The sequence below is a fragment of the Pistacia vera genome, unplaced genomic scaffold (assembly GCF_008641045.1).
Source record: "Pistacia vera cultivar Batoury unplaced genomic scaffold, PisVer_v2 Contig723, whole genome shotgun sequence".
Classification (NCBI taxonomy): domain Eukaryota; kingdom Viridiplantae; phylum Streptophyta; class Magnoliopsida; order Sapindales; family Anacardiaceae; genus Pistacia; species Pistacia vera.
Window position 1 is genome coordinate 463,594 of NW_022196583.1, and position 72,089 is coordinate 535,682.

General features: G+C 35.6%; 2 protein-coding genes and 3 pseudogenes across 2 annotated transcripts; all 5 read left to right on the forward strand.

Moving 5' to 3' along the window:
* Positions 1-2,956: 2,956 nt before the first annotated feature.
* On the forward strand, positions 2,957-8,069 carry LOC116114784 (probable sulfate transporter 3.5). Its single transcript, XM_031400921.1, has 12 exons — positions 2,957-3,336; positions 3,682-3,889; positions 3,988-4,159; positions 4,577-4,642; positions 4,757-4,870; positions 5,401-5,517; positions 5,650-5,776; positions 6,600-6,886; positions 6,980-7,170; positions 7,256-7,338; positions 7,426-7,502; positions 7,592-8,069. Exons 1-12 carry the CDS (start codon positions 3,027-3,029, stop codon positions 7,769-7,771), a joined length of 1,932 nt encoding a protein of 643 aa, XP_031256781.1. The 5' UTR covers positions 2,957-3,026; the 3' UTR covers positions 7,772-8,069.
* A 1,844-nt stretch (positions 8,070-9,913) lies between these two features.
* Positions 9,914-16,880, forward strand: LOC116114821 (annotated as a pseudogene).
* A 4,292-nt stretch (positions 16,881-21,172) lies between these two features.
* Positions 21,173-26,383, forward strand: LOC116114822 (annotated as a pseudogene).
* Positions 26,384-33,552: 7,169 nt separating this feature from the next.
* On the forward strand, positions 33,553-36,808 carry LOC116114776 (leucine-rich repeat extensin-like protein 3). Its single transcript, XM_031400913.1, has one exon. The coding sequence runs from the start codon at positions 33,919-33,921 to the stop codon at positions 36,190-36,192; it is 2,274 nt and encodes a 757-aa protein (XP_031256773.1). The 5' UTR covers positions 33,553-33,918; the 3' UTR covers positions 36,193-36,808.
* A 30,749-nt stretch (positions 36,809-67,557) lies between these two features.
* LOC116114824 lies at positions 67,558-71,933 on the forward strand (annotated as a pseudogene).
* Positions 71,934-72,089: the final 156 nt, after the last annotated feature.

Here is a 72,089-nt window from a genome sequence, read left to right on the forward strand (position 1 = left end):
GTACAACCCATTCAAACTCGAAAATTTGACATGGACCAAATCGATCTAAGCAGGTTGATTCAGTTTTGTAGGAGTGTTCAGATTACACAGGTACAAAAAAAAGAGAAATCGAATTTTTTATGGTCGAGGTAAATGAATAAATCGTAAAATTTTTGTCAAAATAATTGATATGGTTTTTATGATAATTAGTAGCCATTCAAGGGTCTGAAAATGAGAGCTAACAATGAGGTTGCTTTTCTTGTAATCAAAACCTCCTCTTAACACATCATTTCTAAAATAATATTAATATCATCCAACATTAAAATACAAAAATTTAGATAAAATTTCTAAAATATATTTGCATGGTTTAGTAATATATTCTTATTTTTATTCTCATTAGTACAGTGTAATATTATAGGCTGTGTTTATTTCCCTATTCTTATCATATCTTATTCAAAATATTTGTTTGTTTCACTATTCACAAAATTTAATCTTATTCTATTCAATTCAAAATATTTTTCTTAACCCCCTAGGTTTGTTAATTTAACTAAACACCCCCAACCAGCCGGTCATGTACCATTCTAACGACTTCCAGCCACCCTTCGAACGGTGTTAGCCCGCTGCTGACATTTAATCTGTGAGTGAAGGTATTTTTGTTAATTTTAAAACTTTTATTGCAGGGGGTGTTTAACTAAATTAACAAATATAGGATATTAAAAAATAATTTTATCAAACACATTTTCAAATTCAAATTTTATCCTCATAATGATAACACAACTCAATTTTTTCAAAAATACTTCTTAAAATAATAAAATAAACACACCCATATATCTTAAAGTTTAGTGTAAACTTTGTATCGTGTTAGGCAGAATCTTAACGGGGCCATAATAATAAGATTACAAAAAGGAAGAAAAAGAATCACGAATTAAATGAAAAGTTGTAGTTCTCCTCAAGCGTGTGTTTATAATTATACATTGTTAATTGGAAACGTATTTTGTGGAAATATTTTATGTTTATTTAAAATATTTAAATCTTATTTTGAGTGAGATTTTTTGTGGTTGATATTGCCATGTGGACCAATTGTATGAATTGACTTACACAAAATGCGGCAAAAACGANAGAAATTAAGTTGATAAATAATTAAATAAAAGAGTGCATGCCGTCCAATAAAATTTCTACCGCCCAAAAAGCAAGTTATATTTTTTTTAAACCACCCCACTGCAAATAAAAGGCCAAATCAACTTGTTCATCAATGTCATTTTAGTGGTGCATATGTATATTTAATTATAAGCTATTCTTGAAAGTTTGATGATATTGATATACATTCCACACATTGTTATTGTTCGATCAGGGGAAAGAATCAACTAACTCTCAAACCCATTTCATTCTAATTAAATAAAATATACATGTGTGTATATCGAGTGTTATGATATGATACTTTTGGGAAATTATTGCCAATATTCAAATTAACAAGTAACCCATAGTTATCTGAAATCTGAATATTAAATCTAAGTCCGCCAATTAACCCATTTAATTCACAGAAGAACACAGTCAAGTGTCATAATCTAACATTGACAGAAGTTCCTTAAGCACAGCTAGCTTCCATAATCAAATCTCATTCTGATCCAAATTTTCGAAGGAATCTAGCCAGGCGGCCACCACCGAAAATTGAAAGTTTAAGTGATACGTAATATGAAATAACTCCAATTTAGTAATTACATGCACAAGCTCAATGCATTGAATGTAGCCATGCAACGGTGCCTGTCGCTATCGAAAATTGTAAATTTGCAACAAAATATAAATATCAGTATACGGGATTCCAAGAGAATAACCATGTATTCCATGTGTATTGTACGAGAGATATGTATCATTTTTGTATATTAAAATGATTTGATATCTTCGATAACCAGAGAAGCAATATATATGCATATAGGCAAAAGACTTGAGATTCAGAATAATATCATCTATAGATGGTATAATTTGGAATATGACACAATATTAATATATATGTCTTATCAACGTCTTGATAAATATGTTAACTTATATATCTAGTTGTGACTGTTAAAATTGAGAGAGAAGCTCTAATATCATGTCAGAATTGAGAGGACAAAATAAGTAATTGAAGAAAGTCAAAATATGTTTAAGAGATATCTTTAAGAGAGCAAGAGAGATAACTGAAAGGGTCGAATATGCCCGATAGATGTTTGAGAGGAATTCAATTAAATTGTATTGAGTTGTTGTAAATTGTATGTAAATATACAATCTATTTATACAAAAGTGTGATAACTATATAAAGATATAAAATATTACAATAATGATGCAATCTTTGTAATAAAGGAAATATAATAATATCCAAAATACAATAGGAATGAAAATAATCACATATTTTCATTTCATATTCGTATATCAACACAAAAAGTTTATAAAAGGAGTATTATTGGCTGACATGCAATCAATCCTCTAGTTAAATGGATTATGGATAGACTAAGGTTATCCGTAGTTATGGGATAGGTTATATTGTATATTTAGAATCTTAGTTTGTTTAAAATGATAACTAATGGCCCCATAATGTTAAAGTATCGTAAAACCAAATGAGAATTTCTATTACTGTAAGCCAGTATCATACATATTATGATCTAGTTGAAATTAACCCTTTTTTGGCTTTAAAGAGCACAATAGATTTGCTTTTCTCCTAATCTTGGCAAATATGGAAACCATAAGTAACATTATTATACGAACAGGGGGTAATTAAGTTTATTCTGGTATTGTAAATCTTCCACAAACTGTGTATGATTCTCAACATATGGGGGTGTGGTTTAAGAGGCTTTAGTGTAATATTAAAAATTACAGTGGCATATTTATAAGATATAAATTGCAAACGTGACACCTAAAATTCCTCTAATCCAATATTAAATATTTTTTTTTTTTTTATTTCTACGTCAACTTCCATTAAGTTGATTCACTATAAAAAGGGTTGCCGCTCTTTGAAATTCTTTAGGGAGCCTCCCAATTGAATGATATTCCCTACTCCCAGTCATATTTAATTAATGGCAGTGACGAGTTCAACCCACAAGGTGAATTTCGGTGACCCTAGAAAGTTTGTGACTACGTTTAAATCTAAATGCAAAGAAACCCTCTTCCCAGATGATCCATTCGCACAGTTTAAAAATGAAAAACCAAGTCTCAGAGCCAGGAAAGCTCTACAGTACTTCATTCCAATCTTCGAATGGATATCTACATATGATTTCAAAATGTTCAGGTATGATGTCCTCGCCGGCATTACCATTACCAGCCTTGCCATCCCTCAAGGGATCAGCTACGCGAAACTCGCCGACCTTCCTCCGATCATCGGCCTCTGTAAGCTTCTTCTCAATTTCTTTTTCTTCTTTTTTCATCGCCTTGCTGGCTAGTTAATCATAAGATCGATATTAATGGGTGAGATTTACCGAGATAATGACTTGCACCAAATATGTAGTGAGATTCGGGTGCAATTTCAGAATATAAAGGTAGATGATGACAGGTTTAGAAATTCCAAACCAAATAATAAAGGATGAACGTATTGAGACTTTAAATTTGTGTGTATGGTTTACTAATGCATAGATTAATGTATCAGAGTAGAATAAAATGTATTACTTAAAGATTTATATAAGTAATTCTACCTTCGGTGGAGAGGCATAATCATAGATGGGCTGGCTGTTGCAGATTCGAGCTTTGTTCCGCCCCTTATATATGCCATTTTCGGGAGCTCAAAGCACCTTGCAGTGGGAACGGTAGCAGCATGCTCGCTGCTTATATCTGAAACAATTGAACGAAAGGTAACAGCTAAAGATGATCCTACCTTGTACCTTCACTTGGTTTTCACAGCAACCTTCTTCACGGGCATTTTGCAGACAGCTTTAGGTTTCCTAAGGTAATTAAGTTAATTGAATTAATCTAGCTACTACATATCTGTATCTTTACTTCATCAGTAAATTAATCAAAATCATAATGACCGACTAATCTATGCAGGCTTGGGATCATAGTAGATTTCTTATCACATTCCACCATCACTGGTTTCATGGGAGGCACTGCTATAATTATCTGCTTGCAGCAATTGAAAGGCCTCCTTGGCATGAAAACTTTTACTCATAAGACCGATGTGATTAGCGTCTTGCATGCAGTCTTCAAATATAGAAAGGAGGTGCGTTGGATCAAAATTAAAGTAAAAAAATATACACATTTTTCACTTTTCTTTTCAAGGATGAAATATTTTGATTATATCAGACAATGAAAATTTAACGTCAAAATTTCATGATCTTTTATTTCTTAAATCTGCTTTTTGTCTATACATTGCATGTATTAGCTAATATGAATCTCTTATTAATTCATATGCATCCTATCTCACTTCAACACAGGTCATTCTCTTTTGAATATTATATGCATCTTATCTCACTTCAACACATGTCATTCTCTTTTGAATATTATATATATAAAATCATTTTCTCATGGCAAATATTGGCAACTTGTCATCTACTCCATATATATAAAGTATACGCAATTAAGTGAGTGGAAAGCTAAAGTAATGAAAATGATGAGTTAGTTTGTTGCAATATTACAGTGGAAGTGGGAGTGCGCTGTTGTAGGTATAATCTTCCTAGCTTTCCTCCAATTCACAAGGTTCCTGGTAATTTCCCTTGATTGCCGCTTGACTCGCCTATCATTCATCATTCTCTAACTATATGGTTTAAGTAAATTTCAAACTTATCTAATTTTTTTCCAATTGTAAAATTAATTACAGAGGCAAAGAAATCCAAAACTATTTTGGGTATCAGCAATCGCTCCTATTATCACTGTCATAGTTGGCTGTCTTTTCGCTTATTTGGCAAAGGCCGAGAGTTTTGGAATCCAAATTGTAAGTGCATCTTTTTAGCTCCTGCGGGATACTGTGCAGTAATTTCTTTTACTTTGAAACTTTATTACTTTTGAGTGGGATTTTAACTAAAAACCCCCACTTAAATTTTTAAAATAAACTTATATGACTTTTTATGTGTCAACTCCATATTGATTATGACAAAATAACATATGTATCACATCATCCTATAATATAATTTTCTCATAAGATAAGGAAAAAGTCCTCTCTGGATATATGAAAAGGATAAGTTAAAGTGAAGCAAGAAAGAGAAAGGAAAGAACTATAATGTAGTTCCCTTAATAATAAATTTAAAAGTTATTAAAATACATTAAATTTTTATCAACGATTTAATTATAGCTTAATAATTAAAATAGAACTGTTTAGCTTAGGTTGCCTACATCAAGACAATTCCCAGAAAAAAACAATGACTATGAACTTCTAAAATTATATAAATAAAACTGAAAAGAATTGTCAATAAAATTATTTACAGTATGTAATGAATTAATGTAAGTGCTTGTCCCCTGTGTCAGGTGGGTAATCTGAAAAGAGGGTTGAATCCTTCTTCCCTTCACTTGTTAAACTTTGACCCTGAGTATCTGCCCTTTACTTTGAAAGCTGGGATCATTACAGGGTTTGTGGCCTTGGCGGTAAGAAAACTTTCCTCGCATTTATACATAAACGTATGAAAATATCTTTTACTTTTTCAAGTAAACTCTCTTCTCTATTTTCGTTAATTAAGTTGTAGAATTTTATGAACATATTCAAAATAATGCAATCAGGAAGGAATAGCAATAGGAAGAAGCTTTGCCATTATGAAAAATGAGCAAATTGATGGGAATAAGGAGATGGTAGCTTTCGGTCTCATGAACATTATTGGTTCGTTCACTTCATGCTACTTGACGACTGGTATATACAAAATTAATTTATTTCCTTTTTATTTATAGGGTGCGTATGTTTTAGTATTTTTGAAAAAATAAGAGTTAGACAGTAATAACGAGATAGGATTTGAAAATTAACAAAAATACTCTCCTAAATTTGTTAATTTCTAAACATCCCTGTAATAAAAATATTAAAAATTACAAAAATACCCCCACCTACTCATTAAATACCAGCAGCTAACCACCCCGCTGGAGGATTGCCAGAGTTGTCATATCGGCATTCGACCAGCAGGATCTAGTCAGTCGTGCGTCGAAATGTCATTTTCTAGTGAGATCCACCGTGGATCTAGCCATTGATGGCTAGATCTGACCGCATTTGGTCGTCAACGATAGCCAAAGATATGGCCGTCATTGACGACTAGCTAGGGCTAAAGATCTGATCATCAACGGTCAGATCTTTGGCCGTAGATTTGGCCTTTTCCGGCCAAATCCACGGTGGATCTGGTCGAATAGGCTATATCGGCGCACTACCGACCAAATTCAGCTGGTAGTTCGCCATTATACTAGATTTCGGCTAACTTCTAGTGGTTATGGTTGGAATCTAGCAAATGTGGGTGGGTGGGGGTGTTTTTGTTAATTTTTAAACTTTTTTTGGGGGTGTTTAATTAAATTAATAAACTTAAGAAATTTACAAATAATTGAATAAAATATAATAATATTTTCAGAATTGGAAAACAAATGTATATTTTGGAAATGATAGGAATATGGTAGGACAAAAATAGGGAAACAAACGCACCCGTGGATTGTAGATAATTATCTGAGTAATAACATGGTGTGTGCATAATTTTCAGGACCATTTTCGAAGACGGCTGTGAATTTCAATTCGGGCTGTAAGACTGCAATGTCAAACATTGTAATGGCAATATTCATGATGCTTGTACTCCTGTTCTTGGCTCCTGTCTTTAGTTATACTCCTCTTGTTGCTCTTTCCGCCATTATCATGTCCGCAATGCTTGGACTTATTGACTATGATGAGGCTATTCACCTTTTTAAAGTTGACAAGCTAGATTTCTGCATTTGCATGGTTTGCTTCTTTGGTGTCACCTTTATATCCATGGATGTTGGCCTCATGCTATCCGTAAGGATTTCTTCAGAAACTTCAATAAAACTCGTCAATAGGATCACCGATTCCATATAAGTATATTCAAACATAAATTTCCTACCATTCCAGGTCGGGCTAGCTCTTCTCAGGGCACTTTTATATGTGGCTAGGCCAGCTACTTGCAAGCTTGGAAAAATTCCAGACTCGGAACTATACAGAGACACTGAGCAGTATCCTGGTTCAATCCTGATTTCAGGGATCCTAGTTCTACAATTGGGTTCCCCTATTTACTTTGCAAACTGCAATTACTTAAGAGAGAGGTAATTGGGTGTGTGGGTGTGTTTTGGTGGAAAGATAAATTAATGTACAGAGCAAAATCTGAATTGTTCTGGTTAATTTTTGCAGGATTTTGAGATGGATTCGGGACGAAGAGAAACTGTCTGATTCAGGATCGAATACCATTGAGCATGTGTTGCTAGATTTGTCAGGTAGGATTTGATTCCTTCCACTGTCAAAAGATTAAGATTCATTCATCAAAATGAATCCAATGAGATGGATTGTTGTTAATTCTGCAGGAGTTTCGTCCATAGACATGACAGGCATTTCATCCCTCTCTGAAATAAACAGAATTCTTGAAGCAAAGCGTATAAAGGTATTCCTCTCAAAAGCCCTTAATTAATATCCATCCTTATATCGAACACTTGGGAAAATTTAGTAATAATTTTTTTTTTTTTTTAACAGATTTCGCTAATAAATCCAAGGATTGATGTAATGGAAAAAATGATATTGTCAAAGTTCACAGACATCATTGGGAAAGAACGTTTTTTCTTGTCTATTGAAGATGCAGTTGAGGCATGTCGGTTTTCACTTCAAAGAGATCAGAAACCGGACCCATTACCGGATATATCTGCTGCTAGTTAAGGGTTAGTGTTGTGGTAGTGATAGTGGTGAATAAATGGATCAGGCCAGGTGTTGCCCATAGCCCTGGAATTAGAGGTCCAATTTATTAGGATATTGTAAAGAGTAATAAAATACTGGAGTTGCATATAATTTCAACGTCTAGGACTTCAGCAAGTAAGTTTGGTGTTTATGTACCTAGTTAGGCCCAAATAGCATAGTTTTTGGTGCAAACTCGTTTGTGATCTGCACCAAAACTCTTCCATCCTGGGTCACTATTTTGTTTTGCAATAAATAAAATACTGTTAGAAAGTTTTGATCACATGCTGGCTACAACATCTTTCATCACTTGTATTATGTTGCGAGGTAGAGGAAAACATTGAAGAAATCCATTTGTTCCCCAACTATATTTAAAGGATATTGCTTATAGTCTACTGACTTGAGGCCGTGCAATATCACCTTTAGTTAAAGAGTGGCAGGTGAGTCATTGATGAAGTAATTTAAGAGTTATCTGACAAAGATTACTCTTTTCAGGTTATATCAACTTAAATACTATTTGACTTATTATTGTGATTCAATAATTTTGAAGTTGTTGAGGGAGAACAAAAATTGACTGCTTTCAACTTTTACTATTAAGTTTGTCAGAGTGTATTGAATTCGTAATCAATAATCAATCTCCCAATTTGCCTTTCTTTTTTTGTACAATCAAAATTTATCATCAAGATCAAGATTCACGATAAATACTGGTTTTTGAATAGCTAACACAGAGGATAAAAATGTTCAAGTCAAATACAAAGCAACCAGAAGAAACAATACAACATTGATTCTTGAAAAATCAAAGTCATATTTAAGTGTAAAGATTTATCAAATTTCTCAGCTAACCACATTATGCCTATCCTGCATTTTCTCAGTTCATAATCATATTGTCCCTACTCATCTTGGAACTCACAAACATATATTTGGTTGTGACCATTTTTGTCACAATCCCTTTTGTTTACAGCTTTTTCTCCTTTAATTTTGACAACTCTTCTTTTGAGTTTGAAACTTGGACTTGCTTTTCTGCTTTAATTTTTTTTTTTTTTTTTTTTTTCCTTTTTTGATTCATTCTTGCTGATTCCGAATAACATTTGCTATTTTTGTTTTAGAGGGAGGCCCAAGTTCAAAACTTCAAAATGATGTTTACAGGATGGAATATTATTCTCTTTTCCTTTTCTTTTTTTAGCCTTCTTGGGCCACATCGATACAGCTTGTTCTGGCTGTCATACACTAGAATTATTTTTCATTTTTTCAGTAGAATCTATGCGATCATATGATGATATTTTTCATGGAAATTTTATGGGGTTAATTTACACTTAATTGTTACCCCTTTATTTAAACCTTCTTGAGAGTTAACATTAAAAAAAAATTTTGACAACAGAATAAAGGAATTGAAAGGTGGCTGTTGGTGGTTCATATAGTTTAAATCTTCATCTGGGGTCACCACTGCCGTGCTTGCTTAATCATACAACGATCGAATCCTGTATTTTTATCTTGGTTGGTATGGATTGATATTTTATGGTGATTCCATTTGAAGAAGAAGAAGAGCCTTGTATTGTAAAGTCATTAACCCCACATGAAAAAGATCTGGCTCTGATAATTTATGTACTTGAAATTTGCATAGAGTTAAGTCTAATGAATGGCCCATAATTGTTGGGTTGGTCCAGAATTTAGTAAGTGGGTTCCATCGTTTCAACAGCTCATTTCTCCTTCATGAAAACCTTGACCTATATCTTTACCTGTCTCACAGCTGGGACCTATATGCTTTGCATTTTGCTTTTTAATATTAGGCTTTGAACTTTCACGGAATTTTTCACCTCCTTTTGCAGGATGACCTGTTTTAAGTTCTTTTTTGTTGCTCCCAGCCCCTGATGCATGAATGAAAGGACATTGAAAACATATAAATAATTTGCTGAAGTTTCTTGATGTTTAAGGCAGCGGCATTGTCTTATTTTGTTGTTGTTAGAGATGACAAAGTCCACAACCCATCTCCAGGTTCGGTATATTTAGGTTTTGTGTTTATTTTAAATGGTTAGATGCTTGTATTTGGTTAAATAATATAGCAATCATGGCCAATCATTTGAGATTCTGAAGCATAATTTAGAGGAAGATGATTAAAAAAATATGAAAATGGAGTCACAAGATTCAAGTGCAGAGGCAGTTGGGGAAGAAGTGAGTTGGCATTTTTCAATGTTGTGTCATGGAGTGGTTGGTTGGTTACTACAAGGTTCGCCTAAATACGCGTTTATGGCGAATCCAACTTCGGTTAGAGGTAGGTTCAGTAAAATCAAGTCTTTTGTTCTCACGTGCCCAAGGGAAAGAGAATAGTTGTGGAATGTGGGTATGGAAAGTAAAAAAGCCCAATTGGAGGAATCACATGAAAACAGAAACAGAAAAGCATCTTATCTTCAATACCAAGTCGTAATGGCACAGTTGTATTTAGGGACCACGGACCACACTGCCCTCTTATCTCTTCTCATTATTTGTCTAACAAACTCTAATTCCTCATAAATATAATAAAATCACTATTTACTCTACCAAACAAGTATCAAAGTTTGACTTGTATTAATGTATAAAATATACTTGATTTTATTGAATAGAAAAGTACACAATCATTATAATATCGTTTTACTCATCCATATATATCCTCTTTTAATATTAAGAGATATATAATACCCATTGTCCAAATATATTCTTTTTAATTTTTATTTCTTCAACTTTTATCTTAACTATCTAAAAATAAAATAAGAAGTTTGAAACTTTGTTTCAAAGTGTCATTTATCTTACTCTTCCTATAATTCAGTAACTTCTTCTGCATGCTAATTAGTTTTTTTTTTTTTTTTTTTTTTTTTTTTTTTTTTTTTTTAAGTTTTCGTTAAATATATTTAAAAAATTAAGTTGATAAATAATTAAATAAAAGAGCGCATGCCGTCCAATAAATTTACTACCCCAAAAAGCAAGTATATTTTTTAAACCACCCCACTGCAAATAAAAGCCAAATAACTTGTTCATCAATGTCATTTTAGTGGTGCATATGTATATTTAATTAAAGCTATTCTGAAAGTTTGATGATATTGATATACATTCCACACATTGTTATTGTTCGATCAGGGGAAAGAATAACTAACTCTCAAACCATTCATTCATTAAATAAATATACATGTGTGTATCGAGTGTATGATATGATACTTTTGGGAAATTATTGCCCATATTCAAATTAACAAGTAACCCATAGTTATCTGAAATTGATATTAAATCTAAATCGCCCATTAACACCATTAATTCACAGAGAACACAGTCAAGTGTCATAATCTAACATTGACAGAAGTCTAAGTACACGCTAGCTTCAACAATCAAATCTCATTCTGATCCAAATTCGAAGGAATTAGCCAGGCGGCCACCACCGAAATTGAAAGTTTAAGTGATAATTGAAATGACTCTAATTTAGAATTAAAGCACAAGCTCAATGCCATGAATGTAGCCATGCAACGGTGCCTGTCGCTATCGAAAATTGTAAATTTGAACAAAATATAAATATCAGTATACCGGATTCCAAGAGAATAACCATGTATTCCATGTGTATTGTCGAGAGATATGTATCATTTTGTATATTAAAATGATTGATATCTTCGATACCAGAGAAGCAATATATATCATATAGGCAAAAGACTTGAGATTCAGAATAATATCATCTATAGATGGTATAATTGGAATATGACCACTATTAATATATATGTCTTATCAACTCTTGATAAATATGTTAACTTATATATCTAGTTGTTACTGTTAAAATTGAGAGAGAAATTATGATACATGTCAGAATTGAGAAGACAAAAAGATAATTAAGAAAATCAAAGTATGTTAAGAGATATTTAAGAGAGCAAGAGAAACTGAAAGGGTCAATATGCCCGATAGATGTTTGGAAGAATTCAATTTAATTTATTGAGTTGTGTAAATTGTATGTAAATATATACACTATTTATATAAAAGTGTGATAACTATATAAAGATATAAAATATTACAATAATGATGCAATCTTTGTAATAAAGGAAATATAATAATATCAAAATACAATAGAATGAAATAATTCAAATATTCATTTCATATCCATATTCAACACAAAAAGTTTAAAAAGAGTATATTGGCGACATGCAATCAATCCTCTATTAAATGGATTATGGATAGACTAAGGTTATCCGTAGGTATGGGATAGGTTTTATTTAGAATCTTAGTTTGTTAAATGAAAAATAATGGCCCCATAATGTTAAAGTATCGTAAAACCAAATGAGAATTTCTATTACTGTAAGCCAGTATCATACATATTATGATTTAGTTGAAATTAACCCTTTTTTGGCTTAAAGAGCACAATAGATTTGCTTTCTCCTAATCTTGGCAAATATGGAAACCATAAGTAACATTATTATACGAACAGGGGTAATTAAGTTTATTCTGGTATTGTAAATCTTCCAAACTGTGTATATCAACATATGGGGTGTGTGGTTAAGAGGCTTTGTGTAATATTAAAAATACAGTGGCATATTATAAGATATAAATTGCAAACGTGACACCTAAATTCCTCTAATCCAATATTAAATATTTTTTTTTTATTCTACGTCAATCCATTAAGTTGATTCACTAAAAAGGGTTGCCGCTCTTGAATCTTTAGGGAGCTCCCAAGAATGATATTCCCTATCTCCAGTCATATTTAATTAATGCGTGGACGAGTTCAACCCACAAGGTGAATTTCGGTGACCCTAGAAAGTTGTGACACGTTTAAATCTAAATGCAAAGAAACCCTCTTCCCAGATGATCCATTCGCACAGTTTAAAAATGAAAAACCAAGTCTCAGAGCCAGGAAAGCTCTACAGTACTTCTCCAATCTCGAATGGATATCTACATATATTTCAAAAAGTGTCAGGTATGATGTCCTCGCCGGCATACCATTACCAGCCTTGCCATCCCTCAAGGGATCAGCTTAGCGAAACTCGCCGACCTTCCTCCGATCATCGGCCTCTGTAAGCTTCTTCTCAATTTCTTTTTCTTCTTTTTCACGCCTGCTGCTAGTTAATCATAAGATCGATATAATGGGTGAGATTTACGAGATAATGATGCACCAAATATGTAGTAGATTTGGTGCAATTTCAGAATATAAAGGTAGATGATGACAGGTTTAGAAATTCCAAACCAAAATAAAGGATGAACGATTGAGACTTTAAATTTGTGTGTATGGTTATAATGCATAGATTAATGTATCAGAGTATAAATAGTATTACTTAGATTTATATTAAGTAATTTACCTTCGGTGAGAGGCATAATCATAGATGGGCTGGTTGTTGCAGATTCGAGCTTTGTCGCCCTTATATGCCATTTTCGGGAGCTCAAAGCACCTTGCATAGGGGACAGTAGCAGCAGTCTGCTGCTATATCTGAAACAATTGAACGAAAGGTAACAGCTAAGAAGATCCTACCTGTACCTTCACTGGTTCACAGCAACCTTCTTCACGGGCATTTTTGAGAGAGCTAGGTTTAAGGTAATTAGTATGAATTAATCTAGCTACTACATATCTGTATCTTTACTTATCGTAAATATCAAAATCATAATGACCGACTAATCTATGCAGGCTTGGGAGTCATGTAGATTTCTATCACACACCATCACTGGTTTCATGGGAGGCACCGCTATAATATCTGCTTGCAGCAATTGAAAGGCCTCTTGGATGAAAACTTTTACTCATAAGACCGATGTGATTAGCGTCTTGCATGCAGTCTTCAAAAATAGAAAGAGTGCGTGGATCAAAATAAAGTAAAAAATATACACATTTTTCACTTTTCTTTCAAGGATGAAATATTTGATTATATCAGACAATGAAAACTGAAAATTTAACGTCAAAATTCATATCTTTATTTCTTATCGCTTTTGTCTATACATGCATGTATTAGCTAATATGAATTCTTATAATTCATATGCATCCTATCTAACTTCAACACAGGTCATTCTCTTTTGAATATTATATGCATTTATCTCATTCAAACAATGTCATTCTCTTTTGAATATTAATTTAAGTATTAAGTATATGCAATTAAGTAGAGTGGAAAGCTAAAGTAATGAAAATGATGAGTTAGTTTGTTGCATATTACAGTGGAAGTGGGAGTGCGGTTGTAGGTATAATCTTCCTAGCTTCTTCAATTCACAGGTCTGGTAATTTCCCGATTGCCGCTTGCTGTGCTATCATTCATCATTCTAACATAGGTTAAGGAAATTTCAAACTTACTAATTTTTTTCCAATTGTAAAATTATTACAGAGGCAAAGAAACAAAACTATTTGGGTATCAGCAATCGTCCTATATCACTGTCATAGTTGGCTGTCTTTTCGCTATTTGGCAAAGGCCGAGGTTTTGGAATCCAAATTGTAAGTGCATCTTTTTAGCTCCTGCGGGATACTGTGCAGTAATTTCTTTACTTTGAAACTTTTACTTTTGAGTGGGATTTTAACTAAAAAACACTTAAATTTTTAAATAAACTTATATGACTTATGTGTCAACCATATTGATTATGACAAAATAACATATGTATCACATCATCCTATAAATAATTTTCTCATAAGATAAGGAAAAAGTCCTCTCGGATATATGAAAAGGATAAGTAAAGTGAAGCAAGAAAGAGAAGGAAAGGACTATAATGTAGTTCCCTTAATAATAAATTAAAAGTTATTAAAATACCTTAAATTTTTATCAACGATTTAATTATAGCTAATTATAAAAGAAAACTGTTTAGCTTAGTTGCCTACATCAAGACAATTCCAGAAAAAAACAATGACTATGAACTTCTAAAATTATATAAATAAAACTGAAAAGAATGTCAATAAAATATTTATATATGTGCTTGTCCCTGTGTCAGGTGGGTAATCTGAAAAGAGGGTGATACCTTCTTCCCTTCACTTGTTAAACTTTGACCCTGGTATCTGCCCTTTACTTTGAAAGTGGGATCATTACGGGTTGTGGCCTGGCGGTAAGAAAACTTTCCTTGATTTATAAATAAACGTATGAAAATATCTTTTACTTTTTCAAGTATAACTCTTTCTATTTTCGTTAATTAAGTTGTAGAATTTATTAACATATTCAAAATAATGCAATCAGGAAGGAATAGCAATAGGAAGAAGCTTGCCATTTGAAAAATGAGCAAATTGATGGGAATAGAGATGGGTAGCTTTCGGTTCTCTGAACATTATTGGTCGTTCACTTCATGCTACTTGACGACTGGTATATACAAATTAATTTATTTCTTTTTTATATAGGTGCATGTGTTTAATATTGAAGTATTTTGAAAATAAGAGTAAGTAGGTAAATACAAGGTATGATTAAAAATTAACAAAAACTCTCCTAATTTGTTAATTTCTAAACACCCTGTAATAAAAAATTAAAAATTAAAAAAACACCCCCACTCACCCTAAATACCGACAGCCAATCACCGTCGGAGGTGGTTGAGTAGCACTGTATCAACATAGACCAGGATCTGATCGGTCGTGCTGCCGAGATGGCTTTCTACCAGATCCACGTGGATTGCCCAAAAAGGTCAGATCTAGTCGTCGTATGACTAGTAGGACAAGATCTAGTCATCACGGTCGATTTTGGTCGTAAATCTAGCATTTTCGGCCAAATCCACGATGGATCTGGTTGAATAGGCTATATCGGCACACACGGCCAAATCAGCTGGTAGTGGGCATATACCAAATTCCAACCAGCTTCCACAGTTTGTGGTTGGAAATGCAAATGTGGGTGGTGGTTTTTTGTAATTTTAAACTTTTTTTGGGGTGTTTATTAAATTAAAAACTTAAGGTAAAAAATTGAATAAAATATATATATTTTCAGAAAAAAAAAACAAATGTATTTTGGAAATGATAGGAATAGGTAGGGCAAAATAGAAACAAACACCGTGGATTGTAGTTATTATTGAGAATAACATGGTGTGTGCATAATTTCAGGACCATTTCGAAGACGGCTGTGAATTTCAATTGGGCTGTAAGACTGCAATGTCAAACATTGTAATGGCAATATTCATGATGTTGTACTCCTGTTCGTGTCCTGTCTAGTTATACTCCTCTTGTTGCTCTTCCGCCATATCATGTCCGCAATGTTGGACTTATGACTATGATGAGGCTATTCACCTTTTTAAAGTTGACAAGCTAGATTCTGCATTTGCATGGTTTGCTTCTTTGGTGTCACCTTATATCATGGATGTTGGCCTCATGCTATCCGTAAGGATTTCTTCAGAAACTTCAATAAAACTCGTCAATAGGATCACCGATTCCATATAAGTTATTTCAAACATAAATTCTTTCATTCAGGTGGGCTAGCTTTCTCCGGGCACTTTTATATGTGGCTAGGCCAGCTACTTGCAAGCTTGGAAAAATTCACACTCGGAACTATACAGAGACAATGAGCAGTATCGGTTCAATCCGATTTCAGGGATCCTAGTTCTACAATTGGGTTCCCCTATTACTTTGCAAACTGCAATTACTTAAGAGAGAGGTAATTGGGTGTGTGGGGTGTTTTGGTGGAAAGATAAATTAATGTACAGAGCAAATTGAATTGTTCTGGTTAATTTTTGCAGGATTTGAGATGGATTCGGGACGAAGAGAAACTGTCTGATTCAGGATCGAATACCATGAGCATGTGTTGCTGATTTGTCAGGTAGGATTTATTCCTTCCATGTCAAAAGATTAAGATTCATTCATCAAATGAATCCAATGAGATGGATTGTTGTTAATCTGCAGGAGTTTGTCCATAGACATGACAGGCATTTATCCCTCTCTGAAATAAACAGAATTCTTGAAGCAAAGCGTATTAAGGTATTCCTCCAAAAGCCCTTAATTAATTCCTTATATCGAACATGGAAAATTTAGTAAAATTTTTTTTTTTTAACAGATTTCGCTAATAAATCCAAGGATTGAAGTAATGGAAAAAATGATATTGTCAAAGTTCACAGACATCATGGGAAAGAACGTTTTTTCTTGTCTATTGAAGATGCAGTTGAGGCATGTCGGTTCACTTCAAAGAGATCAGAAACCGGACCCATTACGGAATCTGCTGCTAGTTAAGGGTTAGTGTTGTGGTAGTGATAGTGGTGAATAAATGGATCAGGCCAGGTGTTGTCCATAGCCCTGGAATTAGAGGTCCAATTTATGGATATTGTAAAGGTATAAAATACTGGAGTTGTATTAATTAACTCTAGGACTTCAATAAGTAAGTTTGGTGTTATGTACTAGTTAGGCCCAAATAGCATAATTTTTGGTGCAAACTCGTTGTGATCTGCACCAAAACTTTCCATCCTGGGTCATATTTTGTTTTGCAATAAATAAAATAATGTTAGAAAGTTTTGATCACATGTGCGGCCAACCCTCTCTAACTCTCTCTAAAATGATCAAAGTGCTTATCTCCTAAACTTTACTACTACTGAAATCATCCTCCAGAATGGGGGTTGCAGACTCCTTTTATACACATCTCATCTGACAGTGGTTAAGGGTGGGTGTTACGGGGTTTCTTGCACACAAAATCCCCTTAATTAGGATCTGACTCAATATAAACCGTGTATGTGACAGACTGGACCATGCTAATGGTAGTTTAACCCATACTTATGGCAATAACCACCTTGGGGTGGAAGTTAAGCACAAATGGGGTGACACGTGGGAGGATCTCGATCAGTGGGCTTTGATGTACCCGAGGGACACGCAGCACAAATCTAACCGTCCGGGAATTGAGCATAAGTGCATAACACCATACATCATCTTGTATTTTGATTTCTAAGGGAGACAGGAAAATAAATTATAGCATCTTGTGATTAATGAATATCATGATCGATCTAATTATCGTGTTAAGTGAAAATATAAAAAGGTTTTCACATAATATAATTAAAACTTCAAAAGCAATAAATTAATACCTAAAACCAAATATGTTGTGATACATGTGCAATATATATAATTAAACAAAGCTCCATTCACCAAAAGAAAAGTAAATGGTAATGATATTACGTTGAACATAAGCTTCTTCCCAAAATTGTGATAAATGTTGCATTAAATAATGGTCTGATCAACCCACCATAGGCTGAAGATGATCTGGTATGATATAGTGTTATAATCAATAATTATATTGTTTTTATACACTCTTCGTTGAAATATATTTTAATAACCATAGAATACCAATAAACACTTGGCGGTACTGGATATATGTGTATAATGTAAATTATTCATGATCACTTCGGTACATATTTAACTGTTTAAATGGCTAAGTTAGAATCCAGGTAAGCCTTGTGCTATTTTTAGGATAATCAACAAAGTTTTTGATCAATTTTTTTAACAAATAATATGTAATTAAAAAAAAAAAAAAAAAGATAGAAATCGTTTCTTTTTCTAAACAAAGGTATTTCAAATTCTTTTATTTCGAATATATAATGATGACTAGCATCTTTAAAAATTATTTGTACATTGTCGAAAAAAATACCTTTATCAGTTCACTGTATGGAGCTGGCCTACTCGATTGTGACCAAGTATATTAACTATCCCTTTCCTTTCTGACAGGTTTTAGCAAGATGAACTTTGTGGTTGAATTATTAACTCAAAACGACGGGTCAATTAGAGGAACTGATATGTATGTTTAGAAGCATATAGCCAGGTTGAAACTACTTTATCCTGTTTACTGTCATGGAGTTTCTAGATGGAAAATTAACATATCCTGAAAATGCATAATTTAGTGGAGTAATGTGCACCTCAAATTACTTTTCTTATAGACTTTGAGATCAGAGTTATGCAAGCCAGCAATGATTGAGGGTGTTGAAATGATGTTGAAAATCTAGTCCTTAATTTGATTAAAGATATATATCACTAAGACTTGCGTTTCAAACTTGAATAGATTATTGCCGTTTTAATTTGATGTGCTACACAGGAGCACACTATCAATATCGCTGCCAGAAACAAGGAAAAACTCCCTTAGTTACAAGCTAATTAACTGAGGAAGGTTTATATGGTGCTACATGCACTAATACCAATTTGATTTCTCCATTTTGGAGGCTTTTTGGTAGCACAAAACTTTACGCTATATGGTGGCATTCATATCATAAGATATAATAATTTGAATTATTTATACATAAATGCATTTTTGGAATGTTTTGAGGAAGCAAACATCATTACGCTAAGATTCCTAGTTGTCTGCAAGTGGGTATCCAATTTAACCGACGACGTTGTTTTATAATCTATCTTTTTCCATTCAGTTGTTTTCATTTTCTGATGAATCAAATCACGTTTTGTCGGGTTAAGTGGCTGCTTTTCATTTTAGCTCATCCTGACCCCTGACCCACTACCCAAACAAGGTAGACGACAACCGCCTAATCAACGCCCAAGTGGTGTAGGCTTTTTCTGATTTGTTCAATACTCAGTCTTAACCATTCTCGAAACGCTTTCTTTTCAAGATTATGATCTCTTTCACTATCAATCTTAGTAACTTCTTCTGCATGCTAAGTAGTTTTTTTTTTTTTTTTTTTTTTTTTTTTTTTTTTTTTTTTTAGTTTCGTTAAATATATTAAAAATTAAGTGATAAATAATTAAATAAAAGAGGCATGCCGTCCAATAAAAATTCTACCCCAAAAAGCAAGTTATATTTTTTAAACACCCCACTGCAAAAAAAGCCAAATAACTTGTTCATCAATGTCTTTAGTGGTGCATATGTATATTAATTATAGCTATTCTTGAAAGTTTGATGAATTGATATACATTCCACACAGTATTGTTCGATTCAGGGGAAAGAATAACTAACTCTCAAAACCATTTCATTCCAATTAAATACAATATACATGTGTTGTTATCGAGTGTATGATATGATACTTTTGGGAAATTATTGCCCATATTCAAATTAACAAGTAACCCATAGTTACTGAAATCTGATATTAAATCTAAATCCGCCAATTAACCATTAATTCACAGAAGAACACAGTCAAGTGTCATAACTAACATTGACAGAAGTTCCTAAGACAGCTAGCTTCACAATCAAATCTCATTCTGATCCAAATTCGAAGAGATCTAGCCAGGCGGCCACCAGAAATTGAAAGTTTAAGTGATAATATGAAAATCTCAATTTAGATACATGCACAAGCTCAATGCATTGAATGTAGCCATGCAACGGTGCCTTCGCTATCGAAAATGTAATTTGAACAAAATATAAATATCATACCGGTTCCAAGAGAATAACCATGTATTCCATGGGTATGTGCGAGAGATTGTATCATTTTGTATATTAAAATGATTTGATATCTTCGATACCAGAGAAGCAATATATATCATAGGCAAAAGACTTGAGATTCAGAATAATACATCTATAGATGGTATAATTTGGAATATGACACATATTATATATATGTCTTATCAACTTTGATAAATATGTTAACTTATATATCTAGTTGTTACTGTTAAAATTGAGAGAGAAATCTATACAGTCAGAATTGAGAAGACAAAAAGATAATTAAGAAAATCAAATATGTAAGAGATATCTTTAAGAGAGAAAGAGAATAACTAAAAGGGTCGAATATGCCCGATAGTGTTTGAAAGATTCAATTAATTGTATTGAGTTGTTGTAAATTGTATGTAAATATATATACATTATTATATAAAAGTGTGATAAATATAAAGATATAAAATATTACAATAATGAGCAATCTTTGTAATAAAGGAAATATAATATATCAAAATACAATAGAATGAAATAATCAAATATTTTCATTTCATACATATTCAACACAAAAGTTTATAAAGGAGTATTATTGGTGACATGCAATCAATCCTCTATTAAATGGATTATGGATGACTAAGGTTATCCGTAGTTAGGGATAGGTTATATTATTTAGAATCTTAGTTTGTTTAAAATGATAAACTAATGGCCCCATAATGTTAAAGTATCGTAAAACCAAATGAGATTTCTATTACTGTAAGCCAGTATCATACATATTATGATCTAGTTGAAATAACCCTTTTTGGCTTTAAAGAGCACAATAGATTTGCTTTTCTCCTAATCTTGGCAAATATGGAAACCATAAGAACATTATTATACGAACAGGGGGTAATTAAGTTTATTCGGTATTGTAAATCTTCACAAACTGTGTATATTCTCAACATATGGGGGTGTGGTTTAAGAGGCTTTAGTGTAATATTAAAAATTACAGTGGCATATTTATAAGATATAAATTGCAAACGTGACATCTAAATTCCTCTAATCCAATATTAAATATTTTTTTTTTTATTTCTACGTCAACTTCATTAAGTTGATTCATATAAAAAGGGTTGCCGCTCTCGAAATTCTTTAGGGAGCCTCCCAATTGAATGATATTCCTATCCCAGTTATTTAATAATGGCGTGACGATTCAACCCACAAGGTGAATTTCGGTGACCCTAGAAAGTTTGTGACTACGTTTAAATCTAAATGCAAAGAAACCCTCTTCCCAGATGATCCATTCGCACAGTTTAAAAATGAAAAACCAAGTCTCAGAGCCAGGAAAGCTCTACAGTACTTCTCCAATTTCGAATGGATATCTACATATATTTCAAAATGTTCAGGTATGATGTCCTCGCCGGCATACCATTACCAGCCTTGCCATCCCTCAAGGGATCAGCTAGCGAAACTCGCCGACTTCCTCCGATCATCGGCCTCTGTAAGCTTCTTCTCAATTTTTTTCTTTCTTTTTTCATCGCCCCGCTGCTAGTTAATCATAAGATCGATATTAATGGGTGAGATTTACCGAGATAATGACTTGCACCAAATATGTAGTAGATTTGGTGCAATTTCAGAATATAAAGGTAGATGATGACAGGTTAGAAATTCCAAACCAAATAAAAGGATGAACGTTATGAGATTTTAATTTGTGTGTATGGTTTATAATGCATAGATTAATGTATCAGAGTAAATAAAATGTATTACTTAGATTATATATAAGTAATTCTACCTCGGTAGAGGCATAATCATAGATGGGCTGGTGTTGCAGATTCGAGCTTTGTTCCGCCCCTTATATATGCCATTTTCGGGAGCTCAAAGCACCTTGCAGTGGGAACGTAGCAGCATGCTCCCTGCTTATATCTGAAACAATTGAACGAAAGGTAACAGCTAAAGAAGATCCTACCTTGTACCTTCACTTGGTTTTCACAGCAACCTTCTTCACGGGCATTTTGCAGACAGCTTTAGGTTTCCTAAGGTAATTAAGTTAATTGAATTAATCTAGCTACTACATATCTGTATCTTTACTTCATCGTAAATTAATCAAAATCATAATGACCGACTAATCTATGCAGGCTTGGGATCATAGTAGATTCTTATCACATTCCACCATCACTGGTTTCATGGGAGGCACCGCTATAATTATCTGCTTGCAGCATTGAAAGCCTCCTGGCATGAAAACTTTTACTCATAAGACCGATGTGATTAGCGTCTTGCATGCAGTCTTAAATAGAAAGAGGTGCGTTGGATCAAAATTAAAGTAAAAAATATACACATTTTTCACTTTCTTTTCAAGGATGAAATATTTTGATTATATCAGACAATGAAAATTTAACGTCAAAATTCATGATCTTTATTTCTTAAATCTGCTTTTTGCTATACATTGCAGTATTAGCTAATATGAATCTCTTATAATTCATATGCATCTATCTACTTCAACACAGGTCATTCTTTTGGATATTTATGCATCTTATCTCATTCAACACATATCATTCTCTTTTGAATATTAAAGTATTAAAGTATATGCACATTAAGTGAGTGGAAAGCTAAAGTAATGAAAATGATGAGTTAGTTTGTTGCAATATACAGTGGAAGTGGGAGTGCGCTGTTGTAGGTATAATCTTCCTAGCTTTCCTCCAATTCACAAGGTTCCTGGTAATTCCCTTGATTGCCGCTTGACTCGCCTATCATCATCATTCTCTAACTATATGGTTTAAGTAAATTTCAAAATATCTAATTTTTTTCCAATTGTAAAATTAATTACAGAGGCAAAGAAACAAAACATTTTGGGTATCAGCAATCGCTCCTATATCTGTCATAGTTGGCTGTCTTTTCGCTTATTTGGCAAAGGCCGAGGTTTTGGAATCCAAATTGTAAGTGCATCTTTTTAGCTCCTGCGGGATACTGTGCAGTAATTTCTTTTACTTTGAAACTTTATTACTTTTGAGTGGGATTTTAACTAAAAACCACTTAAATTTTAAAATAAACTTATATGACTTTTTATGTGTCAACCCATATTGATTATGACAAAATAACATATTTATCACATCATCCTATAATATATTTCTCATAAGATAAGGAAAAGTCCTCTCTGGATATATGAAAAGGATAAGTGAAAGTGAAGCAAGAAAGAGAAAGGAAAGGACTATAATGAGTTCCCTTAATAATAATTTAAAAGTTATTAAAATATTAAATTTTATTCAACGATTTAATTAGCTTAATAATTAAAATAAAACTGTTTAGCTTAGTTGCCTACATCAAGACAATTCCCAGAAAAAAACAATGACTATGAACTTCTAAAATTATATAAATAAAAATGAAAGAATTCAATAAAATTATTTATATATGTGCTTGTCCCTGTGTCAGTGGGTAATCTGAAAAGAGGGTTGAATCCTTCTTCCTTCACTTGTAAACTTTGACCCTGAGTATCTGCCCTTTACTTTGAAAGCTGGGATCATTACAGGGTTTGTGCCCTGGCGGTAAGAAAACTTTCCTGCTTTATACATAAACGTATGAAAATATCTTTTACTTTTTCAAGTAACTCTCTTCTCTATTTTCGTTAATTAAGTTGTAGAATTTTATAAATATTCAAAATAATGCAATCAGGAAGGAATAGCAATAGGAAGAAGCTTTGCCATTTGAAAAATGAGCAAATTGATGGGAATAAAGAGATGGTAGCTTTCGGTCTCATGAACATTATTGGTCGTTCACTTCATGCTACTTGACGACTGGTATATACAAATTAATTTATTTCTTTTTTTATATGTGCATTGTTTTATATTTGAAGTATTTTGAAAAAAGAGTTAAGTGTATAACAAGGTATGATTTAAAAATTCAAAAAACTCCCCTAATTTGTTATTCTAACCCCTGTAATAAAAAATTAAAAATTATAAAAACACCCCCACTCACCCATTAAATACAGACAGACCAACACCCCGTCGGAGGGTGGTAGAGTCATGTATCAACATAGCCAACAGGATCTGATCGGTCGTGCGCCGAGATGGCCTTTCTACCCAGAGCACTTGGATTTGTGCCAAAAAGGGAAGATCTAGTCGTCGTTGATGACTCAGAGGACCAAAGATCTAGTCATCAACGGTGATCTTTGGCGTAGAATAGCTTTTTCGCGTCAATCCACGGTGGATCTGGTGAATAGGCTATATCGGCACACTACGGCCAAATCAGCTGGTAGTGCCATTATACCAAATTCCAACCAGCTCAAGTTGTGGTTGGAATCTGCAAATGTGGGTGGTGTGTTTTTGTTAATTTTAAACTTTTTTGGGGGTGTTTATTAAATTAAAAACTTAAGGTTTACAAAATTGAATAAAATATAATATATTTTCAGAAAAAACAAATGTGTATTTTGGAAATGATAGGAATAGGTAGGGCAAAATAGAAAACAAACACACCGTGGATTGTAGTAATTATTGAGTATACAGGTGTGTGCATAATTTTCAGGACCATTTTCGAAGACGGCTGGGAATTTCAATTCGGGCTGTAAGACTGCAATGTCAAACATTGTAATGGCAATATTCATGATGCTTGTACTCCTGTTCTTGGCTCTGTCTTAGTTACTCCTCTTGTTGCTCTTCCGCCATTATCATGTCCGCAATGCTTGGACTTATTGACTATGATGAGGCTATTCACCTTTTTAAAGTTGACAAGCTAGATTCTGCATTTGCATGGTTTGCTTCTTGGTGTCACTTTATATCCATGGATGTTGGCCTCCTGCTATCCGTAAGGATTTCTTCAGAAACTTCAATAAAACTCGTCAATAGGATCACCGATCCATATAAGTATATTCAAAAATAAAATCCTTTCATTCCAGGTCGGGCTAGCTCTTTCAGGGCACTTTATATGTGGCTAGGCAGCTACTTGCAAGCTTGGAAAAATTCCAGACTCGGAACTATACAGAGACATGAGCAGTATCCTGGTTCAATCCTGATTTCAGGGATCCTAGTTCTACAATTGGGTTCCCCTATTTACTTTGCAAACTGCAATTACTTAGAGAGAGGTAATTGGGTGTGTGGGTGTGTTTTGGTGGAAAGAAAATTAATGTACAGAGCAAAATCTGAATTGTTCTGGTTAATTTTTGCAGGATTTTGAGATGGATTCGGGCGAAGAGAACTGTTCGATTCAGGATCGAATACCATTGAGCATGTGTTGCTAGATTTGTCAGGTAGGATTTATTCTTCCATGTCAAAAGATTAAGATTCATTCATCAAATGAATCCAATGAGATGGATGTGGTTAATTTGCAGGAGTTTCGTCCATAGACATGACAGGCATTTCATCCCTCTCTGAAAAAACCGAATTTTGAAGCAAAGCGTATTAGGATTCCTCTCAAAAGCCTTAATTAATATCCACCTTATCGAACACTTGGAAAATTAGTAAATTTTTTTTTTTTTTTAACAGATTTCGCTAATAAATCCAAGGATTGATGTAATGGAAAAAATGATATTGTCAAAGTTCACAGACATCATGGGAAAGAACGTTTTTTTTTGTCTATTGAGATGCAGTTGAGGCATGTCGGTTTTCACTTACAAGAGATCAGAAACCGGACATTACCGGATATATCTGCTGCTAGTAAGGTTAGTGTGTGGTAGTGATAGTGGTGAATAAATGGATCAGGCCAGGTGTTGCCATAGCCCGGAATTAGAGGTCCAATTTATTGGATATTGTAAAGAGTAATAAAATATGGAGTTGTATTAATTTCAACTCTAGGACTTCAAAAGTAAGTTTGGTGGTATGTACCTAGTTAGGCCCAAATAGCATAATTTTGGTGCAAAATCGTTTGTGATCTGCACCAAAACTCTTCCATCCTGGGTCACTATTTTGTTTTGAATAAATAAAATAATGTTAGAAAGTTTTGATCACATGCTGGCTACAACATCTTTCATCACTTGATTATGTGCGAGGTAGAGGAAAACATGAAGAAATCATTGTTCCCAACTATATTTAAAGGTATTGCTTATAGTTTGACTTGGGCCGTGCAATATCACCTTTAGTTAAAGAGTGGCAGGTGAGGCATTGATGAAGTAATTTAAGAGTTATCTGACAAAGATTACTCTTTTCAGGTTACATCAACTTAAATACTTGACTTATTATTGTGATCAATAATTTTGAAGTTGTTGAGGAGAACAAAAATTGACTGTTTCACTTTACTATTAAGTTTGTCAGAGTGTATTGAATTCGTAATCAATAATCAACTCCCAATTGTCTTTCTTTTTGTACAATCAAATTTATCATCAAGATCAAGATTCACGATAAATACTGGTTTTTGAATACTAACACAGGATAAAAATGTTAAGTCAATACAAAGCAACCAGAAGAAACAATACAACATTGATTCTTGAAAAATCAAGTCATATTTAAGGTAAAGATTATCAAATTTCTCAGCCACCACATTTGCCTATCCTGCATTTTCTCAGTTCATATCATATTGTCCCTACTCATCTTGGAACTCACAAACAATATATTTGGTTGTGACCATTTTTGTCACAATCCCTTTGTTTACAGCTTTTTCTCCTTTAATTTTGACAACTTTCTTTTGAGTTTGAAACTTGGACTTGCTTTTCTGCTTTAATTTTTTTTTTTTTTTTTTTCCTTTTTGATTCATTCTTGCTGATTCCGAATAACATTTGCTATTTTTGTTTTAGAGGAGGCCCAAGTTCAAAACTTCAAATGATGTTACAGGATGGAATATTATTCTCTTTTCTTTTCTTTTTTTAGCCTTCTGGGCCACATCGATACAGCGTTCTGGCTGTCATACACTAGAATTATTTTTCATTTTTTCAGTAGAATCTATGCGATCATAGATGTTTTTTCATGGAAATTTTAGGGTTAATTTACACTTAATTGTTACCCTTATTTAAACCTTCTTGAGAGTAACATAAAAAAAAATTTGACAACAATAAAGGAATTGAAAGGTGGCTGTTGGTGGTTCATGTAGTTAAATCTTCATCTGGGGTCACCACTGCGTGCTTGCTTAATCATACAACGATCGAATCCTGTATTTTATCTTGGTTGTGGATTGATATTTTATGGTGATTCCATTTGAAGAAGAAGAAAGCCTTGTATTGTAAAGTCATTAACCCCACATGAAAAAGATCTGGCTCTGATAATTTTTGTACTTGAAATTTGCACAGAGTTAAGTCAATGAATGGCCCATAAGTTTGGGTTGGTCCAGATTTAGTAAGTGGGTTCCATCGTTTCAACAGCTCATTTCTCTCATGAAAACCTTGACATATTCTTTACCTGTCTCACAGCTGGGACCTAATGTTTGCATTTTGCTTTTAATATAGGCTTTTAACTTTCACGGAATTTTTCACCTCCTTTTGGGATTACCTGTTTTAAGTTTTTTGTTGCTCCCAGCCCCTGATGCATGAATGAAGGACATTGAAAACTATAAATAATTTGCTGAAGTTTCTGATGTTTAAGGCAGCGGCATTGTCTATTTTGTTGTTGTTAGAGATGACAAAGTCCACAACCCATCTCCAGGTTCGGTATATTAGGTTTGTTATTTTAAATGGTTAGATGGTGTATTTGGTTAAATAATAGCAATCATGGCCAATCATTTGAGATTCTGAAGATAATTTAGAGGAAGATGATTAAAAAAATATGAAAATGGAGTCACAAGATCAAGTGCAGAGGCAGTGGGGAAGAAGTGAGTTGGCATTTTACTGTTGTGTATGGAGTGGGGGGTTGGTTACTATAAAGGTTCGCCTAAATACGCGTTTATGGCGAATCCAACTTCGGTTAGAGGTAGGTTCAGTAAAATCAAGTCTTTTGTTCTCACGTGCCCAAGGGAAAGAGAATAGTTGGGGAATGGGGTATGGAAAGTAAAAAAGCCCAATTGGAGAATCACATGAAAACAGAAACAGAAAAGCATCTTATCTTCAATACCAAGTCGCAATGACTGACAGTTGTATTTAGGGACCACGGACCACATGCCTTATCTCTTTCAATTGTCTAACAACTCTAATCTCTATAAATATAATAAAACACTATACTCTACCAAACAAGATCAAAGTTGACTTGTATAAATACTTGATTTTATTGAATAGAAAAGTACACAATCATATAATATCGTTTACTCATCCATATTATCCTCTTTTAATATTAAGAGATATATAATACCCATTGTCCAAAAATCTTTTTAATTTTTATTTCTTAACTTTATCTTAACTATCTAAAAATAAAATAAGAAGTTTGAAAATTGTTTCAAAGTGTCATTTATCTTTTATACTTTCGTTTCTATTATTTTATTCTTTTTTAAGTAAGTAATTTAATAATTTAGGTTTTTTAAAACTAGTTTCTTGTACAAAATTAAATAATGTTTGATTTTATGTAAAATTGGTGTAAATAATATTATATAAATTTAAAATAAAAAATGAAGAAAAAACTAAAATTTATATAATTAGAAAAAATATATTAGTAAAATGATTAATTTTGGGTTTGATTTAGTATTATCAAAATCCTTGTATGGAGGAAATTTTGTAAGGAAATTTTGTGAAGGAAAATGTTATACAATAATCTCTTCTCAAAAATTTTAAATTTATCGTAATAACTCATAATTAATTAATTTATAATTATTTTATGTAAACTCTTATTTTATAAATTACGAATACTCAATTATAAAATCATCGATAAAATTATGAAAAAGAAGTCAAAATTATGAGTGTAGCATTCCTATTTTATCGAGACGTCTGCTCCCTATAAAACTAAAACTAAAGAGACGATTGAGACTTGGCATTTGGCAGTATTACGAATTTACCATGCCGTAGCCGTATGCGTTGATTTTCAACAGCACAGCAAAACTAAACACGTTACGGCAACGGAGTTCGCCATTACTCTATTAAATCGTGGGCTCCATTTTGGGAAGTCATATGATTTACTTTTATTTACGGTTCTTGACCCGCGTGGACAATGGGACCTACATCCTAAGGGCTACCCCACATAAAATACAATTAAGCTGCCGACGAAATGTAACGAGAAAACCATGGAACGGTGGAAGTCTTGAATTATGGGTAATTTGAATCCGGAAATTGCGCCATTTTTTTCTTTTCCTTACTTCACTTTCCCTGTTTCCCATTGTTTACGTTTTCACTCTTTCGGCTTCATATTTTATTTTTCCAGTTTACTTTGACACGTTGTGTGCACCTCTCTATTCAATTTGTCGTTAGTCTACCTGTTTAGTCAGAAAAAGAATTTTAAGTTAACGCTTTGGATTTGGACCTAATTTTACGGAGATTAATGCACATGCGCCTTCTTTGTCAGCTTTAGGTGTTTTGTAAATACCACATCTTATAATTGTACTTAATTTTGACTTCTAATTATTTTTTCCCCTCAAACTAACCATAACTAATGCTTCTTCATCAAAAAAGTTGGTTACGTTATTATCATATTATTTTATTATTATATTTCAATCTCATTTGTACCATACATACCATGTCAATTTGTAACCAATTATTTTTTGAATAATTGTTTAAATTCAATGTAATTAATCCTTAATTAAACAATAAAAATTGTAATATTTTAACCTAACATAATAGAATGTACAAGTAGTATTAAATATATAAACTATTCTCTATAAACTACTAGAACAATTATGTATATTTGTTATGTAATTTATTTATTTATTTAAATTGTAAGAAAAATGAAAAAATATACATATGTAAAAAGAAATTGATAACATTTCTGTTTGAAGTAATGCAAAACTTGTGGAATACATCGCGGGCTACAGAATAATTCATTTGACTTAAAAGTCTGTTCACACGATTGACAAATACGGGCAGTAAAGTTTGAAATTTTCTTGGTCATCAAGACATGAGGCCAGGAAGAGTCGTTGGCCACGTCAGTCATTACAAAAAAAATAATGACGACATGGTTGATGGATGTACTAGTGGAAGACACGTGTCATGACTCAGCAACACAGCTGGGTTTGTTGGCTGGCAAATGTCGGGCTTGCATGGCTCTACTATCCTACGTGGACTGTGGATCCCACGCATCTTCATATTAGGCCTATCATCCATTAACATAAGTGGCGTGTAGAAATTACTTTTATTTAAATAACAGCGTGATCATTTTTATCCAAGCTTTTTTTATGAGTCCGTTTGATTCACAATTTTGTGTTTTTGGGAAAAGTTTTTTGAAAAAAGTTAAAAAAAAAGTTGAATTGGACGGGTATTACGATGTAGGATTTACAAATTGTAAAATACCCCCTATGTTTATTTTTTTACAAAACACCCCTTATAATAAAACATTAAAAGTTAACAAAAATACCCCCAATCCACCCTCAAATACGGACAGCCGGCCACCACCGCCGGAGGGTAGCCAGAGTCGTCGTAACAAAAACATTAAAAATATTTAGGGGTATTTAATTGAATTAACAAATTTAGAGGGTTTAAAAAATATTGAATAAAGTTGAATAATATTGTGAGTTTTTGGGTATTTTACTGTTTAACTTTTTTGGGAATACTAAAAGTAGTATTCCCAAAATCCAACCAAACGAAGCCGAGAGTTTTTGGGTATTTTACTGTTTAACTTTTTTGGGAATACTAAAAGTAGTATTCCCAAAATCCAACCAAACGAAGCCGTAATTAGTTATTCTATGAATTAATGTTAATTTGGAATTTTTTTTTTTTAAAGTGGTGTCTAAATTAGCTTATATGCATCTCAATTAATTCTTCGATACTTTAAAACTATCGATCGAATAAGATTTTCAGTGATCACCTCTATTAGAGGTCGTGAGAACTCGAATTTGATAAACTACCATGTTAGATCACTCTTCTACTCTTTTATCATCAAAAAAACTTGAATTTGAGAGATAATAATAAATCATTTTTTACTATTTTACTATTAAACTACCCAATGGTTGTTGAATTCAGACTAATTGTTGTCTAAATTTGAACGGTATTAAAAAGGTAAAACAACCGTTTTATAGATGTGAAATAGCAATGATATACGTTGCATTGAACTTATATTAATGCAATATATGCGTCATAAAATTTAAGATAATGCACAATTATTGTCCTAATTTAACCGTTGATTTAAATAGCAGTAGTCGATGCTTTTTAATTTTGTCACCTTATTAATATGATAGAATTATCTCAGTGCGATATATTGAGTGGCACACATTAGAACATAATCATGGAGAAGTTGATTGTAGTTATTTGATTTTGACCGTTTAATTCAAATTGATGCCATGGATGTTTATGACTTCTATTATGTGATGGAAGAAAAATCTTTGGCATCGTGTTGAAATAATTATTCTCTCTAGAAAGTAATAGTAATAAAGTTTATTAAATTTTATGAATAATATTATACTTACAATTTAATTATATAATTTTTTTTTCTCTTATAATTTCGACATGATAATTCATAATTAGTTAACTTAAAGTATATTTCACCTGTTCAAATATAAGTTAACAAATTACAAACGATTACATCGAAATTTTGAGAGAAAATTATAAATTATGAACATATCTTTATTGATTTTTTATCTCATAAAATAGTTATCAATTTCATATGATATATAAATAGTTGACTAAATAAAATTAAGACATTCCATTTCAACATTATTACTTAAATCTCTAAAACCCATTATTACTTGTTTAATATGTAGAAATTATGAGAGAGCTAGAATCAATTTAGGGTAGTATGATAATATAAAAATAAAACTTGAACTAATAATTCAATTGGATTGATTTGGTGAGGGATTTCAAAAGCTTAAAATATTAGTTATTTCGGCCACATGTCATTGTCTATATCGGTGACCCGATTAATATATTTCCAAAAAGAAAAACAAAGCAAAACTTGTGCTTTATTACGAACAAAAATATTTATAAATCTAACGGATCACAACGAAGCAGTTTCAAATTGGAGAGTTCCATCAGCGTCAGCCAAGCATCACAAGTAAGCGAAAGCGCGTTAACGGTGGTTAACTGTTGTTTAATTAAGAAAGGGGCATTTTAGTCAAATAAACCATGTGGTTGGCTGTTGTTTGATCAAGAAAAGGGGCAATTTAGTCAAATAAACCATGTGTTAGCCATGAATATGATGCTATATGTGGTGGCGAGCGAGCGTGCGTTGACGCGTTACGAGGACGCGGACGCGGTGCACCTCATGAGAGCTCAAGAGTGGGGTCCTTCTTGAGCGCCGACGATCCAGCCGTGTAGGACGTGACACGTGGGGCCCACTTTGGTTGATGTCGTTTTCTATACATCGGACACTTGAGGTGGAAACGCTAGGGTCCACTTAACCCCTGCGCCAAACGGCACTATTAAATTGTATTTATACACTAATAGTAATGCAGGATGATGATGTTGATTATGATGGTGATGAAATGGACTGGAACATGCATGCATGCATCACATAACTTTACTGTCTCTTAATTGCTGTTTCAGAGATTTGTAGATGTAACGTATGTTTTAATTACGTTAAGATATGTTATCCCATTGCCTAATTAATTTTCAAACTGTCGTTTTTTCATTTAGTTATTGCACAGGAATTGAATCCAGCGAAAAAACACTTAACACTAATAACCAAAAATAACTTATTATAAAAATTAAAGTTGGAGGAGTTGTTGTTGTGGTGAATGTGACCTATTCTCATTGTAATGAATGAACTTCAGTTAGGTGGCACCTATTTAATGCAGTAACATTTCTTTTACTTATAATCAATTTAATAAAATTGGGAAATTGAAGAAAAAGGGCCAAGGTATAAAAAGCCAACAGTATGTGTTGTTGATCTGCCGCTGTGCCACCGAGAAATGAAAACGCATAAGGCCAATAATGTCATTTCACAAAAAACGTTACTAGAAGTAAAATATGATTTGACAAGAGACCATCAAAACAAACAAAAACAACTCCACCACCNTATTCTCATTGTAATGAATGAACTTCAGTTAGGTGGCACCTATTTAATGCAGTTACATTTCTTCTACTTATAATCAATTTAATAAAATTGGGAAATTGAAGAAAAAGGGCCAAGGTATAAAAAGCCAACAGTATGTGTTGTTGATCTGCCGCTGTGCCACCGAGAAATGAAAACGCATAAGGCCAATAATGTCATTTCACAAAAAAGGTTACTAGAACTAAAATATGATTTGACAAGAGACCATCAAAACAAACAAAAACAACTCCACCACCCGGCTTAAAAGTGGATGCATGCCTTCGTCCACTCTCCAGGTCCACCACCTAAGTAATAAAAATCTCGTGAAATTGAAATACTATTTTTCATAAATGATCTCGTGATGTCAACCAATCAGCATTTAGGAAATTAATTATATATTAATCTGTGTTTAAATTGCATATCAAAAAAATTCAGGTCAACCCTCGCCGGAATCCAGAACACCGACTCATCTTTAACAACTTTGAATTATTAAGTTGTAACGACTTGATTAATTAAAAAAAAAAAATAAATGTTATAATTTAATACTGTATTATAATTAATAGTATTTTATATATATATATATATAGGGGGGGTATAGGGGTTCTTCGAAACTTCAACTTGTAGTGCTTAATTGAGAGAATTTGATTCAAAAAGAATAAAGTCTAACTTGTCAAGAGAGAGAGAGAGAGATTTACATAAAATAAAAGGAGAGAGAATCTGGTGGGCTTTGAGCTGTGATTTAGCTGTCTCTTGATGTATTACTTCTCACACACATATCTCCAAAATCCCTAGAAAAAACCCCTCACTCACATTCCTCTTCTCCTCACCTTCTTTCTCTCTCCTCTCCTCTCAAATCCAAACCCTTTCCTCTCCCCCACGTTTTGCCTCAGATCTCAAGGCCAGCATTTGTTTTGCAGTCTCAGCTTCGGAATTAGGAATACCAAGAGCTTAAGAAAACAAAAAAGTGGCATTTTGTAAATCAGATGTCTCATGTGAGATGAAGAAGAAGACTCATTTCAATCTTCACTCTTCTTTTCATTTCTCACTTCTCATTGCCTTCTTTCTCAGCACACTAGTGTGTTGTTGCTCTGCTGACCAGCTGCCCATTACAACCCATGGAGGCCTCACTGATGCAGAAGCGCAGTACATCAAACACCGCCAGCTCCTCTACTACAGGGACGAGTTTGGTGACAGAGGGGAGAGAGTCACTGTAGACCCTTCTCTTGTTTTTGAAAACTCGAGAATAAAAAATGCTTATATAGCATTACAAGCTTGGAAAGAAGCTATTCTCTCTGATCCTTTCAATTTAACTGCAGATTGGGTTGGATCTGATGTCTGCAACTACACTGTAGTTTACTGTGCCCGTGCCCCTGATAATAAGACCATCCGAACTGTTGCCGGCATTGATCTTAACCATGGTGATATCGCTGGGTATTTGCCTGAAGAGTTAGGTCTTCTTTCTGATCTTGCATTGTTTCACATCAACTCCAATAGGTTTTGCGGTACTGTTCCTCACAAGTTTCAAAACCTCAAATTACTGTATGAGCTGGATCTTAGCAACAACAGGTTTGCCGGTAAGTTCCCAAATGTAGTTCTCAAGCTGCCTCAACTCAAGTTCCTGGATCTCAGATTCAACGAATTTGAAGGCACTGTACCTAAGGAGCTTTTTGACAAAGATTTAGATGCTATCTTTATCAACAGCAATCGTTTCAGATTTGAAATCCCGGACAATTTCGGAAACTCCCCAGTTTCAGTAATCGTCCTGGCCAACAACAAATTCCACGGCTGTGTGCCTTCAAGTCTTGGTAACATGTCGAGACTGAATGAAATTATTCTCATGAATAATGGGTTAAGGTCTTGTTTGCCACAGGAGATAGGGATGCTCAAGAATTTGACGGTTTTTGATGTGAGTTATAATGAGCTTATGGGTCCTTTGCCAAACACAATTGGAGGAATGTTGAGTCTTGAGCAACTCAATGTGGCTCACAATATGCTTTCTGGAAGCATTCCAAAAAGCATTTGTCAGTTGCCAAATTTGCAGAACTTTACCTTCTCTTACAATTTCTTCACTGGAGAACCGCCGGTTTGCTTGAGTTTACAGTCGTTTGATGATAGAAGGAATTGCTTACCGTCTAGGCCGGTACAGAGGTCGGCAGCGCAATGTAAGTCGTTCTTGTCTAAACGTGTGGATTGTTCTTCGTTTAGATGTAAACCTTTTGTTCCTTCTTTGCCACCTCCACCTCCCCCTTCACCACCAATGCCGGTTCCTTCTCCTCCTGTTGTGGTTCCCTCACCTCCACCCCCAGTTTCCTCTCCACCACCACCACCACCACCACCACCTTCTTCACCTCCTCCCCCAGTTTACTCACCACCACCTCCACCTCTTTCGCCCCCACCACCAGTTTACTCTCCCCCACCGCCGCCTCCTTCACCTCCTCCACCACCCCCGCCAGTTTATTCACCACCGCCTCCTCCTTCACCTCCACCACCAGTTTACTCACCGCCACCACCACCTCCTCCACCAGTTTACTCATCACCTCCTCCTCCGCCACCATCACCATTGCCCCCATGTGTCCGTTCACCACCACCGCCTCCACCAAATTCACCTCCACCTCCATTATTCTCTCCACCACCACCAACCCCTTATATTTATAGCTCACCACCTCCGCCACAACACTCACCTCCTCCACCACCACACTCACCTCCACCACCACCACATTCACCACCACCTCCTGTTTATCCATACTTATCACCTCCACCTCCTCCACCTCCTCCACCAGTCCATTCACCGCCACCACCATCTCCACCACCTTGTATAGAACCACCTCCACCTCCACCACCCCCATGTGCTGAATATTCACCACCGCCGCCGCCACCATCGCCAACGCCGCCACCACCAATTCATTACAAGCCACCACCATCACCATCTCCACCACCACCACCTGTAGTCTATGCTTCACCACCTCCACCAGTTCACTACAGTTCACCACCACCACCGCCAGTTCACTACAGTTCACCTCCACCACCGGTTCATTACAGCTCACCTCCCCCACCAGTTCATCACCATTCACCACCACCACCACATTACAGTTCACCTCCACCACCAGTTCATTACAATTCACCACCACCACCATCGCCGCCACCGCCAGTTCCATGTGAAAACCCACCACCATCTCCATCACCGCCACCTCCTACCCCAGTATATGAAGGGCCATTGCCGCCAGTGATTGGAGTCTCTTACGCTTCGCCTCCGCCACCACCCTTCTATTGATTCTTTTGAGAATTTTCGTCCTCTAACCTTTCATCAACTACACAAACATTAGTTACGGAGTACGGCTTTATTATCCTCTTCTGGTTGGGCAATTCTCGTCGCTCTGTGGAGGAAGAAAAATAAAGAGATTGAAATTGGAGATTAAAAATAGTTTTGTGCAGTTATTGGAATTGAGTGATCCCGAAGAGGTGAAAAAGAAAAGAATAGAGAGAGGTAAGAGGAGAAAGTCTCTCCATATTTATTTGAATTGTTATGAATATTTGAGTTGTGAAATAAAAATGGCAGAGAAAGAGTTTTAGGTTCCAGAGAAAGTGTATGTATAGGGATGAATTGGTGACCATTATCATCACAGCTTACAGATTGCTTTGCTGGTGTTCGTGATGGCTTTGGTTTGTGGGTTTTTTATTGTTATTATCTCTTCTTCTTCTTCTTTTTAACTATCATACTTTTGCTTTCTTTTCCATTTTATAGTATAATCATGAACATTTTACTTGTATTTGATTTCAGAATTCTTCTCATTCCTTATATTCTCAGTTTTTCTTTCTTACTTGTGAATCCATATTTGTATATTGATTATTATGGTGTCAATTCAGATAATGGATCTCTGTATAATTAATCCATTTGTTTCTCCATGTCTTGACACTAAACAATAACTTTCCAGAGCTTATACATGGAAACTGTTATTATTATTATTGGTGTGCCTCTGGTTGTTTTGGTTTCTTCCAAGTCCCAAAGTTTCGATCGAGGGATTCAATTCCCCCCTTCATTTGATTAAAAATATTTGGTGGGATTGGTATCATGTGCTCCCACTAATTTAGGTTTTTGAATTCAAACCTGTTTACTGTCTAGTGTATACCTCACGCTCATACACACACACACACACACTCTCTCTCTCTCTCTTTCATTGGAATGTGGAAATGTTGATCCTGCCCTGCTATTCTTCATCAAAAGCTTCAAAAAGTGTAGTCAGCTTATAAGTCTCTTTCAGTTTTATGAGATAAATGCATGCAGTTGGCTGGTGCTGTTGACTGTTGTTCCTTCAATTCAATATTTTTCTTGTGAAAAGTCTGCAAAACATGTCAGTTTCCCCACAACTGATTTTTACCCTCTCAGATTATTTCCTTCATGAATCTTCAAATCCAAGTTCTTCCCGAGTGCTTTTTTTCTTTTTCTTTTCTAATGGTTGTGATCCTTGTGGACTTGTATCTTTCTTTTGAACCTCCTTTTCAATAATTAACCATCCGGCATGGGGGACGCTCAGTAATCCGTGCATAAATTATTCAATTTTAAAGCGTCGGTATCCGACTATTATATGAACACCATACTATTTGGTCCACCACCAACACCACCAAATTTTACCAACTAAACACTTGATAATGAAATCAGATCTATTTCTAATCCACTATCATCCCATAATTGCTTGTTTCTGTCAAATCGCATTTGAGATTCTTCCTTTTTGGACTGAGTGGAACTTATACTGGGTTTACTTTGTATGGGAAGTTGCAAGTCTCTTTCTGTCTCAAAAATTATTCACTCAAGAGGAAAGACTAAACATTTTCATGGAGCCTTACAGTCAGTTTCCATTCTAAAAAGCTATTATTCTATCGAAAAACTGGGAAAAAAGTTATCTTCCATAATCTTGTCTGGCATTTACAGGGCCATGTGCATCTCCATAATACTATTGCTTTTACCTCAACTTCTTTTCCCTTAAAAAAAAGGAAGGGGAGGTCGCTTTTTGCACCAATTATGCATTTTAAGTTTAAAGTGTCTTATTCAACTCCCTGGTAGGCAGCTCTTCACTTTGATTTTATTACTGTTCTTTCCATACACCCGAAACCCAAATTCTGCTTTCCCGTGTTTCGATTTCGACCATAGAACTTGTAAAACGGCAATGTATCTCCTTCAATTCCACCACAAAAGCTGCAGGGTGGCTTACTTAGACAAACTAAAAGATTCAACATAACATAAGAGAGGGCACGGTATATAAAATCGTGAAAAATAAAGTGGAGAGAAGGTATTAAGTAACATTAAATTTGAGATAACGTGGATTGGACTAGCGGTTATAGAGGTTTGTTCTATTTTTTGAGTTTCTGGGTTCAAACATTAGGGTCACTTACCACGATAAAATTGTGGTTTACCTGGTTTTTGGGCTTGCAGGATGTCTAATGGACTTCGAGGATTAGTTAAAATACGCGTAAATTGATTCGAATACTTCGATTACCCAAAAAAAAATTAAATGTGAGATTAATAATAAAAATGTGGAAGTGATGATACATTAGTGTGAAAAGTTCACTGGTTAAAATAAGATAGATTATATAACTGATTGGTGGTAGTATTAAAAAAAACTTATACAATTAATTCCACATTTTAGGTCAATAATACAATTGTGGGTCACTTTCTCAGCTCTAAAATTTTATTGAATGCCATTAAATTTGCATTACCTAAGGCAGTCGCAGTTATAAGGTTAGATCATAGAGTTATAATTAATATTGGATTTTATATTCGACAATGTATGGAAAAGCTGGATTCCGCCTATACATCAACACACCATTATGGGTCACTTTCTCAGCTTTTAAAATTTTATTGAATGCCATTAAATTTGCATTAGCTAAGGCAGTTATAAGGTCAGATCATACAGTTATAATTAATTTTTGGTTCCCCTTTTTATTTGAAGGGTTTAGGGTTCTAGTCTACTTGTCCTTTTCTTTTTTCTCAAATTAATGATACATGCAAAGACATCCCACCATATATTATATTGATATAGACAAAAAGGGCCCTACTTAGATGATATCCACATGGGCTGTTAGGGCTTTTCACATCATGTACATAAGTTTGTTGACTTATTTTCATTAACCCAATTCATTTAACTATTATTTAATTAGGGCTCTACCTACAGCCTGTGATTGGGTCAAATTTATTAATATATATATCATAAAGGAAGATGCTCAAATTGAAAACTACATTACAGAAGTTTCTCCACCAAATCCTTTTCTTTTCTAAACGATGATTATTTAAAACAAATTGCCATGATAAAGAGAAGACACACATAAGCATACAAATGCATTTGTAATTGCCACGTGGAATATGGAATTCAAATAAATGAAGGAGACAAGATTAGTTGGATGGTAAGAGGAAGAGGGTCGGCCAAATTAAGTAATTAATGAGGTAATTATACATTAAATTGATAATTAAGCAATTAATGTATTGAAGAATCACAGAATGGGCGGTCGGCAGCAACCTTTGTTGTGGTGGTGTTTGCACACAAGATTCTTACTTGTCTTTGTACAAAGTGTTCGTATTCTTTTTGGAATATTTCTAGTGATTGGAGATAAAAACAAAGGAATATTTTTAGTTAACGCTGAGATATTGTCAGATACTCTCTTTTATATTTTTAATATTTACTTTCATGTTTCAATTTTTTTTTTCTTGTGATTATGCTTTTAACCCATACTGGGAAAAAGGCATATGGTTTGTTGAGATCATATTATTAAAAGGATTGATATTTAAATATTAAAGTGTAAGAAAAAAATTATTTAGTTTCTAAGTTGAGAACTATTTGCAAAAAATTTGGTAACCTAGGATGATCGATAATGAATCATACATATATGTATCTCTTAAATATAATTGTAAATCTTGACAATAGTTGAATAGATAATGTTGTGCAAGGATGCGCGATCAGCTCGAAGCAAGCAGTAGCTTGGAGCGAGCTGTTGAACAGTTATCTTTCAAATCATGGATAAACATTATCTCATGAAATCAATGAGAATATCATTTGAATAATATAATAGTGGACATAGGTTTGATTTGAAGTCGCTGAACCACTTTAAAAATTTTTTTTGATTATTTTACTTTGTAGTTTAATTTATTACTTGCTAATTTTCATTAATTATGCATACATCATACTCAATTCTTTCAAAATGAATTGAGTATCATAAGTTGATGCGGATTTTCATAATATGAGAAAAAAGAAATGTACAAATGGATATTTTATAATATGATTTCATTCAGTAAATGAGAACTTAAAAAGAAATATTTTTAACTACAGAATATAATGGAATAATTAATTGCTGCAGTAAAGCAAAAGAGTTTCTAGAATTCCTTACAATTTCAAAGACTAGAGGATGTTTATGATTAGAGTTACTTGATACTGATAGAATTATTCATCATAGTAATCTTTGGATTGTAAAAACCTTTTCTTTTGGTGCTTAAAGTTGAAGTCACTCAACATCATTGATATTTGTAATTGATTTAGTTAAATAAATAGTATATGGTAGGCTTATGTGATATCATTATTCCAATATAAATCTAAAATAACAATGGCTAATCATACAATATAAATCATGCTAAAGAAGACGAAATCCTTATCGAACTTATGTATGTAAACAAAGTGACAATTATTTTCCTGACAAAGGGAGGAGGATGGGAAATTAAGTCATGGGAATATAATTGGATCTTGGATGGTTAAGGATGCCTACCATTGTCATTCTAATTTAGTACAAGTAGAAAATATAACACGCTTTCACTTCAATTAGAACCAGGCCTTTGTTTTAAGCCCAATTAGGCATTGCTCCATGGACCTTCGCACTAAGTTTGGGCTTATAACCGAAGGCAGAGGTCATTTAATATCTTTTTAAACCCATACTAAATAAAATTAACTTCTAAACCTATTTTGTATAATGAGTAAACAACTTTTTTCCACCCAAGATTTGCCTTAATGACACTTTTCCACCCAAAAAGTTTCAAAATACCACTTTCCCACTGAAAGTTTATATTCCGTTAATAGCTGACAAAAATTCTCTCCATCACCACCATTCGAACCTTCGGTCTCTTCTCTACAAAACTCCTTTCACTCAAGCATCTTATTTCTCGCAAATTGTCGGCCACCACAAAGCTAGAGATTCCTATTCTTAGCTAATTTTTGGTTGATTCTGATAGCGAATATTCAATCGGTCATTACCATTCGATCCACCAGCCTCCACTCTACAAAACCCCTCTTAAATTGGCTCTTGGTAACTCGCCAAACGTTGGTTGAGAAAGTAAAATGTATTTTGGGTATATATAAACTTTGGGTGGAAAAGTTGTATTTTAAAACTTTTTGGATGGGAAAGTGTCATTAAGGAAAACCTTGCGTGGGAAAAAGTCGTTTACTCTTTGTTTAATTCCTATCTAAGTAACTCGATAACATAAATGCAAATTCTTGGAGATGAAACATGTAAAGCTTGCAAATCTTACTCTCTTGAGCAATACATTAGTAGAAAACATTTCAGTATGAACTGGGATTTGAAGAAGTTTGTGTCTCAACCTTTAACTATGATAATCCCAACCTCTGCTACGAGATAGTTCTGGTTGTGTATGCGGTGCGCTAATAATTTGATTAGTTATTGGGGACCTTCATCAGAAGAAACACATGAATGATTTGCAAATCCTTGCTGTTTGATAATTGAAACCGATAGACATGATTATTTGAATACGAATGAATTTGATGATTTTCTTCCTAATTTATATGTCATAAACGTGAGATTGTAATAACGAAGCTTAAATAACATCACTCCTAAATAAATTTAAACTTATTTTGAGTGCATTTTGCAATTAAGATTCACAAATATTGTTTAGATTTATTCTAAGTATTGTAATCTGTTGATGCTTGATTTTGACACCAACGACTTGCACGTGCAAAGTGCTAAGCTACTCTTAGGATAATCGAATGCAAATACTAAATAATAAATGAGAGATAGTTTTTAAAGTGGTTCGGATGCTTAAAACGAATCCTACATCCACTGTTATTTTATATATGAGAGATTACAGGAGGTCACATATAGTGAACAATGAGCAAAGGTATAATAATTGAGTATTCAGATAGAATCTCGAGTCAATCTCTTTCTCGCAAGTTATCTTTGCTCTGAAAATAAAGATTACAATCAGAATGTGGGTTCAGTATCAGAATCCTGAAAATGAGAATGGGAGTCCTCTATTAATAGTAGAGGAATTCAAGCTAATGATTACAAATCTGCAAGTGGGTAGGCGCCGTGCAAGTCCTTCCTTGCGTCCCATTGGCTAATAACTTAGGAGATATCCTTAAATTACCTTGGGCTTAGACATGTGTGCAGCCCTTATTCACTCATAGACAAAACCTGAATCTGCTAAGTTGGTGACAACCATACTCTTTCTGTCTTGGGGCAATATGGCAACTCCTAGACGACGCAAAACCTTCTTGAACTCTGATTGGTGCTTACTGATGTAAGCTTACGTTAACCCTGACCTTTTAGGCATAACAGAAGCTCCCCAGTTCTTAAGTTTCAAGAATTGAATCTTGAGAACTTCATGATTATGCCACGACCTGACTTTAGTATGAGGAGTATTTGCTCGAACTAACAGTTGAGGACAACCATATTGTTACAAATGACATGAGGCTGATGGCTTAACTCGACCAGCGAACTGAATAAAGGTCGCGACATGAATCTTCGAGAGTTACACAAGCGACCTGAGGTGATTGCTCTTAAAGGTTCAGCGACCCATGACGGATCTCGCTTAGTGCTATAACAACATGTTTTGAACTTTATCTAACTTTCACGACCTGAAAACATTTTGGACATTTCGTTGTTAGAAGTTAAGAATCACTTTGCTTCAAGTTTGACACGAGGAGAAGAGTGTTTTATTCGAACGACCTCTTTAGATGTTATCCATTGCGTTTAACAGTTGTTCTGGTCAATAAAATAAGTTTTATCTGACAAACGTGTCTTTGCGCAATAAGTGTTATCCATGAGGATTAAATGCAAATCAGGCGAAACGACATTCTCTTTTGAAGTATTAAATGCGGATAAGGGCACATTTAATGTGGAGGAGATAATTACGCCGACGTTTGACGATTTCAATAAAGGGAAACATCGGTTGATCTCCATAAAGCGTCACAGTTACTCTTTGCATAGATTGATGACATGTGATCACGATCAACGGCTGTTAATACATCCCGCCCAAACGTCGCTTATAAAAGAAACTAAGAGTCTTTTTCCTCCCTATAAAACCCTAAGCCCATTTCAAGTTTTTCACTAAACTTAAACTTTCAGAGAGAAAAAGTAGCGTTTTTACACTCAAAAGATTAGTTCATCCTCTTCCTGGTTAATGTGCACTTATCGCTATGATAGAACATCTATTCCTAACAATCAAGAGGTAAAGAAAATTCTTTCCCTTTTCTCTTTTCATTCCTGTTAGAAAACTTAGTTTTTACAGTAATGGTAGGTGTAAACATCTAGCAGGTTTAGAAAGTGAACATTTTCGGGTAGTGTTTAAAAAGAAACACTCTTAAGAGTTGAAACCTAGAGCGTAAATCTTTAGAAAATCACCCTTAAGAATTTTTAGGGTTTTGGCGGTTATGGAAGAGAAACCAGGGTTCTTTAACTCTTCTGAGTCGCTGCACGAGGTAATGTAAATGGAGACTGAGTCACCTTTACATGTTGCACATTTTCAGACTCTAAGAGCAATGGACATCCCTGAGGCGAGGACAGCCGGAGAGGGAGGCTCGTAACTATCGGGCATTTCAACAGGTCCCAGGCAGGTGGTACGAACAACAGTTATGAAGGATGAGATACAAAAAGCGATAGACAAATATGCGATCAACATAAATGTCTTCCAACACTGGTCGCACACTACTCAGGGCCCTCCCGAGGGAGTGGCTTCGATCTCGGAAGTGATCTTCAAATATAGAGTGAGGATATCCCTTCACCCCTACATCAGGTCGATCCTCAATCACTTTCAGGTCACACCATTCCAGTTAATGCCAAATGCGTATATGATAGTGGTCGCTATGTATATCACGTTTGACAAACGCAACCTCAGCGAGCCAATAACAGTGGAACTCGGCTGCGTTTATTATCTAAAGAAGAGTAAAGATAAGGATTCATACTATCTTTCCAAGCGATCTACGATCGAAGGAGGGATATTTGGTTACCCCAACAACGTCGGGGCTTACGAAACCAAGTATTTCTTTTTCGAGTATAATGGAATTTGTAAATTTAAGGAGCCGAGTAGGTTTTACTTTTAATTTCCAAACTGCTTATCCTTTATCTTTATCTCCTCCTTAATAAATAAGGCTAATGAATTTTTTTCTTTCTTGCAGAAAACAAAATAACCAAATTATCGACGCTAACAGACTTCAGCCGCATTGAAACATTTGGTCGATTGCTCAACCAGAGTTATGAAGCAAAGTTGCTTGTGACTATTGCCAACCTGCAAAAGTACGGTTTTTTCAGCCTCGAGGCATCTTTGGAAGCCCCAGCTCGTAATTATCTCCTACGCTGAAAAAACCCGAAGTCTTTATTAGTAAAAGAAGACTTTCTTTGCTGATGCCTTTTCATGTCATGCAGTGACTATGCTAACAAAGGCCTCCAAGACATTGAAGAAACCTGGGGGGTTCACATTCCCTAGGATTAATCCAATTGAACCAACTGGAGTGACCTCCAGCGATGTCCCAACGAGGGGGATATGAATTGGTGTTAAAAGGCAACAACCTTCCGAGCGACGTGAGGAAGCTCCTTGGTCTGCGGCTGCTCGCACTTTGAAGAAGAAGACTAAGAAAAGAAAGCAAATACCCACCGAAGAAGAAACTAAGTCTGAATCAGAAGGCTTTGGGGTATTGCCAGACATGCTTCAGCCTTATCAAGTCTTCTTTATGGGGGCGCCCTCAAGGGATGCTCCTGGGACTTCAGCTGCCCTTGGGAATTCACAAAGGGAAAAAGGACTGATCACGACCACTCAAGGGGAAACAGACGAGCAACGGGTCGGATGGGGGTCTGCCCCTATAGGGCTAAACCTGTCCATGCTGGATCTACTAGGGCAACTACCAGACCATTTACGGCCCGTGGTTTACACCCTCTTAGAATGCCAACTTGCCACAACCTTTGATAGGTTCGTGGCTTCTTAACTCACCGACCTGGTGACCACCGCCCTTCAAATGCGAAGCCAGGTAAAATGTCTTGCTCTCTTCGAGGAATTTTCCTTACAATCGACCTTTTAATTTTTTAAGACCTTAAAAAACTAACTTTTTTTTTCCTTTTCCATGCAATCTTTGCTTGCCCTGAATGTGGCCCAACAGAAGATGAAGATCAATTTTGCTGGCAAACTCCACAAATTTAAGGAAGAAATTGCCAAACTGAAGCAAGATCTCGTGGCTTCAGATACAGAGGCAAAGGTTTCCCACATTTAGACAAACTGTACCTGATAGAAAGGAATTCTGCTCTACAAGCAGCTAACTTTCAGAAGACCGAGTTCTAGAAGAAAGATAACGATAACAAGGAGCTCTAACGGACAATGACGAGGCTCACCAAAGAGTTGGGAAAGAGAGAAAAGGAGCTGCAAGCGAGCTTAGTGCATGAAAAAATAGCAGAAAAGACTTGATCTGAGTTATGGGAAAACTCAGGAAAGCAGAAGAGGGCACTACAGACGGACCTTGAGCTGGCTCAAGGGCGAGTCATTTCATTGACCGAGCAGATGAAGCGACAGAACCTTGAGCTTGAGAGGAAGGCTGTTCACTGGGCAATACAAGCTATTTACAACTTGCGGCCGAGAAATCCAAACATGGATATCTCCGACCGTTTTGATGAGTATCAAGCCACTCTCGTTTTTATGCTTGAGGCCGAAGAGTGAGAGGGACAAGAGCTTGCCCTGGAGGACGATCAACCAAAAACGAATATTCTTGAAGATCGAGCAAATGACCCGGAGGTTGGCGATCAGCTAAATGACCAAGAGGTCACAGCCAGGGATCCCGGAAATGGAGACCAGTGATCGTTCTCTTCTCTTCTTAAATATTGTCTTTTTTTTTTTTTTTTTTTGCTTATGTTTTGTTAATGTAGCTCCTGGTCGTCCCTTGTACATATTTATGAAATATATAAAAAGGAATTTTGACTAATTGTGATAGTACTTTTATAACTTAAGCACTTCACAAAACAAATATAGCATATCTGATCATTGAACTTGTAAAATGTTATAAATAAAAAGATTGTTAAAAACTTGAGATTAAGACACATATATTCCTTTGAGGAGAATTGGAACAATCTTATTCATGAAATTTACAAAAATGAAAACTTTACAAGTAAAAAAAATGATTAAGCTATAAGCAAGTTCAGAATTACTGATAATAAGGGCGAAGATACTCAGCATTCCAAGCTTGCGGCACTTCAGAACCATTAAGCCTCTTAAGATAATATGTTCCCGATTGTATTACCTTAGCGACGCGATATGGGCCTTCCTAGTTAGGTCCCAATACCCTCGCACTTGGTTATCTTGTGTCGAGAAGGACTTCTTTCAAAATTAGGTCACCAACCTGGAAGTCTCTTCTCCTAACTTTAGAGTCAAAGAATCTTTTCGCCCGCTACTGGTAGGAAGCTATCCTTAACCGAGCTTTGTCGTGGTGTTCTTCAACTAAGTCCAAACTTGCATGTAAGAGTGCTTCATTGTCTGTTTCATTGAACAATTCTCTCCGAAGTGAACCAGTCCCTACTTCTACTGGAACCATTGCCTCGCATGTGAGAAAGTTGTTTCAGTAGAGGTTCTCAGAATTATTCTAAATGCCCATAGAACTTCTGGTAGATCATCAGCCCAATTGCCCTTGACCGTGCCAAACTTGACCTTCAATGTATGCTTGATAGTCTTATTGACAACTTCAACCTGACCATTAGCTTGCGGTCTTGCTACCAAGGCAAATTTCTTATGAATCCTCAGCTTTTTGTAAAACTACTTGAATTCTTTATTGTCGAACTACTTCCCATTATCAGAGATAAACGTATAAGGAGTCCCATAGTGGCACACTCTATTCTTGAAGACGAAGTCTTTAAGCTTCTTTGCAATGATTGCGGTCAAAGACTCTACTTCGACCTACTTAGTGAAATAATCCACCACTGTATACTTGACGCCCACTTTACCGGTTGGCATGGGTCTAGTGAGATCAATTCCCCACATAGAGAATGGCTAAAGACTGGTCATCGTTGTTAACTAGTGGGAAGGAGCTCACGGGATGTTCGCAAATCTCTGGCACTTATATCACACTTCTTCACAAAGTTGAAGGCATCTTCATGAAGAAAGGGCCAATAATATCCCTGACGGATTATTTTATTGTCGAGAGATCGTGCAGTAGTGTGATTACCACATATCCCTTCATGTATCTCTCTCATGATGTAGTCTGTTTCATCATCTGTCACACATCGGAAGAAGGGAGTGCTAAACCCTCGCTTATACAACTAATCTTCGATGAGAGTGTAACGAGTAGCTTGAGTTTGCAGAAGTCTTACCTCAGTCTTGCTGTCGGGCAAAATTTCATCTCGAAGATACTAAATAATCAGAGTCATTTAGGAAATAGATTCGGTTGTAGCTATGGCCTGCTCAAGCGAGTTGATGCTAGAAACCTTGATGTATCGAACCGGATTACTGTCTGGAGTATCAGAATCCAACGATGAGGCTATCTTTGTCAAAGCATCCGTGATAAAGTTACTGTCTCTTAGGATTTGCTTGATTGTATAACGTTTGAAGGGCACGAGTGCGGCCTTGGCTTTCTTCAAATAATTGATCATATTCTCTTCTCCAGGTTGACAAGTTTCGAACAGTTTCTTGGACAACTTCGCTGGCTGGCTGTTCGGATTCCTGATCTGGCCGATGAGAGAACTCCAAAATAAAATCAGCAACAGCTTGCCCTTTGATTGTTATTTTCGATTTGTAATGTAGATCGAATTGACTTAGTTCCATAGCCCACTTAAGCAACTTACCCGAAGCCTCCAGCTTCTGAAAAACTTGGCATCCAGTAGTTGCTTGCTCATATAATATGCTGGCCATTGAATTCTGTCTTCTTCCCAGATTAGAGCTATGCTAATCGCATATTGAGAGACGGACAAGTAGTGAAATAAGTTTTTCTTGGGAAGTGGCTTGGACAAGAGAGGTGGCTTTTCGACATGCCCTTTTATACTCTGGAAAGCTCGCTCACATTCTGAAGTCCAGTCAAATCTCTTGTTAGCCTTAAGTATATTGAAAAACGACAAACAACAATATGTCACTCTTGATATGAAGCGACTGAGAGCCGCTATTCCCCCATTCAAGCTCTGAATTTGCTTTCGATTGATGAAACTCTTCATATCTAAGAGAGCTTGGATCTTTTTAGGGTTGACTTCAATTCCCTGATGGTTAACCATATACCCTAGGAATTTCCCTAAGGATACTCCGAATGAACATTTAAAACGATTAAGTTTCATTCTATATCTTCAAAGTTGTCAAACATTTCTGCGAGGTTGGCTATGTGATCTGAAGCGACAAATGACTTGACCAGCATGTCATTGACGTGGAATTCCATTGATTTCCCGATTTGCTCGGAAAGCATACGGTTAACCAAATGCTAATAAATTGCCCCAACATTTTTCAGACCGAATAGCATGACTTTATAATAGTATAGTCCTTGATCTGTAACGAACGAGGTATGCTCTTCGTCAGGCACATAGATCGGGATCTAATTATACCCCGAGTAGGCATTCATAAAGTTTAACAGCTCGTGCCTGAAAGTGACATCAACGAACTGATCGATTTTGAGCAAAGGGAAACTTTCATTCGGACAGGCTTTGTTGAGATCAGTGAAATCAATGCAAGTTTGCCATTTAGCATTGGGTTTCTGACCAAAACAACATTGACGACCCAACTTGGGTAATGAGCCTCCCGAATGAACCCGATTAAAAGGAGCTTATCCACCTCAACCTTAAGAGCAATATAACGCTCTAGGTCCATCATTCTTCTTTTCTGGCGAACTAGCTTGATCTCACTGTCAATGTTGAGCGCATGACGTATTACATTCAGGCTTATCTTGATCATGTCAGCATGAGTCCATGCAAAAACATCAATATTCTGTTTGAGGAAGCTCGTCAGATCTGTAACGAGCTGAGGGCTGAGATTACTTTCGATTCTTAATACACGAGTCGACTCGCTCTTATCAACTGATACTGTTAGACCGATCGTCACGGTCTAAAAATTAAACCTAAATACCGTAGTAGCGGTAAGCAGGATCGAATCCACAGGGAGCAAGACTAACAACCTAATGTATTTTAAGTAGCGGAAATGAAATTGGCAATGGATTAATGAAACTAAATAGACTAAATGCAAATAATGAAATAGTGAAATTAAAACAAATAAAGACTGTATAATAAAAATGTTGCCGTTATGGTTTTGGTTCGACACGAGACCGACTCACACAATTCTCCTCCACCTTCTACGATCCCCTAAACCTACAAGGCAAGGTAAATCAATGAAATAGTTTCCCGACACTCTAGGTATAATCTATCATGTCTCACCCGATCACTCAAGTTCGATTGGTTAAAGACTATCATTGAACTTCGATAAACGCTACAAGGCAATACCACTAGTTGGTACGCGATTAACAAATACAATTTGTCAACACGTAATATCCAATCAACCAACAATAGTAGAAATTAAATTAAATCCGAACACAACTCAATTACAATCGATGCGAAGTAATGAAAAGCAATATTCATCATTTAATTATTCCAAACCAACGTTTATCATTCAGCAAGTTCTATGAAAACATTAAATCACAATGGACAACAATATTCATCACAAGTTATGCTCAAATCATATTAAAGTATCGAAATCAATCATGAAACGAAAACAAATATAATCCGAAGCACAATACTACCAAATTTCCTATAATCTGGCTCATCCAACTATTCGAGAGCTGATGATGAGAGTCGTGGAGTCAATCTCGATCTCGCCTATGTCGTAACAGACAACCGGGAGCTTAGCCGCTCATGGTGGTGATGACGGAGGCCGAAACGGTGGAAACGGAGCTGACCATGGTGGAGAGGAGGTAACCGACAGCGATATGATGTGAAGAAAGGGCGAAAATGACCAACGGACAGCCCAGAATACGAACAGCCGCACTTCGCCGAAAAACGTTAATTTTCTGGCGGGTCTTCGGAAAACGGTGACGGAAATGAGATCCGAAGGTACCAATGGAAAGTTTTGGTGATGGAGAGTTCAGATTAGGTCTTGGGGAGGTGAGAAGTCGCCAGAAATGAGGAGGATCTGGCCTGGAAGATGAAGAGTCGCGACGGCTGAATCGCGGATTCCGGCGATTTTCGCGACGGTTGAAGCTAGGGAAGTGTAGATCCGGCTGTGGGGAAGGGAGATCGACCCTTGGGGAGCTGGAACGTCACCGAAAAATGGCCAAAACTGGCCGAGAAGACGAAGAGTCGCGGTGGGAAGATGAAACGCCGCGGTGGGAAGATGGTTCACGGTGGTGATGGAGGGATGATGGTGACCGGAGCAAGGGGGAGCCGAATCGTCGCCGGAAAAGGAGATGAATCGTCGTCGGAGCTTGATCGGAGAAGGTGAAGGGTCGCCGAAAAATGATGATGAATAGCCTCCCTGTTCACGCGATCTGCATTTTTCTTTTATAGAATAATTTGTAAAATTTTAGTTTAGTCCCTGCACAATTGAAAAGTGAAAAAATCAGCCCCTTTAAACATGACATTTTACCCCCTAAACAGCATAAATGAGACAAAATCACCCTTAATCCATAAACTACAACCTAATATCAACTCATATACTTCCCAAAATCATTCCAAACACGTTAAATTCATAAGAAAAATATTAGGAAGCGATTTTCGTGAATAAATTCATAAATTCTTTAATTATCTCAATATACTTCAATTTAATCACACATAGGGTATTTTTATCACCAAAATAGAGTCACTTTCATGACTCTAACAGATACCTTAGATAGAGTCTCAACAGGACCATTGTGGGAATACTCCTCCTGAACTCGAGGATCTATACTGTCTTCTATTGCACCTGATTATGGTTCGATCCTACTGATCGCCATAGCCTGCTCAGGGATGCCCACTAGCTTCCTATTCCTTTTGCATGTCATATGCACTGCTTTTTCATAGCAATCACGAGATTCATGCTAAAACCCCTTAACTTCCCTACACCTTGTCGGAGTGAGAAATTTCATCTTAAGATGATAGATGGAGGTGACAGCTTTGACGTTCTGAAGTAAAGGTCGTCCCAATATACCATTGAAAGCGATCAGACAGTCTACTACCAAAAACTTTGTTATCTTAGTCACTTTGAGTGAGTTCGTGGGTCTCACCCAAAGTGTTAGGGAGTGCAATTGTTCCCTTGGGCATCAGATGATTCATGCTAAGACCCCTTGACTTCCTCACACCTTATCGGAGTGAGAAATTTCATCTTGAGATGATAGATAGAGGTGACAACTTTAACGTTCTAAAGTAGAGGTCGTCCCAATATGCCATTGAAAGCGGACGGACAGTTTCTGTCATCTTAGTCACTTTGGGTGAGTTCGTGGGTCTCACCCAAAATGATAGGGAGTACAATTGTTCCCTTGGGAATCAGATGATCCCTTTTAAAACCATAAAGGGGGATAGAGACAGACTTCAGATCTGCCTCGTCTAATTGCATTTCCTCGAATGTTCACTGAAATAGGATATTCACGGCGCTACCAACATCCTGTGGGCTTCGCATTGACCTAATTCAGGCGCAATAACGAGTGCATCCTCATGAGGGTGATACAATCGTACCACATCTTTCTATGAGAAGGTAATTTCCTCTTCTCTACGCACCTAAGCAGGTTGCGACGTTGTGCTCATCACACTCACGGGGTCATGGCGAGCTTCTCAAGCATACTTCTCCTTCAATCGCCTACTTAAGAGCTCGACATTTATCGGTATAGTACCCATTATCCCGATGATAACGGTAATATTTCTTGTTGTTTTTTGCTGAAAAGGGATTATTCATGGGCATTAGCTCTTCGAGTAGATTAGCTTCTTCTGATTTATCCAGAACAGCTGATACTGATGCATTTAATGGCATAAGACTTCTTGAGCTCAAATCGCTGCTTCTTTCCCTTTTGCTAATTGTCATTAGCCCATTTGACGTCATTAGCCTACTTGCAATCAGACTTTCTACCCCTTCCCTCCCCGGTTTTCCTCCCTCCAACTAGGAGCACTAGTCGAAGGATCAGAGTCGTGGCCGTTCAAGGCTGTCACTGAATTTTCAATCCTGAGATAATATTTCTTAGTGAGGTTGTTGAAGTGAGTGAGAGAAATATCATCCTCAGACTGCAGCTTCCTCCACAGGTCAGTTTGTGGGTGAACTCCCGCAATAATAAGAGTCCAAACTGAATCTTCAGGTGTATTAGCCACCTTATTCAGCTCGCTGTGGAACTTGTCATTATAGAATTGGAGGGACTCATTCCTCCCCTGTCGTATGTTGCTCAGATAGCTTAACGGCTTTGAGAACTTCCTATTAGCCTGGAAGTGTCTTAGAAATAACGAACTCATCTGCTGTCATGAATTAATAGATCCTAGCGGAAGTGATCTAAATCAACGCTTGGCGTGGGCAGTCAGAGTCACTGCCAAGTAGTGACATTTTTCCAAGTTGGAAACTTGGTGAATCTCCATGAGGTCATTAAACTCATAGAGATGATCTTGAGAATTAGAATTCCTATCAAATGCTTGCATGTTGGGCATTCTAAATCTTGATGGGAGAGGAGCAGTCAACACTACTGGAGAAAAAGGACACACCTCAGTGACTTGCCCTCGCTCATTTTGCTGAGCTCTGGTCTGATCCAGAGCTCATTGTAACTCCTCAATCTAAGGAAGTGGAGTTATTTGAGGATCACTTTCTGCAATGTGGGTTCGCCCCTCACGATTGTGGTTGAGGAAAGACTACAAGTCGGACTCTTCCTCGCCTCGGTCGGATCCTCCGGCATACCTTGACACACGCTGGCTAGAGCCATGTGAAGGCATTGAATGGCCAAGGGAGCTATCCCTACCTCCATGGTGGTCAGAACCGACCTGCAGATGGTAGGCATTTTCCTCGTGGTGATGGTTGGAACCATTAGGCCGGCGATAATGGGAATCTCTCTACCTTGCATTCTTGTAAGGATGCTCATGCGATGTGGCGTGGGACGGCTCATGATGCGACATACCGCCAAGTCGCAAAGCCATAGGTATTCTACCTACTTCACGATCAGTATTTGCTGGTCCCTTGGAGCCTTTTGGCCCATTATCTGCCACCTGCTTTTCCTTATCTTTATGAGCTGTAGTGCGCGCGACATGGACTTTTGCCCGATTCTACGCTTTAGTGTGACCTACAGGCATCTTTGGCAATGACACTGCTTTGTCAAAATTGGGCGGTACGACCTGATCCAAACGATCTAGCCTTCGTTGGACCGTTTGAGAGTATTGTTGAACCTCTCTAAGTAATTCATCACAGTTGGGTTGAGCTGTGAGCTCGAGGGAATATCCACCATGGTACCCTACGGAATTGGAGGTACTTCAGGAGTAGTATCATCTTGTACCCAAGGGATCTCCTCGTTGCTGATGCTAGCTTGCTTGGCTTTAAGACCACGAGCCATTTGATCGCGAGTAAAACTAATTGATCAAAGATTCCTGATAAAGAGCGGATACTAAATTAGGCCCTCCTTCTAGCGCCAAACTGTTGATGCTTGATTTTGATACCAACGACTCGCACGTGCAAAGTGCTAAGCTGTTCTTAGAAATTACACGTGAATGATTAGGATAATCGAATGCAAAGACTAAATAATAAATAAGAGATGGTTTTTAAAGTGGTTCAGATGCTTAAAGCGAATCCTACATCCACTGTTATTTTATATATTCGAGATTACAGGAGGTCGCATATAGCGAACAATGAGCAAAGGTACAGTAACGAAGTATTCAAATAGAATCTTAAGTCAATCTCTTTCTCGCAGGTTATTTTTGCTCTGAAAATAAAGATTACAATCAGTATGTGGGTTCAGTATCAAAATCCCGAAAATGAAAGGAGGAGTCCTCTATTTATAATAGAAGAATTCAAAGTAATGATTACAAATTTGCAAGTGGGTAGGTGTCGTGCAAGTCATTCCTTGCATCCCATTAGCCAATAACTTAGGAGATATCCTTAAATTACCTAGGGCTTGGATAGGTGTGCGACTCTCATTCACTTATAGACAAAACTTGAATCTGCCAAGTTGGTGACAGCCATACTCTTTCTGTCTTGGGGCGACGTGGCAACTCTTGGATGGCGTAAAGCCTTCCTGAACTCTGATTGGTGCTTATTGATGTAAGCTTATGTCAGCCCTGACTTTTTAGGCATAACATTATCCTAGATAGAAATGTGTTAGGTCTTGGACTTCTAATGGTGGGTAAATAATATGATATAATAATCAATAAAGGGGTAAGTTGATTTTGCTATGTGAAACCCTTAAACTAACTAAATGTTGAGTCAAATTGGTTAGGGATAATGTTGAACATGACGAGAGAGTCACATGATTGGGTGTGAAAGAATGTTGCAATCATAAATTTGGATAGAATTGGGTTGATCTTGATTCTTGATCTTATGAAATATATGTCAGCAGTATCATTTAATAGACTAATATTTTGGATACTAAACACGCATTCAACTAAAATAAACTAGTATTTTGGATAATAAGCATGCATTTGACTGACATAAGGTATGGATATCAGCGATATTGGATAACACCCTTATGGCATCTCCAATAGCTAGCAATTGGAAAAAAATAATTGTAATTTCAAATAGTCTTTAATTAAAAAGCAATGTATCCATTTTGGTTGGAGAGTATCCTTAAAAGTGGTTATCAAAGAAGACAAAAGAAAGAAAATAGTTTCAATTTTCGTTTTCATATTAACTTATTTGTATAGAGCATTCAAGAAAGATTAAAGCGGTAAACTACCACTGGGTGGCCAATCAGTTTGATAAGGACTTTTGGGCAATATGTATCCAAGAGATCCTGAGTTCAAGTCTTTCCTTGGATGCTAATTGTGATAATAGCTGCCGCCATTATGGTATTTCAAAATACCAAGTGTTAATTGTTTTTTGGATTGTTATCCAATTAAAGCAATAACAGTTTCAATTTTTAATTTAAAAATGGTTGTTATGCAATTAGTATAATGACAGTTTTTTGAGCTTTAATAGATGAGTGGCAGTTTCATGGGTGGCTATTATGAGATTGACAGTTTCAGCTATTATAATATTAATAAATTGGAGTAATTTGGCTGTTACTATATTAATTCTTGGGAGAGTAACATCCAAATAATTTTTGTGTATAAAAGGACCGATTCCTTTTCATTTGTGTGAGAGACTCCAATTGTTTTTTGCTCCCATTTTCATATTGTGTCAAAACACCTTTTAGTTCTCATTGTTGATATCATATCATCACTGCTCAATTTCTTCTCTATTACTATTCTAAATCTATATTAGAGTGTGCACTCTAAAAGGAGGTTCGTTATTGTATCTTGGAGGTCAGTCCGATGTTGAGCCTTTTTGCACCACGAAGATTCTTCAGTAGGGGCAAAATTCTGATCTTAAGGACAATGCTTTTGCATGCCTTGGCACTGTTGTATCATTGCTATTTTGCTGCTATATTCGTTGCTATTTTGCTACTATATTGTTACTGTTTTGTTGCTGTCTCATTGCTATTTTTCTTGTTGTTCTTGCTGTTGTCTTGCTGCTATTTTTCCTGCTGTTCTTCTATTGTTTTATTTCTGTTCTTCCACTATTTTGCTGTTGTTGTTTTGTTGCTTATTTACATTAAAATTCAACAATCTTAAGATCATAATTTTCCAAGATGGATGTTGTAATTCTCACCGCCAAATCACTTCCTGACATTTCCAAGATTGAGCCTTTTGCTCGAGCTCATTTCAAGAGGTGGCAAGAAAAGTATTCGACTCCCTGGACGTGCTCGGTTTTGCAAAGTATCTCTCAACAGAAGAACCAAAACTTGGAGTGGACAATTTTGACAAAAAACTTGACACATGAAAAAGGGAAATATGGTATGTCGCCATGCTATTCTCAGTACATTACCAAATGAGTTTTATGATGTTTATTGCGCTTATAAGATTGCACATGAAATATGAACAATCCTGAAAAAGAAATATGTTGTTGAGGATACTGGATCACAAAAACATGCCATAGGAAACTTCCTAGATTTTAAAATGGTAGAAGAAAAAGAGGTATCCATGCAAGTCCATGACTATCATTTGCTTATAAATGACTTGAAAATTGAAGAAATAATTCTTCCTGAAACTTTTGTGGCTAGTTGTTTAATTGAGAAACTTCCAAATTAATGGAGAGATTATAAGAATAGTATGAAACATAAGCGGAAGCAAATGAGCTTAGTAGACGTGATAGTACATATTACGATTGAGAAGACGAATAGGCTTAGAGATAAGGTCAATAAGGCCAAGGAATTGACATCCAAGGCTAATGTTGTTGAAAACCAAGTGGCTCCTCCTCAACCTAAGAACAAGAAACCGCAGAGTTTTAAGAACAATAATAAGAAATTGTTTGACAACAAGAACCCCAACACTTTCAAAAAGAAAGGACATTGTTTTGTGTATGGGAAAACCAGACATTTTGCTAGCCAATGCAAATACAGAAAAACTGGAGACAACAAAAATCCTCCTAAAGCCAATCTGGCTGAGGGAGATGATGTCATTGCTGCTGTGGTTGTCTCAAAAGTGAACATGATTGCTGAAAAGAAAGAATGGATAATTTATTCTGGGGCCACAAAGCATATTTGTGGAGATAGAAATTCTTTCTATGAATACATACCAGTGAGGGATGGAGAAGAATGTGTTCATCTTGGTGATTCCCGCTCTACTCTTGTTTTATCTTAGTGAGAAGAATGTGTTTTCTTCTCAAACTTACTTTTGGGAAAACCCTCTCATTGAGTAATGTTTTACATGTTCCAAATATTCGATATAATCTTGTATCTGTTTATGTATTGGGAAAGGCTAGAGTGAAAGTCTCTTTTGAGGGTGACCAAATTGTAATGTCCAAGAATGGGGTTTTTGTTGGGAAGGGGTATTGTTCTGGAGAGTTATTTAAACTCAATGCACTTAATATTATTATGAATGAAAATGCATCTTCTTCTGCTTATGTTATTGATTCAATAAATTTATGGCATGGTAGATTAGGTCATGTGAATTATGGTTATCTGAAAAAGATGAAAGAATTTGGTTTATTATCAAATGTTAATATTTCAAATATTGATAAATGTGGTGTGTGTGTGGAATCTAAATCCACTAAAAAGACTTGTAAACCAATTCTAGAATAGGAAAATGAGCTTTTCAGTTTAATTCATAGTGATCTTGGAGATTTAAAACAAACCACGATCAGAGGAGGAAAAAAGTTTTATATAACTTTTATTGATGATTACTCTAAATATACTGGAGTATACTTATTGAGAAGTAAAGATGAAGCAATTCAAATGTTCTTAACTTATAAAAATGAAGTTGAAAATAAACTCAATAAGAAAATTAAAAGGTTAAGAACGGATAGAGGAGGTGAATATGAGTCAAATGACGTAGATTCTTTTTGTAGAGATCATGACATTATACATGAGACTACACCTCCTTATTCTCCACAATCTAATGGAGTTGCTAAGAGGAAAAATAGAACTTTAAAAGAAGTGGTGAATGCTATGTTGATTAGTTCTGGAGCACCTTTTAATTTGTGGGGGGAAGCAATGCTTTCAGCTTGTTACATACAAACTCGAATTCCTTTTAAGAAAACAAGCAAAATACCAAATGAACTGGAAAGGTCATGTACCTAACCTAAAATATGTTAAGTGTAGGGGTGTTTTGCTAAAGTCCTAAATCCTGGACCTGAAAGGAAAAGGTTATGACCCAAGACTGTTGATTGTATTTATAGGTTATGCTCAGAATAGTGCTACTTATAGATTCATGGTAATAAAGCAAGAGGTTGGTTTGTATGATGCAAACACAATCATTGAATCTAAAAATGCAGATTTCTTTGAGAATGTTTTTCCTAAGAAAATCAATTGTGAAAAGGCTTTACCTCAAAATGAAACTTTTGAGAGTTCTCCTCAAAATGAAACTCATCAAAATTCTTCTGAAAGTTCAGAGTTAGAAATAAGAAGAAGTAAGAGAGTAAGAAAAGTGAAAAGTTTTGGTGATGATTATTATGTCTTTCTTACAGAGAATGATCCTTAGACTTATGAAGAAGCAATGACTTCTTGTGATGCATCTATTTGGAAAGAGGCAATAAATAATGAAATTGAGTCCATTATGAGTAATCATACATAGGAAGTAGTTAATTTGCCTCCAAGAACTAAAACAATAGGGTGCAAATGTATATTTAAAAGGAAATTAAAGACTGATGGATCAATTGATAAATACAAGGCAAGATTGGTTGCCAAAGGTTATATACAAAAGAAAGATATAGATTATTTTGACACTTATGCTCTTGTAACAAGAATAACATCAATTAGAGTGTTAAATGCTTTAGCTGCAATTTACAAATTACATATACATCAAATGGATGTAAAGACAATTTTTCTTAATGGAGACCTGGATGAAGAAATTTATATGAAACAACCAAAGGGTTGTGTTATCGAAGGTAATGAGCATAAAGTGTGAAAACTGGTAAAGTCTCTTTATGGACTTAAACAGACACTAAAACAATGGCATGAGAAGTTTGACCAAGTGTTAGTCTCAAATGGTTATACAATTAATGATTTAGATAAATGTGTATATTCTAAATCATTTGAAGACAACACTTATGTGATAATATGTCTCTATGCTGATGACATGTTAATATTTAGTGCTAATATGGATGTGATAATTAAGACTAAAGAGTTCCTTGCCTCAAATTTTGATATGAAGGATATGGGAGAGGCACATGTTATTCTTGGAATTAAAATCATTAAGATAAATGATGGTTTTAAGTTATCACAATAACACTATGTTGAAGATTTCTTAAGAAAATTTGGGTATTTAGACAGTAAACCCGTCTTAACTCCTTATGATGGAAATACTCAACTAAAGAAAAATACACAACATAGTGTGAGTCAAAATAGATATGCCCAAATCATTGGTAGCCTCATGTACTTAATGAATAGTACGAGGCTTGATATTGCTTATATTGTCACTAGATTGAGTAGATATACTCATAATCTTGATAAGAGTCACTAGATAGCATCAGATAAAGTTGCTAGATATTTGAAGGGCACCATTGGTTATGGGCTAACGTTTGGAAGTACACCACCTGTATTAGAAGGATATTTCGATGCCAATTGGATATCAGATTCAGATGAAATAAAATCCACAAGTGGTTATATCTTTACACTTGGTAGAGCTGTTGTCCCATGGAAGTCTTCCAAACAAACTTGCAAAGCTCGGTCTACCATGGAGTCTGAGCTTATCGCCTTAGAAAAGGCATGTTCCGAGGCTGAGTGGTTAAGGAATCTCTTAGTAGATCTTCCCATTGAAACTCACCCTCTTGTTTCAGTATCAATCCATTGTGATTGTCATGTTGCAATAGTGAGAGCATAGAGCAAAATTTATAATGGGAAAAGCTGACATATCTGGATAAGACATACTATTATAAAGCAGCTGCTAGAATCTGGGGTATTGAGCCCAGACTTTGTGAAGTCAGAGTTAAATTTGGCTGATCCTCTGACTAAACCACTAAGTAGGAGGTTAGTGGAATACACGTCGAGGGGGATGGGACTTATGCCTAAAGCATAAGGCAAGAGTGATGGTAACCCTACTTATGCGATTGGAGATCTCATGAAGTAGGTTCATAAGGGTAATAACAAGTTAGTTGTTGTCTTATTAAGTATTGTCAATTTTTTGTCTATAGAAAGTCCTCCCTATGGCGAGATAATACTGATTGCAGTGAATAAGTTTGAGTAAAATTACTCTTAATGAAATCCATAGCCAATATAATTAGTGGTGTGAAAAATTGCAATTCACACCTTATGGAGGTTCACTTATGTGAGTGTGGAATTAGGTCGATTCCTATGAGAGCTTAGGTAGGCATCTCTAAAGCACTCATGAAATCTAGGCTAGCACACGACCATAAAGTGCCAAACTACAGAACAATATACAATATAGAGAATTTAGTATGAGGAACTAATCCTTTGAATTACATAAAGAAATTTTTGGTTCATAGAAACTTAGTTTCACCAAATTTCTGTAACTCACGTTTAGTTACTCAATGATTGATTCATAGTCCGAAAGACACCAACTCATAAACATTAAATTCTATAATCAGTGGTGATTGGTTATTTTGAAATATGTGGGGGATTGTGATGATAGCTGCCGCCATTATGGTATTTCAAAATACCAAGTGTTAATTGTTTTTTAGACTGTTATGCAATTAAAGTAATAACAATTTCAATTTTTAATTTAAAAATGGCTATTATGCAATTAGTATAATGACGGTTTTTTGAGCTTTAATAGGTGAGTGGCAGTTTCATGGGTGACTATTATGAGATTGACAGTTTCAGCTAGAGGTGGGCATTTGGGACTGGGCCCAAAAGCCCAGCCCCAAAACCCGATCCTAGGACTGGTCCTCTCAAGGCCTGGTCCCGTTTGGTGGGCATTTGAGACTGGGCCCAAAAGCCCAGCCCCAAAACCTGATCCTAGGACCGGTCCTTTCAAGGCCTGGTCCCAAAATGGGACCAAGCCTAAGGAGGAGGGCTCGGGCCCTCCTCCAAGGCCCGGGCCCAAAATTTTTGGGTTTTTTTAAATGTAGTCCTTGCCAAATTATTAAAACCCCCTGCCAATTTAAAATAAATATAAATTATAAGGGCTAAAATGAAATTTTACAAAATTTAAAAAAAAAAAAAAAAGTTTTACACTTTTACTAACCGTTGGCTGGCAACGGTCACATGCTAGCCAACGGTTATAATATAAATAAATTTTAACTTTTTTTTTCATTACCCCACGGCGCCCCCGCCCCTCCCCCCCCTCCCCAAACTACACTATAAATAACCCTAAAATCTTTCATTTTTCCCACACCAATCAATCTCTCAATCTCTCTACTCCAAATCTCCAATCAATTTCTCGTTCAATTTATTTATATTTATAATTTATAATTTATTCATATTATTTATTTATATTATTCAATTTTTTTCTATTTTTCAATATCATCATAATTTCATATTATTATTTAATTTCTTTTCATTTTAATTATTTATTATTTTATCATAAATTTATAATGGCTTCCCCAAATGAGTTTTATATTCCATCCACCGAAGAAATGGAAGGCTTCAATACATTTTCACCATTTCCTCCAAAGGAAGCAGTTGCAATTCCACAACCACATTCGATCGGGATGAGGTGTAGCTAAACACATGCGAGCTGCGAGTCAACGGGCACGAGCATATCCCAACTTCCCCGACCGTCAAAGAGGGTCATGTCCGATGTATGGCGATACTTCACCAAATCAAAACGGCCAAAGACAAATGGGGAGGGGGAAGAATCGTGTGGGATATGCAATTTCTGTGGAACCATTATTGGCGTTGAGAAGGGGACTTCGACGATGCGACGACACGTGGAGAAGAAGCACCCCCAAATAATGTAGTTGCCCGATGCATCTTCAAGCAGATCAGGTAGACAAATTCAAACTCAACTTAATTTTAATCTACAATCCTCAACTCTCTTAACATGACTATACAATGCAGATGTTGCACGAGAGGAAATAGCAAGATATATAGTTGCTACGGAGTCTCCCATTTATTTATCTGAAATCCTTTTTTTATTCATATGGTTAAAACTGCATTTTGTTCAACATATACCCCTGTTAATAGAACTACAAGTAGAAGAGATATACTAAAACTTTATAACAAAATAAATAATAAACTTAAAAATGAATTTCAAAATTTTATGAATATATCTATTGCACTTACATCAGACATATGGGCTTGTAGATCAAAAACCGATTTTTTAACTGTCACAGTACATTTCTTAGATCATAATTGGGGTTTACAACAAAAATTGATAGGTTTTAAACCATTATATGAAAAGCATAGTGCTGAAACTATTTATTTTACAATTATTGAAGTTTTGCAAGAATATTTATTAACTGATAGAGTTGTAGCACTAACGCTTGATAATGTAGCTGCTAACACCGTGGCAATCTCTTTATTTGAAAAGAGATTGGATCCGCATGGTGAAGGCACATTTTTTCACCAGAGATGTGCTTGCCACATCATCAATTTGATAGTTAAAGCAGATTTAGATGCTATACATTCGAAGATGGAGAGGATGCACAGAGCTATCGGATTTATCGTCAGTGGTAGCAATAAAAGATGGCAGGAGTACGTCAAATATTGTAAGCAAGAGGACCACCCACCGGTTCGACCTTTGAAGTTATGTACATATATGCCTATTCGTTGGAACTCTACCTACTTGATGTTGGAAAAAGCTTTACCAACAGCGAAACAAATTGCAGATTTCGTTAACCAGAAGAACCATCCAGAGGAAGTTGTCAACTATGATGATTGGGCGGCTTGTGAACTTTTTTTATTCATTTCTTCAAATTTTTTATGATGCTACTAATACATTAAGTGGTATTTATTATCCAACTACTAATTTATTGTTAGATATTTTACTTCAAATTGCTAAAACTTTTGCTCAATATAGATATAATAACATTTTAAGTGAAATTGTTTTAAATATGGAAGAAAAATATAAGAGATATTGTTTAGATATTCCATTCTTATATGGATTAGGCCTTGTTCTAGATCCTTGGTTTAAATTACACGTAGTTAACTATATAATTACTGAGATAGGCCAGCATTTAGGATATGATTATACGTCTTATTTGACTGACTTTAAACAAAAATTGGATAGCCTTTTTTCTTTATATGAGAACAGATACAATGGACATAGAAGTGGAAGTGGAACGTTCAGGAGAGAGGATTTGGACCTTAATGCAGCCCTCCGTTAAGGATCAAACAAGTGAACGTATGTGGAACGTGGCGGAAGTAGCAGCTCTGGCTCATACATACATGGACCAAATGAGTTGAATCGCTACCTACAAGTGGACTTGTCCTTTATGACGATGAAGGAGCAACATGATATGGATATTCTTCAATGGTGGAACCAACATGAAAGTCGATTTCCCATTGTAGCCCAAATGGCACATGACATTTTATCTGTGCCGGTTTCTACAATTGCATCCGAGTCAACATTTTCAATGAGTGGTCGGATTGTTGAAGATAGAAGATGTTCTTTAATCGATGAGATGATTGAAGTGATAATGTGTTTACGGGATTGGACTCATGCAGAAAGAAGACTACAATAGCACCCTGAAGATCCCGAACTACTCAAACTTTTTAGGAATACAGATTTGAATGATGTAAATATTGTTGACGATGAAAATAAATAATTTAATTAAAAAAATTATTTAATTGTTTATTTGTGAAGCGTGAATGTGTGAAACGTGAATTTATGTTAAAAATTAAAATTAACTATTAATTAATTTATTATTTTTTAAAATTAATTAAATTTTTAGAAACTTACTAATTTACCCCTAAAAAATATTAAAAACCCCCAACAAAATTTTATTTCGCCCCCAAAATATAAAAAAATATCGGGGGGGGCGGGGGGGCGATTGTCCAGGCCTATAGGACCAGTCCTTAGAACCAGTCTGGGTCCTTATTTTGCTCATGGGCCTGGGACCCATGAGCAACTAGTCCTATTTGGGACTAGTCCCAAAGGACCATCCCAAATGGGCCCAGGCCCGGGCCTGCTTGGGACTGGTCCCTGCCCACCTCTAGTTTCAACTGTTATAATATTAATAAATTGGAGTAATTTGGTTGTTACTATATTAATTCTTGGGAGAGTAACATCCAAATATTTTTTGTGTATAAAAAGACCGATTCCTTTTCATTTGTGTGAGAGACTCCAATTGTTTTTTGCTCCCATTTTCATATTGTGTCAAAACACCTTGTAGTTCTCATTGTTGATATCATATCATCATTGCACAGTTACTTCTCTATTACTGTTCTAAATCTCTATTAGAGTGTGCACTCGAAAAGGAGGTTCATCATTGTATCTTGGAGGCTAGTCTATTGTTAAGCCTTTTTGCACCACGAAGATTCTTCAGTAGAGGTGGAATTCTGATCTTAAGGATAGTGCTTTTGCACGCCTTGACGCTGCCGTAATGTTGCTGTTTTGTTGCTGTGTTCATTGCTGTCTCGTTACTGTTTTGCTGCTGTCTCGCTGCTGTCTTTCCTGCTGTTTTGTTGCTGTTCTTCCACTGTTTTCTGCTGTTGTTTTGTTGCTTATTTGTATTAAAATTCAACACTAATAGGGGTAGTTATTCGATTTCTTATCCGACCGATAGTTCCAATGTCTCAAAGGATTAGTTAAGGTGTGTCTAAGCGAGCTCGAACACTCCTCATTATCCAAAAAAGCAAAAAAAAAAAAAAAAATGATTAAAGCAGTCTAAACAAAAATTATAGTCAACTTGCTTGTACTATCTAGTCCAACATGTAAATTCTAACCATATTACCAAAGCGATGTGTAGTCCAAAAGGTTTAAAAGGGGCAAGGAAATTGAAGGAATAGAAGTGAAGGTTGTAAATTTGTAATTTCATTANGCGTAGCCTTTCGCCACCAACCTTGCCTTGTATCAGATGTCTTTCAAATTCGGAAATCCTTCTTTCTTTGCATATACCCATTTGCATCCAATTGCCTTCTTATTCTTTGGTAATTGAACAACCTCCCAAGTTTCATTCTTATGGAGAGACTGCATCTCTTCTTTCATGGCTTTCCTCCACTTACCATTTTCGGAACTGCAAGCTACTTCATTATAAGTGGAAGGAACTTCACCATCTTCAATTGGGAGTGCATAGGCCATTATATTAGCAAAACGAGTAGGCTTGCGAATTTCTCGTCTTGGCCTATTAACAGTAATTGATTCTTGTTGGGGTTCTTGGGAAGAATCATCTTCTTCATCTCCAATGAACTCCTCTATCATAGGAGTCTCATTTCCAGCTGGGCTAACTGATGTTGTTTCAAACTCCACGTGCTGCTGAGTATGCTCCACTTGTTGCGGAGTACTGAAAACCTTTATCTGGCTTCCTATTTTCTTTTCTAACGTAGAAGACTCATCAAATGTCACATCCCTACTAAACAGTATTTTTTTTCGAATTAGACACCAAAGACTGTATCCTTTCACACCTGAGGTAATCCCCATAAATACTGCTTTCTTTACTCTAGGATCTAACTTAGACTCTTTCACATGATAATAAGTAGTGGAACCAAAAACATGTAAAGAGTCATAATCAGAAACAGGTTTTCCAGACCATACCTCAATCGGCGTCTTGCCTTCAATTGCAGTTGACGGTAGACGATTAATGAGATGACACGCATATATAACTGTCTCAGCCTAAAACTCTTTGCCCAACCCAGAATTAGACAACATACACTAAACTTTCTCCAGTATAGTTCGATTCATGCGTTCTGCCGCCCCATTCTGCTGTGGTGTATTTCTTACTGTAAAGTGACGTACTATTCCTTCATCTTGGCAAACTTTCAAAAACGGATCACTACAATACTCCCCACCATTATCTGTACATAGCTGCTTGATCTTTCTGCCAGTCTGAGTTTCAATCATCTTTTTCCATTTAAGGAAAACACCAAATACATTATCTTTAGTTTTCATCACATACACCCAAACTCTTCTGGAAAAATCATCTACAAAAATGACAAAATAGTGCACACCTCCCAAGGATGTTGTTTTGGTAGGTCCCCACACATCAAAATGAACATAATCCAAAATACTCTTAGTATTATGGATTGCGGTGCCAAATTTCACTTTGTCTATTTTCCCAGAACACAATGCTCACAGAAATCCAGCTTACAGGTCTTTTTACCTTTCAATAAGCCTTGATTCACCAAACTAAGTAAGGCTTTTTCACTTACATGCCCCAAACGCGTATGCTACAGCTTGAGCATTTCTGAATTTGCATCCTTCTGCACGACTGCAGCTGTCGTTTCAATAACTGTACTACCATTATAGTAATACAAGTTGTTTCTTCTCATGCCTTTTATTACCACAAGAGCGCCTGAAGAAACTTTTAGAATTCCATCTCGCATATTCACCGTGAAGCCTTTAGACTCCAAAGCTCCCAAAGAGATGAGATTCTTTTTTAACTTTGGTACATACCGAACGTCTATCAGAGTTCTAGTTAAGCCATCATGATTCTTCAACCGAATTGAACCTATCCCAATTGTTTTACAAGCATCATCATTGCCCATAAGGGGAAAACAGAAAAAGCAAACAAAAAGCTTCAAAGCAATCTCTCTAATATCTATCTCGACTATTTTAAAAGCAAACCCCAAAATTAAAAACGAAAACAAAAACATAAACACAAATCAATCTCTCTCTTCTCTCGTTTGTCTTCTCCCCGAGACATGTATGAGAGAAACCTTGAGGATCAGCTTCCTCAATACGCATCCTCCCTCGTCATAGATCTCTCCTTCATCAACACCAACTCGCTTTCAGGTACTATTTCTTCTCACTTTCCAAATACCGTTTAATTCTCCACATTTGTCGTTTTTAATTCTTTTTTGAGCTTAGATCAAGTCTTTTTTGCTATGAGCTAGAGGTATGGCTATATTACAATGTGAGAATGATTTATTCATTTTTTTATTGTAGTAAAATTTAATGAAGTGAATGTAATCTATCTACTTGTGTTTTCTTCTCTTGCATTGAAATTGTACGTATTAACATAAACTTCACATTTGAACCACCGTTTCATTTTCTTTTGGTGAACAAGCAAGCACAAAAACGGAAAGTAACGGTAACTTTGAATTTTTATTCTTCTGAATATGAACATGACTGTTTTCTATTTTGACTTATGTGTTTATTTCTATCCCGTTAATTGCGAGATTTTTATTATTTATAAAATTATAAATCCCTATGATAGCTTAACTGCTAAAGCTTCTCTGGCTTCTTCCAGAGATATTGACATGTTCAGTATTCTCTACAAGAGCAAACTTGACAAAATAGCAGAATAATTAGTCAATAACCAAATTTACCCCAATATAATAAAATCAGTTTCCCTACTTGATGTGAAGTCTCAGGAGAGTGAGGAGGGTATAATCGTCTATGAAATTGTTCTTTCATTAAGTTGCGTTTAGACGACTTGCAAGCCAAGGAAAGATGCCTTACTCCTCTAGTGCCTACACGATCTCGAGGTGGTTAATGATTTTAGAAAATTTTGGTTCTTTAACTGTTCATTCATCGATGCTTGTGCATTGTGTCTGGTTGTGAGTTGTGATCCTCAAATGAAGGAATTTTCATTAGCTTCACGAGACCATTCATGTAATAACTTCCGCATCGAGATCTACCAAACATCGGTAGATCAATAAGAATTATATATATATTTTTATTATTTTAAATATACAAATAATTAGGATATAAACATAATGTCATTTAATTGTGCTCACATAGGCCTAGCCGAGTCTAATCATCTTCATAGGATGCTGAATTCGGCAGAGAGCTTCATTCAATAATGGACAACTTCATTAATGTAGCTAAACTGGTTGGTTTCTAATTAATCATTACCAGTTCATTGGATGTACATTAACATAGTATGTCAACGGGCGACTCTTGAGAGCTTGAAGCTTCTTTTAGGGTGAGCAGTAGTTCAATGTTTTTAGCAAATCTTTAGAAATTTGTTGGGTTTTGCAAGCTCGAAGGGCAAGATCATAGTTTAGGTGCCTGAAATGCCCACCACGACAAGAAATTTGCCCGAACCAGCAATGGAATCGAAATGGTCCAAGTCCATTTTATCTGTACTGTTGGCAAACAAACCACTTTGAAAGAGAACCGTATTACTATCTTTTAGGAACTAGTTTTATGTCCAGAATTTGTGGTCACTTGTTTGCTGGTCTATATTCTTCTTATATGCATGACTCCGGTCTCCAGTTTTGATGCTTGGGTTACGGTAGCGGTACACGATCTTATACGGATCTTTATGATAAATATGAGTGTGTTTTCTGCAAGCAGGTGAAAACTAATTAAACGAAATGAAATCCATTGCTTCTTTGATTAATGGCCTTATGTAGAAGAGTAGCTCTAAGGTGGAATGGAGACTGGTGCAAGATATGGCAACGAGAGGGTGCAGCATTTAAGGAGACTCGTGGTTTAGCCAATTCGGAACGGCTCCAATCCTTGGATGGCCAGATGTTTATGCGTTGATTTTTTCGGTAGCGAACTTGCTAGCATGGGTAGTTCGGGATTATAGCAGCGGAGCCTTGACGGAAATGGAAAGTAAGATTGATTGTTTCTTTAACTCGATGTGCTTATATTGGATTTTTCTTTCTTATGTAGTTACTTATTTGTTCTAAAGAGTTGACTTAGAAACTGAAAGCAAGCTTTATTAAGCTTTATTTTTGTAGTGTGATACAATATGCAGAAAATTACCACCACTATTTACGATTCCTTTTGCTGATTATACCGAGTGCTCTGTCAAGCAAATTTCATTTGGTGATGAACTGTGATGCAGGACTAAAGACTGCAAAGGTGGGCAGAATGTTTGGCGCAGAAGGTGTTTTCGAGTGAGCTTGGGTTGCTTTGTATCCTTTATATCAGAAGCATGGAATTCAGTCTTGCACCATAATTAGCATTTCATTTTTCTTGGTTAGACAGATAGGATCTACCATAAATTATTTAAATGAATAAAAGGGAAAAAAAAACTATTATCAGGAGAATGCAAGTGTAGGTTGTGGCGACAGAATTTTTTTTGAAATAGTAACAAGCTTTCTCGTGTTCACTCAAACTGAAAGCCTTGTATGAAGGTCTGTACATCTCAAACTGAATATCATGATATGTCTTGACACTTGCAGACTTTTCTTTAGTGAATTCAGCATTGGTCCTTTTCAAAAATGCATTTTGCCTTAACACTACTACAGATGTTTTTTTTCATTATGTTCCTATCAACAGGGGTACTTCAAAGTTTTACGCGTCCAGAGATTCGTGGCATTCTGGATGGTGGTCTGCAAAGATTATCATGTGGATTGTGACAGTCATCCCCTTTCTATTGCCTTCTTCTTATTCAGCTTTATGGTTCGTTAGATTACATTCTATAATCTCCCTAATTGTTAATTGAATCAAGGGTCTTTTACTTTGGATTTTCATTCATTTAGTTTATATATAGATGTGGGTCTTCATTATTTGGCAGGGGAGGTTGCGCACTTTGGTGCCGGGTACATTGATTCCTGTTATAATTTCTGTCTACAAAACATGTCAATCTTAGTAGTGTTGGTTGTTTAGGAAGTTAAGATTCTTCTAAATTTAGTCATTGAGCTGTAACGAGACTTTTATTAGTGACCTTTACCAAATTTTCTCGGGTCTTTCTCCTATCAGCTAATCAGCGTAATCAGCTTCATTACATGGCTAAACGATTGTTGTCTGTCTGAGAAAAATGCAGAAAGATGGTAATACCTTTCTCATTCTGGAGTTAGAAGCGGCATCCATTTAAGCACCTATTCTAGAAATGATTAAATTGCTTGGATTGTAAATATTGATATTTAATTCATTCTTTAATTGATAGATTGTTATACTACATATATTTGAGTGGTGCATATTTTCACCCAGACCAAAAAACGGGTAACCAATTGGTTTTCTGGCTGGTTTCAAGATTCTTTGGAATTATTTGAAACCACTTTTTGGACAGTGGAACATTTTGCCAATGCCAAACCATTGATCCCCTCAGTGACTCAGGGCTACGAAATAACTTATAAAAATTTCAGTCTCACCTGCAGAAACATTTATTTAAAATCTGAAGCCGTAGTTTATTTGAAGGAAAGAATTTCATGACCTATGTGCCAGTATTTATTGCTTGGATTCAATACTGACCAAAAATAACGTTTTGAACTGCAGCCACATCCATGTTATGCTAACTGCAACCACCGCATATGTTATATGCATAGTGGGGATCATAATGATGTACATTTGGTATACACCAGACCCTTCTTGCCTCCTCAACATTTTTCATTACATGGACACTGGTGCTCCTCAACTATGACCAGCGTCTCTCTGCCACCCAAAAGTAAGTTCTAATTAGCTCACATTCATTTCATTCAGATTATCATGTTCTAATATGAATTGAAATAGATGGCACATATTTGCTTGAAACAGGTAAATGTTGGTTCTTGGCTCCAGGGCTTTGGGGCTTTATGTGGTATTTATTGCGGGTGGGCCATTCGAAGGTATGGTGTAAAAGTCTTTGGTTGCCATGCCTTGATAAATTTCACAACTGATGCATTTTAAACTGCGTCCTCCATTTATCAGCTTTCAAAGTGCTATCTAATTTGGCCATAAATCTTCCCTTAATCACAAATCAAGAATTTACTGATGGAGAGGGAAGGAAGTGTCCATGGGTGTGGGTCTACCTATCCTACGGAACAGTGGTAATTTCACATTTAATTAAGAGAAGAAAAAAAAAAAAAAAAAAAAGATGAACAAAGAAAGCGAAAGCAGTGAAAGATAAAAGTTCCTGGCGAGTCCTTGGCTCACCAACTTAAAGAGCGCTTTAAAAAAAGCAGTATTTGAACGCAGTAGTTAATTCAAAAGGAGGATTATGTTCATTGGTGAATTTCAGTTTGCTTTTAACTTTATTGACCAGATTTTCTTTTGAATGAAGAGTTGGAACTTGCTTAATGGATAAATGGTGCTATTATCTATTGCTTCATTTTGCCTTTTGTTTCAAGTGAATTAAATTTAATTCCAGTTTTGTTTATACAGTGAACCTGCAGGGGAAAGTTGCAACAGGAAAGCAGAAGCTTCAAACAGAACGGACTGGCTACTATCATAGTATGACTTTCTTATGAGTTAAAACTTACAGACACTAGCTTTACTTACTGGATGCGTTTTAAAGTTTCAACGGTCTCAAGTGGTTTGGCCATCAATATTGTGCTCAACATTTGCTCAGTAAAAATTTACTACAAGACAAAAACTTCAAGTTTTGTGGATGAAACCGATTATATAAGCCCAGAAACCAAACTTTCAAACTCATTCCATGAGTAACATAAACATGCCAAATGCAGAAGGAGCAACCTAATTTTAATGTATAATCTGAAAGCAAATTCAGAGAAAAGATAGGAGAAGTTTTTGTGTTAAATATAGTTCATATTTGACCTTGAAAATAGGGTAGCTCATGTAATCTGCTGATAAAAACTTTTAAATTTTCATAATATTTTTGTTGCTGACAAATTAACAATTTCTTGCCTGGTATAATAATAGAAATCTCATATGTTGACAGAGCTTTGTTGTTGCACTACGCAATGGTCATTGCAACATTTTACAGGCATCGATTCAAAATGCTTCAGGTATGTGCCGCCACCTACATAATCTTTTAATCTCGTATAAATTATCCGCAAAATTGTCTGACAACAGCTGCAGTTCAGGAAGGATGAGCCACCAGCAGAGATGATGTTCCATACGGTTATGGTTTCTCATTTTGTTTTTGCCACTGGAGCCATGTACTTCGCAATGCTATGATTGGGTGGAATACACATCACACCATTAAAAAGTAGTCTTCAAACGAATTTCACATAATCAGTTAATGCATAAACAACCCCGAAGCATATCATTCTGTTTCTTTGATCGAGTTCAAAGTGATTTCCATATAATTTCAAACGCTTCTTGTTTCTCAGCTTTAAGTTTCTCTTGAGGTGCAGGTGGACAATTGATGTGGGTTGGACAAGCACTTGGGTCAGGATAGTTAATGATGGCTGGCAGTTTGTGTATATCGTAAGTATTTGACATGAAATTCATCCATTTATATTTGAATACGCTTGTCATAGTGAAAAAAATATTATAATTATATTTTTATTTGCAGTGTGGATGCTGGTGGCCCCAATCTTCCTGAAAAGCAGACAGTAGTGAATCGTCTGTGTAAAAGTCTCCAAATTATATTGTAACTGTTCACATTGCGGATGCTAGAAGAAATCGAGCTTGGCCAGAGCGATAGACACGCACACATGTACTCATCAGTCATCACATTATACAAATTCAATCTCGGCCTCACCCTACCCAAAG

Coding starts and splice junctions, on each gene's coding strand:
- LOC116114784 (XM_031400921.1), top strand. CDS start 3,027: ATGGCAGTGACGAGTTCAACCCACAAGGTGAATTTCGGTGACCCTAGA. Junction 3,337..3,681: donor TCCTCCGATCATCGGCCTCT/GTAAGCTTCTTC, acceptor TGGCTGTTGCAG/ATTCGAGCTTTGTTCCGCCC. Junction 7,503..7,591: donor TTGAAGCAAAGCGTATAAAG/GTATTCCTCTCA, acceptor TTTTTTTAACAG/ATTTCGCTAATAAATCCAAG.
- LOC116114776 (XM_031400913.1), top strand. CDS start 33,919: ATGAAGAAGAAGACTCATTTCAATCTTCACTCTTCTTTTCATTTCTCA.